Source organism: Urocitellus parryii, chromosome 6 (assembly GCF_045843805.1).
Source record: "Urocitellus parryii isolate mUroPar1 chromosome 6, mUroPar1.hap1, whole genome shotgun sequence".
Classification (NCBI taxonomy): Eukaryota; Metazoa; Chordata; class Mammalia; order Rodentia; family Sciuridae; genus Urocitellus; species Urocitellus parryii.
In genome coordinates, this window is record NC_135536.1 from 173160873 (window position 1) to 173231280 (window position 70408).

The 70408-nt window shown below is 54.2% G+C and overlaps 1 protein-coding gene and 1 pseudogene across 1 annotated transcript; both read left to right on the forward strand.

Annotated features, from left to right (window-relative positions):
- The first annotated feature begins 15814 nt into the window (after positions 1–15814).
- Positions 15815–16530, forward strand: LOC113192139 (methylosome subunit pICln-like; annotated as a pseudogene).
- Positions 16531–22110: 5580 nt separating this feature from the next.
- On the forward strand, positions 22111–54533 carry Rspo4 (R-spondin 4). Its single transcript, XM_077800168.1, has 5 exons — positions 22111–22189; positions 48472–48660; positions 49006–49146; positions 51515–51700; positions 54427–54533. Exons 1-5 carry the CDS (start codon positions 22111–22113, stop codon positions 54531–54533), a joined length of 702 nt encoding a protein of 233 aa, XP_077656294.1.
- The last annotated feature ends 15875 nt before the right edge of the window (positions 54534–70408 follow it).

Genomic DNA, 70408 nt, shown 5'->3' on the forward strand with positions numbered 1-70408 from the left:
ATCAGTGGATTAATCCACATAGCTTCTGATGCAAAGCACTGAGAGAAATACGACATCACTTCTAAGGCATTCCAAGCTATTTCTGCCCTAGATGCACACCTGAAGTTTAAGATTGAGGAAATATCATACAAACCCAAATTGAGGGACATAACTTTCCTTAAAACAACGAATCCATGCTTTTTTTTAAAATCAATAATCATGAAAGTCACAGAAAGACAGGCCAAAGAGTCACAGCAAATACATGCAATATGGGTCCTGAACTGCATCCTACACTGAAGAAAAAAAATCCCAAAGGGACATTGCTGAGCCTGCTGACAAAGCTGGAGCTCAGACCACAGGTTAGAGAGCAAGTGCGGAGTGTCTGCCTGTGGGGGGAAGAGGCCGCCTGCTTCACCGGTCGCAGTTCCAAGGCTGTTTGGCCAATCTTCCTGGTTACAAAGAAAGGCATATTCCCTTTGCCCACTGATTCTGCTTCTTAGAATTTATTCTGCACGTTCTCAAGTATTTGCAAAGCAACGTGGAATCTTCCTGGTAACGACAGGAAACAACCAAAACGTCTATCAAGAGGGAACCCAGCAGCTCAATTAGGCAGATGTTAAGAAGCAGCCGCAGGCTCTCCAAAGGTGTTAAAGACTGATCTCCAGCAAACAGCGGGGAGCCCCATGGAGTGTGTCACCCTTTCATAAAGAAACAAAGCTGGGAGAAGGATGTCCCTGTGCTCATAAAGCCATCAACCATTTTTGAGTAAAAATTCGAGATAGAAATTGCTAACAGTTGCTGCTGCCTGGGACGGGGCTGTGGGAGGCCAGGAGACGGGTGCCAGGGGGAGCTGCCTTCTCCAGGGTACGCTTCTGTGCTGTTGTTTTGTACATATGTATCTCACCTATTTGAAGAAGAAAGAAAACAGAGGAGAAAAGGAGAAAGAAGAAGTAACCAGAAATAAATACACATGCATAAGTGTCTGTGCATGAACAAAACGGGATTTACCTTAAACGCTGACCGTCAGCTCATACGGCTGTCCTGGAATACTGCTGGAAATGCATAGGAAGGATCACAGGTGACAGAGGACAGAGGGATGTTCAAGCCTTTCTCCCCACGACTAGGGGCAGACACGGAGGCCACTTAGGACCGGAAGGACTAGGACGGCACTCAGATCTCCTGACCTCGGGCTGCCCATCCACGCTGCTTCCTCCCTGCGTCCAGCGGGCAGATCTTTCTTTTCACTTTGCATCCCTGTCCCCTGCTGCCCCAGAGCCACCACCATCCCATTCTCTTCATGCCACACCCGGCCCTGCCAGCCCCCCCCGACCCCCCGGGCTGTGGATTTCTGTGCAGATGCACGTTTGGTCAGCGAGGCTTTGTCTTTTCCTTGGATGCACATCTGGCCTCCCCCTGAGCTCTAAAACACAGGGCCAGGGGTTCAGGATCTGAGTCAGACAGAGCCGAGCCTGAACCCTGCTGTCAAAGCATCTCCTCTCTGGGTTGTCTCGTGAGTTTGAACGGAGCCTGCAAACGTGTGTGGTGTGTCTGGAGCCTCAGGGCGGAATGTGACATGTGGAAGGTGTTGTTCAGGAAAATGAGCACCCTTGGCCGAGTCTCACCGCAGCCCCAACCACAGCTCAAAGAAACCCCACAAAACAGATTCGGGAGCTCCAAGCCCCTGCTCTAGGATAAGGGGGTCTGGAAAGAGTAGCCAAGCAGACCTATGCAACCACACAGGTCACCTGCCCCATCTCGTGACCCCCCTCCCCCGCCACTGCCTCACAGTGTCGGTGTTGGTCGATTTTGTGTAATTATCCCGCTCACATAGGATAACACAAATGATATATCTCTCTGAATATTTGAAAGGTACAGAAATATATTAGCAAAAAAAAAAAAAAGAAAGAAAAATCATAGCAGAATGTTGCCCCCAAAGAACGAAGAAACAAAATGACGTTTACCTTATGATCTCATCCATGTGAAACTCCAAAGTTGACAAAACTCACCTGGGGTGACAAAGGGAACAGAAGGGCAGTGATCATTATCCCCCAGAGGACAGCGGAAGGTTGGCAATGGCCTCTTCCTCCACATAGCTGCCAGTTCCAGGGGTGTGTGGGGATTGCACACCCACCTGCACACATTTTAAAAAAATATCACTCCCACATACATTTCTAAAGGAAAAACAGCCTATCTCCTGTTTTATTCCCTCCTTTCTGGAATTGCTACTGTTAACGGTTCTCTGTTTGCTTCCAAGATATTTTTCTATTTGTTTATGATTCTAGGGGATGGGTGGATGGGTGGATGGGTGATGGGAGGATGGATGGGTGATGGGAGGATGGATGGGTGGGTGATGAGAGGATGGATGGGTGGGTGGGTGGGTGGATGGGTGGACAGATGGATGGGTGGGTGGGTGGATGATGGAAGGATGGATGGGTGGATGGATGGGTGGGTGGGTGGATGGATGATGGAAGGATGGATGGGTGGATGGATGGGTGGGTGGGTGGATGGGTGGGTGGGTGGATGGATGATGGAAGGATGGATGGGTGGATGGATGGGTGGGTGGGTGGATGGATGATGGCAGGATGGATGGGTGGATGGATGGATGGATAGGTGGATGATGGAAGGATGGATGAGTGGACAGATGGATGGGTGGGTGGGTGGTGGGTGAACAGATGGATGAGTGGATGATTGGGTGGACAGATGGATGGGTGGATGGATGAGTGGACAGATGGATGGGTGGATGAATGGGTGGACAGATGGATGGGTGGGTGGATGGGTGGACAGATGGATGGGTGGGTGGATGGGTGGACAGATGGATGGGTGGGTGGATGGATGGATGGATGGGTGGATGGATGATGGAAGGATGGATGGGTGGATGGGGTGGGTGAGTACACAGACGGATGATAGTTATCTAGATGGAATTTGTTTTGTTTGTCCCTTAAATGTTACATGCTTGTTCTGTGACTTGCTATTTTCTTTTAATAACATGTCTTAGAGAGCCAACCACATCCGTATAAAACATCTGTTTTCTTTTCCCTCCCTCACCCCTTTGCTGCTGAGGATTGAACCCAGGACCTGGCGCGTGCTAAGCACATGCTCTACCACTTAAGGACACCCCCCACCCAGCCCTGCGCTCCTTTTTAAAACACACATGGTGCTCCACAGTGAGGATATACCATAACTAACTTCATTAGCGTCGTGTGGCTGGGTGTTGAGGTCATTTCCAGCTCTTGCCATTTAAGCAACGCTGCGAGGAGCATTCTTCTGCCTATTCCTTGGAGCCTTGTTATGTTTCCATTGAGCGAATGGCTGAAGGAGGGATTTTCTGAATCAACGTGTGTGCATTTAAATCCTAAAAGCTATTGCCAAATTGCCCACCAAAATGTCACCCTGGCTTACACGCGTCAGTTCATTCATTCTCGCACTTAATCATTTTGTCATTGACCGCCTCCTCCGGGCACCTTGCTTCTAGTTCTGGGAATGCAGCAGTGAACAAGAGGAAGCCCTCACCTCATGGAGCTCAGTCTGGTTGGGGAAATAGCCTCAAACAAGTAAAGACAGAAACACACCCTATCCCATTAAGATGAATGAAGGTGTCTGAGCATGCGCATTCCATGACCCCCGCCCACCCAATCTTTAGACCTTTGCTAATCCGACAGCTGCCCCTCCTGCGGTGAGCTGCGCCTGAGCTCCCCTTTGCCCGCTGTAGGACGGGGTGTTTGTCTCCCTGGCCAACTTGCAGGAGGTCCTGATTTATTGTGGATTTCCATCCTCTGACTATTAACTCGCTGTGACTCTTCGCTCCAGCCGGTCGCTTGCCTTTTATCTTTGCTCAGGGAGTTTCACAAAGTCCTTTTGATGGGGAGCCATGACGACATGTATTTCAATCATTTATTCCAGGAAAAGTTAGGCTTCTTATTTTGTGTGTGAGTGTGTGTTTGTGTGTGTGTGTGTGTCCCCACCCCCATGAATCCATGCAACGTGCTTCCTTGTTCTTGCCATGGCCACAGGGAGTCCCACAGCCAATGTCTCCATCCACCTCTAGCAACTGTCCAGCCGTCCCAGCAGGCGCTCAATAACCTGGCTGCCCCCTGAGCTTCCCTCGGTTCCTTCTCACAATTTCATTCTTCTTTCCTTCTCTTGGTCTCTGGTTTTATTACGTCTGCAATAAACAGATAACTAAAATTTTGTTTAATATTATTATTATTGCAACATGGTGGGACACAAATAAATGATTTTATTTCCTGCTCACAGCAGGCACGATGCTACTCCAGGAGAGGCAGCAATTTGAGACAGGGCTGCCGGGAGTCAGTGATGTACAGACTGACTCTCCATGCCTAGTGGTTCTGTATCTGAAGAGGGGAACCATCCATCGGGTATGGATGGTATTCTCCAAAATTCTTTCATTGTCCAGTGAAAGAAATCCTGTTAAATAAGCAAAGGGAATTGCTTATCCACAAAAGGGGCAAACTCAATGGGCTGCAGGCATGGCTTGATCCAGGCACAGGGGAAAGGGGCTCTCTCTCCCTGCACACTCAGCTTGGCTTCTCTGCCTCTCTTTGCTGGGTGAGATCGTCCTGTCCTGCTTCAGACAGCTTCATTCCATGAGAAGTAAATGCAGCACCAGCAGACCCAAGGCTACACCCCGAGAGTATAAAGAGGGAGCCCCTCCCCTAGGCCCCAACAACAGGAAGGATTCTGATTGGCCCTGCCTGGAAGGCCCTCCCTTGCGTGCAGAGCGTTGGGCATTCAGAATCCTGGACCAGAGGAGAGTCCCCCAGAGACGGGGAAGGGGCTGGGAAGTGACGGGTGGGCGCACGTGGAGTCGGCCTGAGAAGCAGAGGGCTCCCCACGGGGAGGAAAGCGACGCTGGTCCCCAGCGCACAGCCCCCAGGACGGACTCTGGCCTCTCTGTGACGGGGACTGAGCTCTGGGGGGCGTCGTTCCGCTCACCCGCCTGCCCGCTCTGGTCTTGTGCCTGCCCCTTCCTGTCACCTCGCCAGACGCCAGCCTTTCTCACAGCCGTGACTGTGCCCAGCTCGGCCAGAAGAGGGGGGCGCCGCTGCCTGCGGGTGCATTGGATTTGACTGAGAGGCACCTTCCAAGGGGTGGCTCAGGGGGCTCAGAGAGGTCAAAGTTCCCAGTGGAGAAGGCAAGGGACTCACCTATCCTGGTCCCCAGGAAATGGAGGCCGTGACTATTAGTCACCCACAGTGTGCCTGCCTGCGTTTTTAATGTGCCCAATCTGCTTTAGTGTCCCCACCCCTGTCAACCGCTGTCAAGTAAATACTAATTTACAGACAAGGAAACTAAAGTTCAGAGAGGGAAAGTGGCTCCCCCAAGATCACACAGCCAGAGTCTCCCAGAACTGGGATCTGAGTTGTCCAAGGGTCCTGTCCTCTTTCCATCCATCCCCTAATCCACACGCCCCTGTGATTATTAAGTGATGATTCACATGACAGAAATGACTCCCAATTAAATCTGAAAATACAGAAAGCATTTGGAATGTGCTCCGGGAGGCCAGCCTTAGCAGAATTACTTCCATACCCAGAATTTAGTCCTCAGCGATGGAACAGCTGGGTTTTTCTCCTTCCTGTCCCCAGTGAGAGGAGATGACCAGCTCCCGGCCATCACTCCTTCCCTGGGACGCCTCAGGCCCTCTGAGCCACAGGGACATGGAAATCAATCCATCGACCTGTTACGATGCCTATTGATGAATGAAGAAGTCCCTCCTCTGCTATTGGCTAGGCCTGTTGGGCACTCATGGACCCAAGGTGGACACAGAGAAGTCCTCGGCTCATGTCCCAAAGTACAGTGACCAGGTTGCTTTGTTCTGCAGCCAGCAGTCGCAGAACACATCTGCTGTCAAGCTCCTAAAACTGCAGAGACCACCATGGGCCAGAAGAAGCGAGTTTGAATGTCCTGGCTTCGGCGTCTCTCAGCTGTGTGACCACAGGTGTGTCTTCTCTGAGCCTCTGTTTGTCCACTGGCAGAGAGGTGGCGGGAGCTTCTTCCCAGGGGAGTGAGTGAATCCACAGGGCCTTTCCTTCTGAGGGTCACAAACCATTTCTGTTTTGAAGGATTTGATAGGGGACTGTGTTGGTCAGCTTTCTGTCACCATAACAAAATATCTGAGATAATCCACTTATAAAGACAGAAGGTTTGTTTTGGCTCAGGGTTTCAGTTTCCAGCTTGTGACTGGTTGAACACACTGCTTTCAGGCCTTGATGTGAGGGCCAGAGGGCAATGGTGGGGAGCACAAGCAAGCCAGCTGCTCACCTCAAGACCAGGAAGCAAAAGAGGAAGAGGAAGAGACTGGGGTCCCACAGTCCCTTTGCAGAGCATGTCCTCAATGCCTTAAGAACCTCCCACTAGGCCCCACCTCTCAAAAGTCCCATCACCTCCCAAGAGCACCACCCCCGAGGACCAAGATTTCAAGCAGAGACCTTTGAGGGACATTCAGGATCCAAACTGGAACAGGGACTTAAGAGTTGGGTGATTCTGGTGCCAACTCCTGGCTGTGTGACCTCAAGCAAGCTGCATGACCTCTCTGAGCCTTGGCTTACTCTTCTGTACGATGGTAGGGGAATGGTGCTTGGTCACGGTTACCCGTCTCTTCTTCACCTGGCAGGCAGCCTCACTTCCTGCAGACCTCAGCGCCAAATCTTGGCCTCCTAAACTTCCATTTCTGGCCCCAGGTGAGAAAACCAGGAGGCCAGCTGGCCAAGGAGGGTCAGGGAGCACTGTGTTCAGCACTCTGTGGCTGTTCCAGCCCTGGGGAGACCCGTGAGCCAACTCACTCAGAATAAAGTCCAGTTCCCTACAGGACGGGCCTGGTGAGGGCTGCCATGACCCAGCCTGGCCTCCTCCGCCTCTTTCCTTCGCCCTGTTCCATCGACACTGGTGCATCAAGCTCATTCCACCTCAGGGCCTTTGCACGGCTGTTCCCTCTACCCAGAATGCTCCTCTCCCATGTGGTTGTGGGCTCCATCTCTTCCTTTTCTCAGGTACCTGCTCAACAGTCGCCTGGTCAGTCAGGACTTCCCTGGCTACCACTGGCCTTAGCACTGTGATGTCACAGCTCATGTATGACGTGGTTGGTTTGACTATTTCCACAACCAGAATGTGAGCTTTGTGGGGCAGGACTCTGTCCAGCTCAGAGTCCTGTCTCAGTCCCTGGATTAGTGATGTGGTAGGTGCTCAGCAATTGTGGAATAAATGGGGGGCGAGAGGCTGGGTGGTCTTCGATGGGACGCTGGCTGGTCACGGGTGGGAGGCTGGGCCAAGGAGTAGCGAGGAAAGGTCACTGGATTTTGCAGTCGGACACTGGCCCTGGCTCCCGTCCCCTCCCACTCCCTGTGTGACGTCGGCTGAGTTTCTGAGCCCCTGGTCACACATCCCAGGACACACACAGTGGGTTCCTCCCCATGGCCACTGAGATCTGATGGTGAGACGGCTCCTTCCCTTGGATGCCTGCTTCTTCTCTGTCCATCAGGGCGAGAGCTTCCGTGTGATGGTCCTGAATCTCAACCCCTCGCCTTCCTTACCAGCAAGTGAGCTGAATGCTCTTTGCACCATGAGCCTAGCAATTATTATGCACCTAGTATGACGTCCAAAATGGGACAGTACGATGTTCCCTGACCCGCTGGAGCCGAACTGAGGCTGAGGCCAAAGGGGGAGACCGGGGCCTCCCATGGACACATGTCAGCAGAGACCAAGCAGGAATCAAACCAGTCCCCCTGACACCAAGGGCCAGGCATCTGTGGATGTAGAGGGATCCACAAAAGTAGTGATGATAATAACCATTATCATTATTATCACTGTTATTACTATTATTATTCACCGTGTTGATTTATCAGCAATAGGGCTTGGCCAGAAGGTGCCATTTCTAGTACTTTGAGGCGTGTCCAGGGCCTTCCCGTGGCTCTGGGGTCCTTCTGTGCCTCTCCATCATCCAAGAGACTGGGCAGAGGACAGCTGAGGTCAGCTGAGGGGGTCAGACCAAGGAAGCTCAGCAGAAGGCGTGGCCCCTCTGACTGCCTCCAGGTGGGAGGGCAGGAAGCTCAAGCCTGAGACTGGACACGGGAGGGAAGGAGGCCACGGCGGGGCTCTGAGTAAGAAAGAGAACAGGGCTCTGGAGCCAGGACCGGGGTCCAGTCCTAGCTTTGACCTTGACTCGGGCAAGTTGCTTCCCCTGCCTGAGCTGGGGCTTCCTCTGCTGATCACGGTTCTGTTCCTTAGGGAGGTTGTGAGGGCTACATGAGTGGGTGTGAAGGCTGAGCATGGAGGCCCTCTCCGGGGAACCAGCCGCCATGTTGTGAGGAAGCTGGAGTAGCCCAGGGGAGGTCCACAGGGAGAGGACTGAGAGCCCAGCTCTGGGCCAGCACCCACCCCCCTGGCCACATACCTGTCCCCATGGAGGCAGGTCCCCCAGCCCCAGCAAACCTCTGGCGTGTGCAGTCCCAACTGACCCCTAGACTAAACCTCCCGAGGGACCTGCAGCCAGAACCACCCACCAAGGCCTCCCTCCCGAATCCCTGGTCCTCGAGCTGTTGGGAGCCAATCATCAATTACTGATGTTCAAGCCAGTGAACTTCTCCTGTAAGGGTCTATACAGTAAATCTTATCGTCTTCATGGTCATATGTCACCATCACTGTGCCACTTTAGTGCAGAGCAGCCTACCTGACAAACTTATGTCACTGTGGGCCAACGAAACTGCTGTCTAAACCGGCGGAGGGCTGCGGTCCCTCTGACCAACTTTGGTTTCAAGCCACTAGAATAAAGGATCCTGGCGTTTCTCGGTGAGTGACTGGTCTTGCCAATTCCCTCTCCTGTGTCCCTCCATTGGACTGCTCCATCTCAGGGCAGGGTCAGTACTGGGGCAGCCCTTGTCCCCAACTCTCAGGGCCAGGCATGGAGGACTCTCAACCACGTTTACAGGAACAGATCAAGTAAGGCTCTGGGCACCATTTATGCCCAAGCCGCCTCCTGTCTCTCGCGGCTGCAGCAAGACAGGATGAACAAGGTCGGAAGGTTTCCTGGGAAGGGAACATGGCCGGAGTCTTGCAGAGTAGGTACAACTCAAGGCCAGCGAAACGGAGGCTTGTTTGAGGCCACAGGGAAGAGCAGGAGCCAAGTGTGGAAGGTGGACACACGGTAGGGAGGTCAGCAGGTCGGGGCCTTGAAGGTCCAGGACGGGAGGCCACCCTGGAGGCCAGAGTTTCTTGAACAGAGTTGGAGAGGCTCCTGGGTAGACCCTGGGGAGAGCCGCTGTGGCCTTCAAACACCTTGGTGGCCCTGAGGCCACGAAGAGAGTGAGTCGTCAAAGCCACTGATGCCTTGTTAAGCAAGTCACTGACGGGGGCCCTCTGCAGGCAGAGAAGAGCATCCTCCCAGGCGCCCCCAGCCGGGACCGGGCTGCTTACCCACCACCTCCTGGTAGTCGGTGGCCGAGGGCTGCTGGCAGACACCAGCCCCTGCACCTTCAGCCGTAGGCAGGGGGTTTGCAGAAGGCTCCTTGGCGTGGAAAGGTGAAGGCTGAGGGGACAGAGACAGGGCAGTGACAGCATGTGCTACAGGTGGGGTGACGCAGCAGCCTGTGAGGAGTCACAGTGGAGCAGTTGTGTGGGGTCGGGTTGGGGGCAGGCTGCATTCAGGGGGTAGGGAGCAGGTGCCTGAGGGGGAGGCCCAGCCTCCACAGACAGATGCAACCCGGGTCAGAAGCCAGGAGACCGGAGGCTGATTCTGGTTCTAGACATACTGGCCTGGGGACGGCCCCAGGACCTACGGGGAGCGGCCTGGCCAGGTGGATGAAACACAGTGCATGGGCCAGATCCTCGGCCCAGGGACCAGGGCTCAGTAAAGACTTGCTGAATGGAGGAGTCTAACCTCAGGGAGCCTGCAGGTGCCCAGTCCAGCCGGCCTGTCGGGCACTACCTGGGGCATCCAGGACCCCTCCCCCCACAGGCCTGGAAGTCAGAACCTAGCTTTGTTGAAACACAGGCTCTGCTTCTCTGTGTCCCTGCCAGGCCACCAGGACTGTGACAGCAGCGACGGGGTCTTGAGCTCTCACTCTGCCCGCACACAGTGGGTGCTTGGTAATGGATGAAGGAATGAATCCATCCGTGAGTGACGAACGGCAGGAATTGAAATAAGAGGGACGGGGCAGGAGGACATGGGTGCCCAGTGCCCCTCCCTGCACCTCAGGTGAAGTCCTCTCCCTGCAGGCTGCACATGGTAGGTCTGCATGAAATATTTTTGAACAGATACTAAGAGCTCACACCTGTTGGGCACCAGGCAAAGCTCTAAGTGCTTTGGGCATATTGAATCCCTTAATCCTCATACTGGTCAAGCCCCGGTACAGATGAGGAAACTGAGGCTCAGAGTGGTTCAGTCACATGCTCAAGGTCACATACATAGGAAGCGACAGAACCGCTATCTGGCTGGTCTCCATGGTCCATGGAGCCTCAGTGCCTCTCAGCTGAGGCAAATAATTACTATGGCAACAACTATCACTTGCATCGGTTCAAGGTCAGCCCTTGTGCTGGGTGCGTTAAAAACACCTCGCTCCCCTTGACCCATTGAGTGGAGGAAGACGTGAGGCTGGGAGGGACGGTCACCCAGCAAGGGGCAGCTCTGGTGTCAGTTCCTTCCTGAGGCTGGACCGCGGCTTTTCTCCTTCACCTTCTCAGGCCAGGCTCCCCCCTCCGTCTTCTCCACACCCGTCACCACCACGTGCAGACCAAGAGCCAGGCTGACGCCCACGTCCCTGTTCCCCAGCCGCCAGAGACCTGCTGTCCCCTCATGATGAAGAACCCCTTTGTCCCTCCCCCCTCCCCATCCAATTACCCAGGGATCAACTTGATTGTGAACACATTTTGGAAATATTTTCACTGTTGTTTTTAAATTTTTTCCTTTGTTTGAAATACCGTTCCAACTTCGGCCACAGGGGCAAGAAAAACTGCCCCCGGCTGACCAGGGCTGCGCACGGAGACCAGAGACGACCGGGCTAATAACCAGAAGGGAAACCACCCGGACACTGGGGCTCCTCGGAGTTCTGGCGCCTGGAGGACCCGGGTCTTTAGGCTGTGCCCCCGGGGTGGGGCCGGAGGGGTTGTGAATGCAGGAGGTGACACGAGGATCCCGCCTCCTGCCACCGACTGTCCGTCTGGCTCGGTTGCCTGGCTTCCTCCAGAGGGTCCTGACAGTTTTCTCTGGATCTCTTGGAAAGATCCAGGATGGGACCAGAAGTGGAGTTCCAAGTTAGAGGTTCCCATGGGGGGCTAATCTAGGGCCAGAGTAGAGGGCTTAATCTGGCACCAAGATCATAAATCAATCTGGGGTCCGAATTAGGACGCCGTCTATGGAAAGGATCAGGGATCCGCCTGAGGCTGGAGTCAGGGCCTGTTGTGAATTAATATTCAAGGTTCCGACTTAGTCTTGATCAAGACTGCGGCCACATGAGATCAAAAATAGGGTCAGAGCCCCCCCTGGAACCAAGGTTCTGATTTGGTCTAGGATCAGGTTCAAGTTCCAGTGTGTGATGCAGGATCAAGGCTCAAGTCTAAGACCAGGATCAGGGCTCAGTGTAAGACCAGGATGGGGCTCAGTCTAAGACCAGGATCAAGGCTCAGTCTAAGACCAGGATCAGGGCTCAGTGTAAGACCAGGATGGGGCTCAGTCTAAGACCAGGATCAAGGCTCAGTCTAAGACCAGGATAAGGCTCAGTGTATGTCCAGGGTCAGGATTCCTTCTAGGTCCTCAAACAACCAAAACGGAGTCCTGGCTTTCACTCCCACTTTCCGAGAGCATGAGTCCGTTTATCTATGAGACCCCAGTATTGTCTTCTGTAATCATAACCCTTGTCCTGAATCCTTCCACCGTCAAATGTTAGGCCAAATGAGGTGGCAGGTGCCAGCAAGCCTTGCAACTGCAGAGTGCTGGGCAGACATTTCTATGAACACCCCAAAGGATAGAGGTCACTATGGACAAGTCCAAATGTCACTAAGCCTCCTACCGCCTCTTCTATCCTAGTTTTTCTTCTGCCTATCAAACTAATAATAGCGAACAGTCCTGCAGCACGGCTGGCCTCCATGTTCTGAGAACTGCATGGGCATCTGACTCATTTCATCCTCTAACAACCCTAGGAAACAGTTTTGGCTTCATCTTTGCAGTGGGGAAGCTGAAGCTGAGGTAGGTTAAGTAACTTGCTCGATGTCACACTGAATAACTGGGAAATCCCTGCTTCCAATCAGGACAGTTTGGTTCTCAACTGGGTGCAGAGTTGGGAGCTGGGATGGGGGTCGGGGGTGAGTATCGGGGGTTCTTTGTGGAGCAGACAGATGAGACTGAGAGAGATAAGTCATCTCAAAGGCCGAGGGGTGACTTGTGGCCCCCAGTAGCCTGCACTGGCCCAGGAGGCCAAATCTCCCAGCAGACCCCATTTCCACACCGGGACATGAAAAGGTGGGGGGAAGAATTAGCGGGTGGCTTTTTCAGGCATCTCTTTAAACTTGTTTGTTTATGGAAAGAAATTTCCAGCCAGCTTCTGAAAACCTGTATTTTATGGGTAATTTTTCAATTTATTTCACACTGGTATTAAAACAATGACAACCCGACCCCCCGTGGAGGCTGCGATTCCACGGGCGGGGGGTGCAGGAGGGGACCCTGGCAGGAAGCACCTCCTTTGTGTGCCTGAGCGTCCCTCGGGAACAAGGCCATCTGTCTGTCTTCCTTTGGGAAAAGTCAGGGGGAGCGAGGAGTGAAGACGGGGTGCAGAGTCTGATTGCAGAGAGGAGCGAGATGCAGTCCGGGGAGCAGGGACCACCTAGCTCAGCGTCTCTGTTTTACAGATGAGGAGCAGGCCCAGTCGCACCACCAAAGCCGCAGGAGGACCTCCCTCCGGGTTGGGTGCTGCTCTAGGTCTGGCCTGCGCTGCTGAGAGGTTGTCTTGGGGATGAGATGTCTTGGTTTGAGGTTTCAAGAAACAGACCCTGACGCCAAGACCTGAGTCAAGAATTGGGAAATGACCCCAAGAAAGACGGCATGAGACAGGAAGAGCGGGACAGGAAGGGAGGCAGCGGGTTATCCCGACGGCATACCTCGGGCAGCTGGAGGTCGGTCCTCTTGGTCCTGGGAGACAGCACTGGGTGCCTGGGGCTCTCTTGCCCCCTGGATGAGGGAGTCGGGGCGTCTGTCCGTCATCGCTCATGTCCGTTAGCAAGTGGGGCGGGTTTTTCCCAATTATTGCATGTTTCAGTTCAATGATTTCAATTTGATTCTTTCTCATAACTAATTTCTTTGCTGAGATCTTATATGTTTTCATTTGTTTCAAGATAATTCATCATTTCTTGCCAAACCATTTTTTATGATGGAGGCTTTAAAATATTTTTCAGATGATCCCAACATCTTCATCTTTTTTGAATTCGGTCTTTTTTAGTTATACCTGACAGGAGAATGTATTCTGACCCATTATCCACACATGGAGTGTGTATATTTTGCTAGGGATATTTAATATGTACATTTAAAGTAGCGTTTACAATTACTAATAACTTCCCATTCTGTGGTCGTACACGATGTGGAGTGACACTCTTGTGTATTCGCATGTAAACCTAGAGAAGATGCGTCCGATTCATTCTACTCTCTTTCCTATTCCCATCCCTTTATTCTCCTTTGTCTAATCCAATCAATATCTTAATATTGGCATCCAGTCATTGCATTTTCTCACTAAAAATTCTTATCCCAATTCTTGTCCTATTCTATACTGGACACTTTGGCTTTTATGTTAGGACACTTCAGATATTCTCACATCTCTTCTTTGAATGGACAATCTCGCTGTTCAGGTGCAGCATGTAGGTTCCCGACTGCTCTTGTGGCTGTCCTTGCAATGACCGGTCAGTTGTGTATTCTGGTCTGGTTCGTTCTTCCGGTGCTATGGGGGCCAAAAAACAAACAAACAAAAAAGACAGACAAAAAGAACAACAACAAAAGAAATACAGACCAATATCATTGGTGGAAATATTCCCAAAAGTCCCTAGCACAATGTGAACTGACACAATTAAACAAATGACAAAAAGAATCAAACCCAATGGCTACATGAAGTTCATTCCACCATGAGAAGACCGAGTCGGTATTTGAAAAGCAATCAACGTAATGCTCCACATCAATGGGCAAAAGGAGAGACATGAAATGATTCTGTCAACATACAGGGAAAGTCTGGCAGCATGCAACATCCAGGCGTGAAAAAAAAAACTCTCAGGAAAAAATAGGAATAGGAACTTCCTCAACTTGATTAAGAGCATCCACAGAAACCTGCCTGCTCACTGCATGCTGAGGCTGAGGACTGAACACATTGTCACTAAGGCGAGAACAAGGCGAGGGCATCTGCTCTCATCACTCTTATTCGGCCGGTTCTAGTCAGTTCCATAAGGCAGAAAAAAGAATAAAGGCACAAAGATCAGAAAGAAAGAAAACTGTCCCTATTTGTAGGTGACATCATTGTCTATGTAGAAATACCCCAAAAATCTATAAAAATACTCCTAGAACTAATGAGTGGATTCAGCAAGTTGACCGGATACAAGATCAACCCACAAAACTCTACTGTATTTCTCTATACCAGTAGTGAATGTGTGGACAGCAAAATTCAAAGTAGCATTTACAGTTACTAAAAGAAGAAAGAATATACTTAGGCATAAATCTAATAGAACATGTAGAAAACTTCTATGCTGAAAATGTTAAAACACTGATGTTGAAAAGAATAAAGGTCTGAGTAGAGAGCCAGGCATGGTGGTGCATGCCTGTAATCCCCAGTGTCTTGGGAGGCTGAGGCAGGAGGATTATAAATTCAAAGCTAGCCTCAGCAATTTAGTGAGGCCCTAAACAACTTGAGACCCTGTCTCAAAAATAAAAACTAAAAAGGGATGGGGATGTTGTTCAGTGGTTAAGCCCCCTTGGGTTCACTCCCTGGTACCCCCCCCCTCAAAAAAAATTAATAGACTTACCATGTCATGGATTGGAAGGCTGAACATAGTAAAATGTCAGTTTTCTCCAAATTGATATACATGTTTAATGCAGTTCTAACCAAATTCCTAGCAAGATTTTTTTTTTTTCTTTGTAGATATAAACGAGGATATTCTAAAATTTAGATGTGGAGTCAAAGGAACTAGAAAAGATAGTTAGAAAAAGACATTAAGAATTAATTGAGATGGATTGGCCAAATCAATTTCAAGATTTTATGTTACAATAATAAACAAAGTGTGGTATTGGCAGACAGGAAGGTACACAATCCACAGAAAAGAATAGATAAACCCCAAATAAATCCACAAAAATGGGCCCAACTAATTTTTGACAAAGGAGTAAAAGCAACTCAGTGGATGTAGGGATAACCTCTATATGGAATCTCACTGGAGCAAAGGGACATTCACAGGTAAAAATATGGACCTGGACCTAAACCTCACACCTTACATAAAAGTTAACTGAAAATGGAGAGTAGACTTCAATGTAAACTTATGCAGCTTTTTAGAAAGAAATAGGAGAGAACGCCTTTGAGACGGAGGAATGGAAAATGTTCTTGGACTTGACACCAAACCCGGGTTCCATATCAAGAAAAAAAAAAGTGGGCCCCTGCCCCATAGACATGAAACACCTTTGCTCTGTGAAAGACTCTACTAAGAAGATGAAAAGGAAAACTACAGACCAGGAGAAAATATTTGCAAATCATAAGTTTCTGTCTCTAAGATATGCAGGGAACTCTTAAGGCCCAACTATAAACAAAAACACCAGGGGGATTGCTGTGTCTTAGTTTTCTGAGAACCTGTTTCAATGCTCCCGGGGACAATGAGCTTCCCAAAGAGTTTCCCACCCCGCCGGGGCAGGATGAGGGGCTTCGGCAACAGCAGCCAGATACAGAGGCTGTGCTGAACGGAAAGGGCCTCGGTATCGGCACTCTTTACATCACGGAGAGCCGCCTGTCTTGGTTAGATGGTTCTGGATTAGGACTCTCACTGGAATACCCCACCATTAGTTTATATGCGGTGTCCAGGGACCTAAATGCTTATCCTCGAGAGCATTTGTATGTTATGGTGAATGCCAAATTTGGAGAAGAATCAAAAGAATCTCTTGCTGATGAAGAGGAGGAAGACAGTGATGATGATGTTGAACCTATTACTGAATTTAGATTTGTGTCTAGTGATAAATCAGCATTGGAGGTGAGGCTCACTGCAATGTGTGAAGGCTAGGCTTTGCATCCAGATCCTGAGGATGAAGACTCAGATGATTTTGATGGAGAAGAATATGAAGTAGAAACACATGAACAAGGGCAGGAGGATATTCCTACATTTTATACCTATGAAGAAGGATTATCCCATTTAACAGCAGAAGGGCAAGCTACACTGGAGAGATTAGAAGGGATGCTTTCTCAGTCTGTGAGCAGCCACTATAACATGGCTGGGATCCCCACGGAAGATTCAATAAAAGATTATGAAGATGGGTTGGAGGTAGATACCACACCAGCAGTTGCTGGACAGTTTGAGGATGCGGATGTTGATCACTGAAAATGATTTATGCTGCTTAAAAGTTCTGCTTATAACTAGGAGAGAACCTGGTGCCTCTTCCACTTTGGAGTGGGGTTGATGAAAATCTTTCCTTCTCCAAAACTCAACATATAACCAGTTCTTTCTCAAGACAGACTATATTGAGACAGCAAGTTGTCCCCAGCAGAAGGAACTACGAACTTTATTAACAAAGGTGAATTAATTCATCGAAGGGGGTACTTGTAGTTTATCATTTACCCCAAAACTTTGTGTTAGGTACCCTATGAGTAAGCCTATAACTCCTGCCTTTGCTGTATGAATCATCTGTATGGTAGCAGGCCTGTGGTAAACATGCTCAGGAGCTTGGAGTGTGGGAAGAAAAGGCAAATATCTCAGAGCGATCAGCCTTTGTTATTCTCCACGGAGTCAAGAGTCTTTTCCTGATTTGGGGGCCAAATTAATTAATTCAGGCCTCTGTAGTAGCCTCTTGGGAAATATCCTAGCGACAGATCCTGCCACTGACAAGAGTGTTTCCAGCTACCTTCTGCTCCTTCTGCCCTCTTTTACCAGTCTACCCTGTAGAGCCTCTTAGGTTATATCATTTAATTTCCACCCTCTTAGGTTAGTTTTCTGTAACAGAACAGTGAACTGAAATGAAAATCCTCCAAGTACTTCTAATGATAATTGTTTTGTCTTCGTAATAACAAAACAAATAAATCTACATTTTCTATTAAAAAAAACACCAAAAGAAATTCTTAGACACAAATTGGTGTCAAAATACTTTATATACAACCAGAAATATGAAAAATTGTGCTGTATCTATGTAATGAGAATTGTAATACATTCTGCTGTCATTTAAAAAAAATCTTAAAATGTGCAAAAAATATGCATACACACTTCACCGAAGAGAACATACAGAAATTTATACACAGGTATTTAAGGTAGTTTATTCTTTTTTTTTTTTTTAGTAAATGTAGCTGAAGTAAGCACAAGTCCACTTTATTGTTAATAGCCAAATGTTGGAAATTACCCAGCGCCCTTCACTGGAGGAATGGCTACACAGATACAAGGTCTCCATACCCTGGCAGATGACTCAGCACAAAAAAGCAACTAACTACAAATACATGCAAAAAATGGAACGGCTCTCAAGGAAATTATGCTGAGTTAAGAAAGCCAATCTCAAAAGGATACAAACTGCATGATTCCATTATAAAACAAAAACTTGTGTGCAACATAATTACAGAGATGGAGAACAGATGAGTGGTTGCTAGGGAGTTAGGGCTGGAGGAGAGAGAGCAGAACCATAAACGAGCTGTGTGCCTGAGTCTCGTGGTGGTGGTGGTGGAGTTAGGCATCTTGACTTGGTGGTGCTTACAACAAACTCTTCGTGAGAGAACGCTGCATCCCAGGAAACCACTCTTCCCTGGAAAATATGAACAGTAGGTCACCTTGGCAGGACCCTCAGGTGGTTCTGGGGAAGAGCTTGGTCTTCACCAGGTGGAAGATCCAGGTCTTCAGGCTGCTTAGCGAAAAGAACTTGTGGGGGCCACAGAAGACACAGGCAGGAGAAACTGTTATCACTAGGACAAGAAATGAGGGCCCAATGTGACCAGTGAGCCAGATGTTCACCAGACTCATTTGCTTTTCCTCTGGGGTATAGTCCAGCACACATCTAGACTACATTTCCCAGCTGCCCTTGCCGGTTCACGTGGTCATGTGACTGAGTTCTGGCCAATAGGATGTGGGTAGACCAGCTCTATCCCTTCCACAAGCCCTACCCCTTCTCAATGAGCTTTAAACCACATAGAAAATCTGCAGATGTGCTGAACTCTTTTTATAATATTTTTTCCTATATATACACACCCATGGTAAAGTTGAATTTATAAGTTAGGCACAGTAGGAGATTAACAATATCTAGTAAAAAAAAATAGAATGATTATAACAACATACTATAATAAAAGTTATGTGAATATGATCTCTCTGAAAATTTCTCACCATACTTCCACCTTTTCTTTTTAAAGGAAGTACTTTACAGGTTCTCTTTTGGCAACATCACTACACTTGCACTTTGAGGCCATTTACTAAGCACAAATAAGGGTTATACTGAACATAAGCACTGAGAGATGATAATAGTTGATAATCGTCTGATAACCTAGTGATTAACGTTATGTGATTAACGGGCTGGTAGCATATACAGAGTGGACATGCTGGACAAAAGGGTGGTGTGCATCCAGGGCTGGATGGAACAGGCTGTGTGAGATGTCATCACACTGCTCAGAACAGTGCACAGTCTAAAACCGATTGTTTGTTTCTGGAACTTTCCATTTAATATTTTCAAACTGCTGTCAACTGCAGTTAACTGAAACTGTGGAAAGTGACACTGTGGATGAGGTGGGGCTCCTGTACTGAAGAGGGTGGAGCACAAGCTGGAGGGAACCCGAGTCCCAGTTATCCCACAGAAGCCTGACTTATCAGGAACACGTGCCAAGCTGCGAGTGCTTGTCCTCCTCTGCTGCCAGTGTCTAGTGTTTCCTTAACTGACATCCCTAAGATGCACACTTCCTGGGCATGCCATCCGAGTCACAAGCCCCAGTGTCCTCCCTGGGGACTGTCATCGGGGAATATTTGGGGTGAAAAGGGAGGAGGCTGAGTCAGCTTCCCCTCTCCTCAGTTTTGATGTGCTGGGTCCCCTCCCGGAGGGCAGCTGAGAAATCCAAATAGCCCACCGTAGCTCCAGAGAATCCCAGCGCCTCTGCGCATCATACGGGAGGGGCTTGAACCCCAGACCTTAGAACCCTAGAAATCAGATTCTGGAAAGACTGGAAGAGGTGTCACAAAATCCCATCTGTGCCATTGAACTAAAAGGGAAACGGATCGTGACGTCCCCTAATAAATCAGGGATGAGTGTGTTCTCATTCATCCATTCATCTATTCTTTTATTCAATACACGGATATTAATTCCTCATGGATCAGGCACACGGGAATCAAACAGAAGGAGTCTCGTGGAAACCACCCACAAGCCTGTTCCCCACACGAGCAGGCCAGCAGCACTCGGTACAGCGGAGACTAAAGCGAGAGAAGGTGTTAAGGGAAACCGTGCGCTGTTTTTCCTGGCGCCAGGAGAGGAGGTGTCTCTGAAGAAGCAGCACTGACCCAGAACAAGCCTTGAGGGCACCTGGGGAAGGGTTTCCCAGGATGAGAGAACAGAAAACCCCTGTGCACACATAACAGGGGTCTGGGGAATAAGAGGAGGCCAGTAACTGGAGCTGAAGGCCTGGGGTCAGGAGGAGAACTGGGAGAAGGGGAGAGGGCTTCATCCTGCAGAGCTGTGTGGCTTGGAGTAGCCCTGGTCTCTGCGTGACTCATTGTCCCTCTTGGACCTGGCTCCTGTGGATGCTGCCCCCCTGGATCGGAAATGACTTGGGGCTGGGGGGGGGGGACCTCGTCTCTGGCTGGGAAGAGTTGACAGTGTAGAGGGAGGGACAGATGCCACCATAGTTCCCAGCTGGTGTGACCAGAACTGTCAGAAGGCATGGGGGAAGCCCGGAGGAGGTACCAGGCCTGGCCTGAGAACCAGGGAAGGAGAGGCATTAGAGGACTGGGCCTGAGTGAGTCCTGGGAAGTGGGGAAGGGACTTAGGCCACCATTCTGTGGAAGCCCCAAGGTGAGAGGCCTGAAATACTGCAAGGAGGGGGGGCTCTTTGAGATGAAAGGGGAGAAGTATGAGGCGGGAAGGAGACTGGGGTCAGAGATGGCAGACCATGTGGCTTTGCAAACCATTGTAGTCAGCACACGGGGACACCGTGATGCCCGCCCCAGCTCTGACCTGACGGAGGCACCCCCAAGCCTGAAGCCCCTGTGGCTCCATCTGTGAAATGGAACAGCTGGAATGGAATGACCCCTGTTGTCCTCCAGTGTGCGTGGTGCCCCACAGGAAGGATGGCCAGCTGGGGCCGTATCACACACACCCTGTGTTTCCTCCCCCCCGACATTCTCCAGTGTCCCTCACTGCATTGGGAGGACTGGAAGAGACACTCTCCTTTTCTTTTGGATCAAGCTACACAAGAGCTGGGTGTGGTGGTGCACACCTGTAGTCCCAGTGGCTCGGGAGGCTGAGGCAGGAGGATGGCAAGTTCAAAGCCAGCCTATGCAACTGCAAGGCACTAAGCAACTTAGTGAGACCCTGTCTCTAAATAAAGTACAAAATAGGGCTGGGGGTGTGGCTCAGTGGTCAAGTGCCCCTGGGTTCAATCCCTGGTTAAAAAAAAAAAAAATGCCACACAGGTAGATTATGCAGCAAGACAGTGTCAAGGGTGAGTTCTTCTGGCCCTCCAAGGCTCTCACTCTTCCCATGGACTGTGCCTTGAGAGTGCCTAGGAGAGGCAAGAACTGCACCCAAGTTGACAGCTGACCTGCTGTGTGGTCTTAGGCAAGTCACTTGGTCTCTCTGAGTTTCCCTTTCCTCCCCTAAAAAGTAGTTCACCGAGACAGGAAACAATCTGTGTGTAGAATAACCATCTATAAAGTGTGTCGCCTAACACCAAGCACACAGGCCTTGGAAATGATAGTTAGCATGTTGTTCTCTGTTTTGGTGAGAAGAACAATTGGAGGCAGGAGGAAGCTGTTGGGTTGGAGGAGCAATTTGGCACCGACAGGGTTAAAATGGGACCAGCTGCCCCCAGTCCTGGTGATAAGGTTGGAGGAAACACAGTCCAGGTCCTCTGACCTGTCACAAGCGAATTTATGAGGTGCTGGACACTTTGAGTCAAAAAGTGGAGGCTCCCGACAGCTGCAGCAGGAAACACTCAGGGTCAGTGGCCAGAAGGGGCTCAGGACCCTCTTGAAAGAGAGAGAGGCGGGCAGTAGGCGCCGCGCAGACTGCCACCCAACAGGCAGGGAGGTGGAGAGGGATGGGACCCAGGCAGAGGCAGGGGCCCGCCAGGTGAAGGCAGGGAGACTGAGGCGGAAAAGGACGTGCACTCTGGCGAGAGCGAAGTCACGAAGTCGGGGAAAGGGGCCGAGTCAGGGCTCAGGATGGAAAACAGAAGACGCGAAGGGGTGGCCCTAGGGGCAGGAGGCAGATGCAGAAAGAGGAAAGGAAGGAAGGCCACAGGCGAAGAGCGGGTCAGGATGCGGCCGGAGGGACTCTCGGGTCCGTGCGTCTGTACCTGCCGGTGCGTGTGCGCTTGGCACTTGTCCGGGCCTCCTGGCCGGCGGGGCTGTGTCCACGTGCGGAGGGCAGCGGGCGGGGGGGGGGGGGTCATGGGGTGGAGGGAGGGCGGGGACCCGGCGCTGCGATGGGTTGCAGAACAGACCAGGCTCAGGGACCCGCCAGGCGACCCCCCTGCGCCCGGCCCCGCGGGCGATCGCGCCGCCCCCGCGCGCCGGCTCCTCCCCGCGGGGGCAGTGCCCGCTGCGCCCACGCCCTCCCTCGACCTGGCGGCAGCCCCTGGGCGGACAGCGGGTCCCTGGCGGCGGGAGCGACTCCGCGCCCAGCGGATGCGCCCCGCTCTCTCGCGCTCTCCGAGCAGCCCCAGCGCCACCGCCGGGGCCGTCGGGTCGCCAGGGGAGCCCCGCGCCCGCCTGGACCAGGCTGCCCAGATGCGGGCGCCACTCTGCCTGCTGCTGCTCGTCGCCCACGCGGTGGACATGCTCGCCCTGAACCGAAGGAAGAAGCAAGGTACGAGGCGCGACAGGGCAGGCACTGCGGGCGATCGGGGATGTCCCTGGGGGCCTCTGCCTGTTGCCTGGTTTCTGGGCTAGTCACTCCTCCAGGTAAACGTCAGACCCAATGACAGATGGGGAGAGTGAGGCGCCAGGCACCTGGTAAGAGAGCCATTGAGCAAGCTGGACCTGATGGCTCTCCAAGGAGGAGAGAGACCCGCAGGACTTGCTCCCTGTCACCCCTGCCCCTCCCCTAAGGTAGCAACTCTGAGCCAGCCTGGGGGATCAGGGACTAGGAGACAGTGGTTGAGAGGCCATCCTAAGCATTCCCGTGGAGTCTGGAGGTGACATCTAGAGCTCTGGTCTGAGAATCCAGAGAATGAGAATGAGAATCCAGAGAATGAGAATGAGAATGGTCTGAGAATCCAGAGAATGAGAGCCCAGAAGGCAGTGATCCCCGGTGGGCCTGCTCTGGTGAGCTGAGCCAGATGTGAGACCTGAGTTCAAGTTCATATATTCTGGGATTGACCTGGAAGGAATTCAGTGCCTCCAAGAGCCTCAGTCTTTCCATCCTTCCTCCCAGGGCCACTAAGAAGAAGGACCAAGGTTCAGATTCTAAAGGGGGGGGGGGTGCTGTGTGCAGGGTCACCTCAGGGTCCTATCCCAAGTCTCTCACTGCTACAGTCAGATCTGCAGGAGGTGGGCGTGAAGCTGCCCCTGCAGAGTGACAATGGGCAGAGTCAATTAGCAGAGGAGAGCGGAGGAGAGCAGAGCAGCAAATGTCACCCCTGAGCCCTGGAGCCCCAGGGTGCCTGTCTGAGAATGAGCTGGCAAGTGCCAGCCAGTGTGCCGAGGGTGCTCCATGCGCTGTTTCATGGAATCCACCTACATCCTGTGTCATAGGCGTCATCTCGTTTTATAAAGCAGGGGACCCGAGGCTCCGTCGGGTTAGGCGGCTAAGCTCTCCAGCACCTGGTGGGATGCCGTGTTTTCTGTCTCTCCAGCTCAGGTCTGAGCTGGGGAAGAGGGGGAGATGGTTTGCCCTCAGGGGGGTTTCTGCTGTGTGGACTCCATCACTCCTGGAATGCAGCAGGAGGGAGGGGGCTGTGGAGAGCCAGTGGGGTGCACAGCAGGCTCCAGCTCCAGCAGGGGCTACACAGAGATGATGGCAGGGGGTGAAGAGATGGGTGGCCTCAGGCGAGCTGGGGAGACTTGGGAGCTTCTGTGGCATCCCTCTTGAATGGCCTTTGTCAGTGATTCAGAGCCATGGACTCTGAAACCTGGGTTCAAATCCCCGTGTCCCCAGCTGCATACCCATGGGGAGGTCACCTTGCTGCTCTGAACCTCAGTTTACCCACCTGAAGTTCCTGTAGGAAATCTCTAAGAGCCTTCTGAGTTGTTAAAAATATATATATGTTTTTTAAAAAAAAGCTTTCTCCTCCCAGACTCATCTTTAAAATGGGAATAAAAATAATTTTAAGGCCAGGTGCAGTGGCGCACTCCTGTCATCCCAGCATCTCGGGAGGCTGAGGCAGGAGGATGGCGAGTTCAAAGCCAGCCTCAGCAACCGTGAGGCCCTAAGCAACTCCGTGAGACCCTGTCTCTAAATAAAGTGTCAAAGAGCCCTGGGATGTGGCTGAGTGGTTAAGTGCCCCTGGGTTCAATCTCCAGTATTAATAATAATTATAATATAATTTTTTAAAGTATCCGACTCATCAGGAAGACGGTGGGTGAGTCTAAACCAGTGAGTGTACGTAGTCATTCATTCACTCGTTCATTCAGCAAGTGTGACAGGGCAGCCTCTGTGCCAGGCCCTGTGGACGCCAAGGTGAACACACCCGGGCCTGCTCCGAAGGCTGCCAGGATGCAGGGACAGCCCTGCCCTCGCTTCCCCATTCTCCCTGCAGTGCCACAGCCAGTGACCTCACTGAGGTCAGGGGGAAGGGCTGGCAGGACCCGCAGCCTCCCCTTCTGAGCCTTCGCCCTTGGGGCCTGGCTCCCGCAGACCCGAGCCTCCTTGGGTCCCACGTCACTGTTCCTTGATGAAACCCAATTTTTCTGTTTCGAAGACAAAAAAGAATGAAAGAAAAGGCTTGAGAAAGGTTCTTGGATCTCAAGTGTCTCTTACAAAACATTTTGATTAATTAAGTATAAATGAATAAGAACCAGATGGGGACGTTTCTCTTGAAATGTGCCGGGGTGTCCCGGCCATGTGACAGGCAGAGTGAGGGGCTCTGGTTTGTATCCCCTCCCCTCAGATCTGGAGCTCAATTTAGGGGATGAGGAGAAGCCAGACTGTGACTAACTTTCCCCAACATCCCAGGCCTGCAGGCGAGAGGTCCCCGTGTTCACAGGCGATTCTTAGATCCTTCTAGACCTGAAGCAGCCGGGGGCAGAGGGAGGAGCCCTGGAATTCAGGTAGATGGGGATTCACACCCTGAGCCCCTCCCGCCTTCGCCCTGTGATCTTGGGGAGGCCACACACCTCTCCTTCTGTGAAATGGGAGCCGCTGTACCTGCCCCTGGGCGGTTGGGAAGATTTAGCACCGGCCCAGAGGGAAGGTTCTAGAAGGCACCCAACGGGGGCTTCACAAGGATTCGGCCACTTCCCATCTGACAGCTGAGTGGGATGCACATGGCTGGGCGGAGGGGCGTCCCACACCGGTTGAGTCACCTGTGTCTCTGGCTCATTTTGCGATGTCACACAAACCTTCATTCTCTCTGAGCCTGTTTTTCATGTACTGTGAAATCACGGGCCCTGGAGGCCTGAGAGGTGGACAGCAGGTGACACTTCTGTGCACAGTGCAGAGCCTGTGTGCAGAGCCAGGAGGTCCCCACTGTCAGTTGTGCATAAAGCAGGGACCGACTCCTGGGCAAGCAGGTGTCTAAAGGCAGAGTTGGGGACAGTCTTCAGGCCAGGCCATGACTGGGCACAGAACGAGGTGTATCCCCTGGATGCTGACACCCAGACCCAGCCAGGTCCAGGTGCACATCAGCAGAGAGAAGAAGGGAAACGCAGATGGCTACAGAGCCGAGTAGAGGGGGTCACCTGGACAGCAAGGGCAGGGCAGGCCATCCTGTCCCCCGAGGGCAGGGTTTCTTTATGAATAGGTCCAGGTGAGAGCTGGAAAGCAGATGTTCCACACGGGCGTCCAGCTCCCCCTCCCTCTGAAGCCAAGCAAAGGGGGTGCTGCTCCTACCTCCTGCTGCTGAGCCTTGGGGGGCGCACCTCCCTCTCCTGGGGATGGAAGCTGTCCAACTCCTGAGCTCCTTGAGTGTGAATCCTCACTTGGTCACATCCCGGTGTGACACCCACTTCCCAGACGTAAGAGAGGCTCAGAGAGGGGCCCTGGCCTGCCCTGGAGCTCACAGCAGCGGAGCAGGGCCATGGATCCAGGGCTTGGGAGGCTCCATGGCTTGTGCCTGGAAATAGAAATGACTCCTGTCCCCGACTGGCAGTCACAGAGTGGCTGCAAGGGCGGTGTCTCTGACAGTGGTGGCACCATGATTTAGTCAGGTAGAGGTGGCGGTGGCGGGGGGGCCTCCTGCAGGACAAGGGGAGAGTCTAGCCACGTAGGAAGAGCCCAGGGGACACTGTGGCTGGAGGAAGAGGAGGCTCCATGGCAGACGAAGAACTATTGCCTGGGCCTCTCCTCCCCTGAGCAGGGCACTGAAAAGGACGCAGAGATGGCGCTCCAGGGTCACTGAGAACGTCACCGCAGGACCCTGTTTCTCCTCCACGTAGCCCAGAGAAGCAGGCTGGCCACAATCCCAGGCTCAGCTGGGGAATCTGAGGCACCAAGAGGACACACCGCTTGGCTGAAGTGTCACTTGGATCAAGTTTATTCATCCATCTTCCGCCTGGGGAAAAAACCGAAGTTCACATTAATCCGAATAGGTTTGAGCTCATCGGGGGTCAGGGAGACGAACTTAGTCCGTGGCAACCAGCACTTCTGAACCAAGTGGAATGGACCGGAACAGAGAGAACAGAACAGGAGAGGAGAGGAGAGGAGAGGACAGCAGAGGGTAGCTCAGCAAGCTCTTTTTTTTTTTTTTTTTTTTTTTTAAGAGCCAGGGAGTCAACATCTGGGGCTTTGTGGATCCCTTAGGATGTGTCACATACCCCACTGCCTCAGCTCCTGGGCTTGCAAAACCGCCCAGATCTGGCTGATAGGCCTTGGTCCATGAGCTTGCATTTCAGAAAATATCAGGATGCATCGCAACCGTTAACGCCGATTACCATTTTGAGAAATGCACTTTGGCTTCTGTGTCTATGTGACTGTGTGTGTGAGGGGGTGAGGTGGCTGTGTGTGCACACCTCTGTGATGCCAATGAGTGTGTGAATGGTGCTGTGCGTGTGTGTGCACTGTGTCTGCCCCAGGTGCTGTGTGTGAGCTGACACAAAACTCTAGTTCTCACCATTGTCCAAAAGGGCGGACGCCACTCCGTCACCCTTGCTGCTTCTACATCCCCATGGCCAGCCAGGTGACCAGCGCAGGTCCTCATGAATGCAAGATGCAGGGCCTTGGGAAAGCAGGAGGATCCCCATACTCCAGATGAGGAGACTGAGGCCCCCAGGTTACATGGGGATAGGCAGGGAGCTGGGGGTGGAGCCCTTGGTGTCTGTCCCAGGGACACTGGAGGTACTTAGTTTCTCGTCACCCTGAATCTGGTGGCCACATCCTTCCAGCATATTTTAGCCCCTGAAAGGTAGAGGGACCCCTCAGGGCCCTCCGTGTCCTCCTGCATCACACACCGCAGGGCAGCCAGTGTGTATCAGGCATGGCGTGGTCCCTTCACCTGGTCCTCGCCAGGCCCGTCTGGTGGCCGCAGTTGCCCTTCTCCTGCCTGCGGAAGACGAGGGCGACTGTGGACTTCTCCAGAAGCCCACCTGGGCTGCCATGAACCAGCATCACTTCCTAGTTTGAAGACTTCCGTGTGGGGCGGGATCATCGACTAGTGGGGTGTTGAGGCCGAAAAGGTCCATTGAGACCCTAAGACCCATCCCCTGTCCAGCTGGAGACCCCCGCGCAGCACCTGTCCTAGGTCATCGGCAGGAGCTAGTGTGGGTGCAGCAGTGCAGGGTGAGGACTCTGCGTGGACACAGAAGACAGCCCTCCAGAGCCCTCAGGGAAGGTGGCCCTTACAGAACATGTCTCCCCCGTGTGACTCCGGGGTGTTCAGTCTGCCTCACCCGCCCCCCACCTCTGGATGGGGTAAAAGTCAGACCAAAGAAATGAAAGGGCTTTCTGCAGATCAGGGCTCTCTGTGGAGACGGCCAGGTAGCCAGAGGCTGGCCAGGGCCGTGGCCTCTGAAGGGCCTCTCCAGTTACCTGAGCCGTGTGGAGCCACCACGGGGTCTGTGGCGCAGCGGTGTGGTCCCCAGGAGGGATGGTGCAGAGGCCTGTGCCAGACACAGAGCCATGGTGGCCTCGAGGTGGCCCTTCCCTCAGGTCCCTGGACTGTGGACCCCGCCTGGACACAGAAGGGCCCCAGGCTTGGTGGTGGACAGCCAGAGGCCCAGGCCTCACCGGTATCTCTACACGCATAGATGTGTTCTCAAAAGTGTGTTTTTGTTTAGATTTTTTAAAAAGCTGTCCCTTGGTATCCTTGAGGGAATACCCAATTCATCAACCTACAGAAATGGCGACTTCATGTGCTTCAACCCACACTCCTCTCCCGTAATTCTGTTTCGTCCTCTGAAAAATGTGGCTAATAATGGTCTCCTCAAGGTCAAGTCAGGATCGGGGGCCTTCAGATGCCAGATCTGAGGACGCTCAAGTCCCTGGTATAAAATAGTGGAGTGATTGCACAGAACCTGGGTACGTTCCCCATCTACTTTAAATCTTCTCTGGAATAAGTATAAGACCTGATGCAAAGTAACATGTCTATAAATAGTTGTCACACTCTATTGTTTAGGGAATGATATCAAGAAAAATGTCTGTTCATGCTCATTACAGACCCAATTTCCTTTTTTAGTTAATATCTACAACTGGAGGTTGGTCAAAACCTTGGATGCAGAAACTGACTCTACTTAACTTTCTCTGGCATCAAAAGGGTAAAAAAAGGCTGTTTTGATTCGGTTTTTAATGTTGGGCTTTTGCTCTATGCCGGGTCTTGCCAGCATTATTTTATTCCGTTTGGCAATGTCAGATTCTGTTCTAGGTTCATTCTATGTATCAAGTTAATAAAATTCTCTTGATAAACCTGTGAGGTGAGCGCATTGTTATGCCTATTTTACAGATGAGAAAACCAGGGCAAAGAGAGGGTAAGTAACTTTACCTAGTCCAAGTCTGCCTGGTCCCAGAGCCTGAGCCCTGACTACTGAGCTTTACTGCCTGGTGGCCGCCTTGGCCCCTCATGGCCACCCAGTGAGGGACCGTTATTATACACATTTTATAGAAAAGGAAATAGAACGAAGGGAGAGGATGATTCACTGAAGTCTATGAGATTGTCATGTTTGTCAGTTGAAAACGGTCAAATGTTAGCAACTTCATATTTCAAATGCTTGACAGAATGAATTTGGCAAAACCAGAACTTAAATCAATCATTGAAGGCAGAGCTTCTCGGGTCCATAACCACCATGTCTGGGCTTCTCCCAGTTCATCCACATCACATCACATCCCCCGAGGTGGCTTGAGCCTATTATTCTCCCTGTTATTCTTGATCCTATTATTCGACAGATGAGGCTGTCCTTGCTCAGAGAGGGGAATCCACTTGTGGAGGTCACACAGCCTGGCTGGGGAGAGGTTGGGATGGGTGCTGACCCCCCCCCCCCCCGAGGATGGCCCACATCTCCGTGGGCTGGAATCTCCTTGGCCCTGAAGAAATCCACACCCTCCAGGACGCACCCACCCCAGCCTCCCCCTGGGATTCCTCCAGATCCCACAGGAAAAGGTCCGCTTCCTGCCTTGGGATGGGCCAGGCTAGCTCTTCCCAGGCTCTGCTGTCCCAGGCTGGACCACCGCATCTGCCTGGAATGCTTTCTTGTCGTGAGGTTGTGCAACTCCTAGGGCCACTGCTCTGCATTCCCCAGGCTCTGATGGCCTGCTGCCACCGGGGGAATCTGCTTCAAAAGAAAGGCACCCCCGAGCCAGGGGACCCAGACCACACGGGGAACCCGCTTCCTTTCACCAGAGGACTCGATGGCAGGGCCACATCCACCAGGGTGGGGACACGAAGAGAAATGTCCCCGTGGCTCTTCAGAGCCAGCTCTGTTGTAGGGAGTGGGCACAGCTGTCTCAGCACGTCCAGACGGGCCAGGGGGACTCTGCCACTCACTAGCTGAGTGGCTATGGGGAGGTCATCTCTCATCTGGGCCTCTGTTTGCTGATGTGCAACACGGGACATGGACCATGTGTTCCCAGCACATAGGAAGCGGAGCATTCGGCCGTGACGATTGGGAGTGCCTGGTGCCAGGGGGGAGGCTGGGGTTGGGGATCTGTCAGGCCTGGGCTCAGCTCCCAGCTCCGCTACTGCCCGGGCTTGGGTGAAAATATTTCCCTCTTGAATGTCAGTGTCGTCCATCAGGATATGGGGCCAAGAACAGCATCTGCTTCCCATGGTCGTCCTGAGGAGGAAGGCTATGCATGTGACCCGTCTGGAAGACAGTGGGTACTTAATTCGTGGTCGTAATGGTCATGCATCAGAGGAGGTTGATTTTTCTCTTGTGTAGAATGATCAAGCCTGATGTCACACAGGGGCCTGGCTCTGTTTGAAGGTCCTCAACAGACCTGACTCGTCAAAATGTCATTTTAAGGAGCCTAGATTCCAAGTTAAGTGTGGTCCTAAGTGCGGTGCAACTGTGTCATAGTGACCCACCCTCTCTGAGCTTCTGTTCGTTCCTCTATGAAAATTCCTCTTAAAGGATGACAGGGAGGATAGATGGTGCAACGTGTGTGTGTGTGTGTGTGTGTGTGTGTGTGTGTGTGTGTGAGAGAGAGAGAGAGAGAGAGAGAGAGAGAGAGAGAGAGAGAGACATTGACCAGTACAAAATGTATAAATGATATGACGGCTGTTTGAGGCTGGGGCTATGGTGGGGCCTGACTTCTGCCCGCTGCGCACAGCGCGCTGGAAAAGCCGAGTCAGACGGATTTATTGGGGACACGCCTTTCCTTCCTCCTCCCCTTTCAACCACCAATCACCTCCAAGCTTCTGAGTCCATCAGGCTCCGCCCACCCCAGGCATTTGAGCCAATCAGGCTCCTTAATGCATAGCACATTCACAGCGTCGGTCAGCCAAGACCTCGGTCTTGTTTCGGGTTTTCATTTTATTTTTCTGTATTTTTATAATTGTTACCAGTAGCAGGGTTTTCTTATTTTACTCTTAAGGTTTTACTTCGTTTATTGAAAAACTTTTATTTAAACCTGCTAAAGTTAATTTTAAAGTTTTAGTTTTTATTAATTTTAAAGATAACTTATTTAAATGTATTTTACAGAATTCCTTTTTTATTTCACTTTTGCATTTTGTTTTGGTTTTTTTTGTTTGTTTTTTTGCTTGATCTATGTTTGATCATTTAACTTTGCTTTGAAATGCTATTTTATTGTAGCCTTCTTTTAATTATTCTTATTTCATTTTTAATTCCTCTTATTTTAATATGCTTTTGTTGTTGTTGTTTTTCTTTAATTTAACTTTAATTTTGCCCTTTTAGGGACGACTACTGGGGACTGAACCCAGAAGTGCTTTGCCACTGAGCTACAGTCCCAGCTAAGACAGGGAGGCTGGCCTTGAACTTGGAATCCCCCTGCCTCTGTGGCTGTAGAAGGCTTCCCTGGACTGGGCGAGGTGGCCGTCAGGGAGAGGGAGAGACCCGCTTCCGTGTTGTCTGTTGAGTTAGATGAACGGCCTCTAGCCCATGCTTGTACTAAATCAATTAATTAGAACAAGGACATCATCAACTTAAATGTCACTAGATTCAAACACCTACACCATCTGTGCACAACTGATTCGTGGTTTGACGGCTTAACCTGGAAGAAACATTCTGAACCCCAAAGAGCTAATGATTGACGTGGGATTTGATTTCCACATGAAGTTCACCTGGGAATCTGCACTTATTTCCCCCAAGAAAATCCTATCTAGAGTCTAGAGAGTCCACCCTGGGCGGGTCCCTGTCTTCTCTGCGAGGCTGAGGTGGTGGGGGCTCAGCACCCTGCCTTGCTGGGGGGGTGCCTTTGCTTTGATGTCCTTTGAGGAGTCCCCTTGGGCCTTGCTTTCAGCACATCCTGAAATTCGTGTAAGTCAAGACCCTGCGAAGACCTAGTTGAGGTCACCGTCCCCTTGGAGTGACCTCATCTGACCCCTGTCTAGTGACAGTATTACTCACGTGCCCAACTCCCCCTTATTTTGACACTGACAATGTCTTCCTTCAGTCTGACACCATTTGCTAACTATGTGTTCCCTTGGAGAGGAGAAGTCACTACATTGCAGACAATTTGGGGTCCATCCCTGGTGGGCCTCAAGCCTGAGAGAGTTCCCAGCTTTTGAAAGCCTATGGGGCAGGAGTCAGCAGAGAGACTGACAGGCCACCAAGCAGGCCTGGCCTAGTGTTGTGGGCTGAGGCCCTGGCTTGCCCCTCGACAGCTCTTTGCTGTGCCACCAAATGCCGCAGTCTGGCTGGGCACAATTCAGGAGCCACTTGTCAAAAGAAACGAACTTTATTTTTAGAACACACACACCACACCACACAGCTCCTCAGGAAAACCCTCAGAGCCCAACTGCCACCACCAGCTTCCCACAAGCCTCCAATGAGCAGCTTCGTGGTCTGAAAGGGCAGGGAAACAGCCCAATGAGCATCACCGCAGAGGAGCCAATCAGCTGGCAGCTGGAAGTTTGCTGGGGCCCCTTCGGCTGTGGCTCTCAACATCTCCCCCTCTCTGTTTAAACAACAAGCACGTGGCTTAGGGACCGTGCCTGCCTTAGGTTGTCCAATAGTACATATGGTCCTTACCCGTCATCGGATAAGCTGACCTCAAGGCGTCAGCCTCCTGTCTTAGGTTGGTACCACTGCAATTGGATCTTACCCGTCACTGACTATCAGTCCAGTATACAGCCACACCTGTGGAGAGGTCTTTGTACCAGCGGGGGGGTGAGGTTCTTTGCCTCACCTCTTTTGGCCCCCAAATTTTAGCTGAACGACCATCACAAGCAGAAGGGAGGAGGATACACCAAGCCAATTGATGGCTCCTTTTGGAAAAATTGTACCACCGATGACATCATCAGCAAAAATCCCCCAACACTACCACAAGTCGCTGCACCAACAGAGAGTTCACAAGGCATACAAGTGAGTTCACAATTGTAGCATGTTCCTGGCCTGGCATCTAAAACCTGTTGTACTGCAGCTGCCATGACTTGCCCTTGTTCATTAATGTCTCTACATAATTTAATATTGGCTCCACAATGCTGGAGCCACCCCCTTGACCTCTCTGAGCATCCGTTGTTCATTCATGAGAATGGGGTTATCTGAAGCCCCACCCTTGGGGTTAACTGGTCCCTCCACCCTGAGCACATCTCAGAGAGGCACTTCTGGTGGCCCAGGCCTCCTGTCACTTTGTTTGCACTGTCTGCAATGACCCTGTCCCTGCTGGGATGGAAGCTTCCTGAGGGTTAGGGCTGTCGTGTTCACTGGTGTCCCCCTGGTGCCTAGAGCGGAGCCTGGCACACAGTGATCACCCCTGATATCCCCAGGGACTGGCTCCAGCACCCCATGGGTACACAACCCCCAGATGCTCAGTCCCTTTCACAGGTGGCATCGCATCTGTAAAACCCTGCACATCCTCCCCTCCGCCTGAGGCCACCTCCGGATTAGTTCTGATACCTGCTGCGAGGCAAATGACGTGAAAATAGCTGTTCTGTTATTTGGGGGTGACAGTGAGAAAGTCTGTGCATATTCAGTCCCGACTTTTGATTTGTTTTTGTTTTTGTTGTTGTTTGTGGTCCAGGGGTTTGAACCCAGGGGCAGCCCACCACCAAACCACAGCTCTAGGTCTGTTTGTTTGTTTGTTTGTTTTGTTTTGTTTTGTTTTGTTTTGCTACAGGACCTCATTAAGTTACTGAGGCTAGTCTTGAAATTGTGATCCTCCTGCCTCAGCCTCCCTAGTCAGTGGGATTACAAGCGTATCCCACCTCACCCAGCTAGACTTTTTTTCCCCCAAGTATTTTTGACATGATACCCATGGATAGGAGGGATGACTGTTGTGAGCCCCCCATAAGTATTTGTGGAAAGAACAGTCTTCCAGGGTGGGCGATTGTCTCCGTTTCCATGTGAGCAAGCAGAGGTTAGGTGACTGTCCCAGGGTGTCAGGTGTGGGGCTGGGATGGAGAGCAGGTTTATCTGGTCCCAGACCTTGGATTCCCCTTTCTCCCTCTGCCTCACTGCCTTACTCTCTCTGGGGGACAGAGTGGCAGAAGGAGAGACCCCAGCCATCCTCAACCCCAGAGCAAAGAGCAGCCATGGGAAGGGCAGACCTGGTCTCCCCAGTCAGGGGAGAGGCCAAGCTGGGTACAGTCCCAGGCAGGAAGGAATAGCTAGAGAGAGAGAGAGAGAAGCCAAACACAGCCATTCAGAGACCTGAGTCCCTGCCCTCACTGTGTGGCTCTGAACACGTTCCTGCCCCTCTCTGAGCTTCAGGGCACCATCTATAAAGTGCCATTACTCCCCTGTGTGTTCTGGTGAATAGACACTGCCCAAACTCCCTTGTCCAAATGGGAGACCTTTTGGATCCTGCCTATCTTGTGGGCCATAATAATATTTCATTCTTGTTTTCATTTTCAGTTTGGAAAACTAGTGATGTGGAGCAGCTTCTCATGTGGTTACTGGCTGATTTATTTTTCTTCTTTGAAATACTGGTAATATCTTTGTCCATTCCCACCCTCTTTTTCTTATTGATTTATAGGAGCTCTTTGTATATTAAGGACAGTTACCCTTGACTTGCTTTGTGGGTAACAGGCTTAATGATCAGGAAGTTATAAACACTGCATGTGCTTTTTGTCTTCTCCAGTTCTTATTTCTAAAACCCAATCTTTAATCACTTTGGCCAGACCTCAGAGCTTTTTGGTAACTTTGAGGCATCAAGTAGCCCAATCCAGTGCTAAGATTTTAAAATATAGGTCTGATCCGAAGCTCTCCCTTCTTCCCAGCAGTAGCTGGGCTCCTGACTCCACCGCCCTGCCTGTGGGGAGCTGGGCCTCGCCCTCACTCCATCCCCCCCTCCTCCCAGGCTCCTTCCTCCCCGGTGCTGGGCAGCTTTGGCCACTAGAATGAAATGCGAGAGGTAATTAACTGGAAAGAGAAATGTTTTATTTCGCTCAAAATTCTGCAAGTTCCACTCCAACCTGGGTGGGCCCCGTGCTTTGGGTGCTGGGTGGCAATGGTGGGAAGCAAAAGAGGGAGAAAGAGAGGACAGGGTCCCAAGTCCCCCTTTAAGGGAATTCCCCCCGCCCCCTACTGCCCTCCCAGGCCCCTCCTCCCGGGAGGGACAGAGCCTTCAGCACAGGGACCTCTGGGGGACACGTCCGGGCCATGGCACCCTGAGTGTGGGGAACAGAGACGGCTGTCACCTACCTCCCGGGTACTCCTGTGGCCTCCCAACCTGGGCCCCATCACCAGAGAACAACAGAAGGGCCAGGCCCTCTCCGTGCCCCCTGCCCTCGCCCATCTGGGCTGGGAACCTGCAGCTTGGGTCAACCCCAGCTGCCCCCTTCAGGGTCCCTTGACTGGGACAGGAAACGGCCCAGGGGTAGTGCCGCTGCCCCAGGACTGGCCTCACCCCTTCTGCATCTCTGCTAAGGCCCCCTCATCCTGGAAGGCACAGGGCGGGTCCACAGGGGTCATCCCGGCCATCACACCATGAGCCCGCCTGGGGAGGGCCTGCCCTGCTCCCCAGACAGCCCTGAGGTGCTCTAGGCCAGAGCTGCCACGGCTGGGGCGGCCAGGGGGCAGGGACAAGGAGCAGGAGGAGAGGTTGGTCCCCTGCCCCATAGTCCAGGAGGGGGTATTGGCCCCAGCTGGGGATTCATGAGGCGGCTTCCTTTACCGCATAAGTTGGGAGGAAGGGAGGACTCGGGGCTTTGTTTCAAGACACAAGTTCTGCCACAGCAAGGTCAGTACCATTCGTTCATTCACTCAACAAACGCTGGCAGGCCCTGTACCAGGTGCTGGAGGGTCAGAGGCAAGCAAGGCAGAAGTCCTGGGGAGGTTCATCTTTCCAGTCTAGTGTTACCTCATGTCTCTTTCCACCCTGATGTTCCTGGAGTCTAAAACAGAGCCTGACACATAGTAGGTATTCAAGAAATCTTTGCTGGCTGGCTGAGAGATAAGCTTAAAAACACAGACCTTAGCTGGGCACAATGGTACTCGCCTATAATCCCAGCAGCTCGGGAGGCTGAGGCAGGAGGATGCAAGTTTGAGGCCCTAAGCAACTTAGTGAGGCCCTGTCTCAAAATAAATAAATAAATACAAAGGGCTGGGGATGTGGCTCAGTGGTCACGTGGCCCTGGGTTCAATCCCTGGTACCAAAAAGAAAGAAAGAAAAGAAAAAGATAAATGAAACTCGGAGTGTGAGCTTCCATTTGGCAGATGGAGAAACAGAGACCTGGAGACAGGGAGGGAGGGAAGTGGACAGGAATCCTCCTCCGGGTCTCTTCCTCGTGCGAGGGCTTGAGGGGAGGCACCTGTGTGGACAGACCAGACTCACCATGGGAGCCCTGAGATGCTCACCCACTCCCGAGGTGGCAGTAGGGCTGCACTGGATCCCCAGTTCCCTGGCACCTTGGGACCCATGGGTCCCCAGAGGGTGCTGCCTCAGAGGGGCTGGGGCTGTTCTGCTGAGGCCACCCTGGGGCTACCAGCCCGACCTTTAGACCAGGCCCCGCCCTGGTGCTGAAGGTGGACCTGTTTGGTGGTCTGTGTTCTTCCTGAGACGGCCTGGCTGGACATCCAGCTTGCCCCTCAAGGCTGTGTGAACCTGGGTAACTCACCTACCTTCTCTGTGCCTTATCGTCCCTGTCTCTCAGATGAGTTCATAATACCCACTTTCCAGGGTTGCTGGGACAGTGTGGCCCATGTGGGAGCTCACAGCTGCTCACTGCTGTGACCTGCCATCTGCCAGACTGTTCAGGGGTGAGTCACAAACACCCTGAGGCAGTGGACCTTCAGGACGATGTCTGAGGACAGTTTTATCCCCATTTTACAGACAGGAAAACTGAGGCTCGGGGCGGTTAGGTTGGGTTTGCATCCAGCCTCTCTGCCTCTAGTGCTTCCAGCTGCTCCAATCCTGCAGATCTCCTCTCCTGCTGCTGTGGTCGCTGTGGGGCTCTGGCTGGTTCCCAGGCCCTCCAGGGCTACCCTCAGAAGTGGACAGAGGGAGGCCGAGGGACCAGGCACAAGGTCCTCACTCTGACCCCCTCCTTGCCTCAGCCACAGCAGCTCCACACTTCTCCGCTTCATTAGCTGAGCTCCCTTCCCGTATCTGGGCCAAAGGGGCTGAGGAAAAGTCCCCAAGCCCTTCATGGAGACAAGCCTTTGTGTTTCAGGTGGGGAAACCGAGGGCCAGCGTCACGGGGCTCTGCTGAGGGTCACTGGGTGGCGAGGCTCTGCCAGGACAGGAGTCCTAGCGCTGAGCTGTCTCGGACGCGCCTGGGAGGAGGGAAGCGGGTGTCTGTAGAGCAGGCTGCAAAACGGGGGTCTTTCTCGGGCAGGTCTGGGGGCACTTCAGGGGTCCTGGCCCTGCCATCCTCCTGGGGCTCCTGGGGGTCCCTGGGTTTGGACCCTGGAAACGTCCCCATTCCCTACTTGCAACATGGAGCATCCTGATTGGCGGGACATGTCCTGCCAGGCTCCTGAGTACTGCAAACACCTGCTGCCCCCGACAAAGCTCTGACACTTCTCAAAGAGTCGCGGAGACACAAGAGGGGTCTCCACCCTACAGAGCCTGGGAATCGGACCCCATGAGGCGGGGAAGGGGTGAGTGGGGGGTGTTTCTTGTCCCCCAGGGCTGCCCGGCCTGGGTCTCATGGTGTTTTCTGACTACGGAGTTTAGAGGATCGAGAGGCAAGGGACCTACCCAAGGTCACCACCAGGCCACCCTGCTGTGGGACAAAGCCACAGTTAGAAAGAGCCAGAACCTGTGGGGATCTCTGTGGCCCTGGAGAGTCACTCACCAAGTGCTCACTGGGACCCACTGTGACGAGGTGTGGTCATTACAGGAGAAGCTGAGGCACAGGGCACGGTGGCCAGTCACTCGGACATGACAAGGAACTAGCTTCTCCATTATTCCCTGGATGAAGGGCAATGACACCTGCCCAACAATGTCACAACAGACGATTCCTTACGTCATGTCACAAACTCGACAACACGGTGACTCTTTTGCACACAAGACACTTCTGTGACATCTCCAGAGACAGACTGATGCTGTGAGTTTCACACTCAGGACAGCTTGGTGACAGCTCTGTGCTCTGGCTCCCTCCCCTGGGTCCAATCTCCTCTGCCTCCAGCAAAGTGCACTAGTGACAGGAATCCAGGGCAGCCGTCCCCTCCCCTGCCCCCATCCAGTGCCTCTGAAGGACACGGTGGCTGCTCTGGGCCGCTCACCACCAGGAGCACAAATGTTCTTCCCTAAGGAGGACTCAGTAGCGGGCAGAGTCCATCTGGTAGGTCCAGGGCGGGTCCCTACAGCCAGGGGGAAGCGGAGGGTCGGCCTGGGAGGGAGCCGGGTGCCACAGCTGCTCTGCCTGCACTGTCCCCACACGGGTCCCTGGAAGGCCTGACGAGGGCAGCCCAGGGCTGGGGTCAGGCCTTCTCCGGGCTTCGGCCCCGGACACCAGGGTCCTTTAGGGGTGGGTCTCACCACACACCTGCCACTGTCCTGGGGCACACGGGGACCCACCAACCCTGTCCTTCCTTCCAGTGACAGCAAGGACTGTAACCAACTCAAGCTACTTGGGAAAATGACCCTCCCGTGGGTGGTGACAGAAGTCAGGTTGCCCCTCCCAAATATCAGCCCAACCTGCCCCCTCCCCCGCCGCCCATCAAAGGACACAAGGGCCAGGTGCGGTGACCTGGTAGAGTCGGGGTCCGCTCCACGAGGGTCCAGTCTAGCTCCACCACATGCACTTTCGGTCTTTGAGCCTTTGCTTTCCCAGCTGTGAAGTGGGGAGTCATAATAGTGTCCCACAGCGAGGCCTGGGAGCCACGCCACCCTCTTCCCTGGGGCTTGGGAGCAAGGGGGACTGGCAGGCCCCGCCTTTGGTCCTCTGCATCAAACCCACCTTTAAACCCTGGACTCCTGAGCTTACTGTGTGCCCAGGGCAGTGTGGGAAGCCCGAGGACCCCTAGAATAATTTTTCAGGATCTCACAAGTTTATGCCCGTACACCCCCAGGTACACAGGATGCTCTTGCTGCCCTCTTGGGCTTGGGGAGGTGGGATGGTGGACAGTCCAGCGAGAGTCTGTCTTAGACACTGGCTTTCAATGGACCAGTGATGGAGAGGGCATGGTAGAGTCAGGGTTCAAACCTACTTCTGTTGCTCTCCTGGCCAACGGTGACCCTCAGATTAACATTGCGTCAGAATCACCTGAGGTGCCAGGCGCGGTGGCACACGCCTGCAATCCCAGTGGCTCGGGAGGCTGAGGCAGGAGGATCACATTCAGAGCCAGCCTCAGCAACTCAGTGAGACCTTAAGCAACTCAGTGGGACCCTGTCTCTAAATAAAATACAAAATGGGGCTGGGATGTGGCTCGAGTGCCCTGGGTTCCATCCCTCAGGACCTGGCTGGCTTTGCCCCCCAGGCTTCTGCTCCTGGTGGAATGCACCCTTGACCTCGTGGGGGGAGGAAAGAAGGCGGGAGAAAGGTCAGCGACCTGTCCTTCCTGGGCAGCCTTCCTGCCTCCCTTAAAATGTTAAAATCACGTGGAGCCTGCGGGAGGCAGTGGCCTCAGCCCAGCCCGGGGATAGCTGGGCTCGCAAGGCCTGTCGCTCGGCATGGGGATTAAGGGGGCACCCGGGAGGCACTGGCTGGAGGCAGCAAGGTTGGAGGTCACCCCATCACCGTCTGCTGCACATGTGCCCTTCAGGGACCACCAGTCCAGCCCTGGGAAGAGGCCCGTGGGCTAGAGGCCTCGCACTCTGTGTCCTGGAGTCTCCTCGGGGGACGCATCTCCAGGACCCACCCCTGGCTGGGCATGGCGCAATCTGCCCCCATGGCGGGAATGTGCCGGGGGCCCTCTGAGCCAGCCCCCAGCGGTGGCGACTGCCTCCCAGATGTGGCTGTCTCGGCGGGCCTCCAGATGTTGTTTATTTCCCTTGGTCATCAGTGACGGGCGTCCCCACTGCCAGGAGGGAGCTGGGGTGTGCTGCCCGGCGCTGCCTGTGTGGGGCCCTCTTGTGTGGCTCGGAACCCTTCCCAAGGACAGAGCAGGACGGGGCAGGCAGGGCCTTGGTCCTCGGAGGCTCACTCCCTGGGGCAAGGGGCAGTGCTCCTTCTGCCCGCTCACCCTCTCAGCCCCAGGGAGCCCTTCAGGACAGCTGTAGGACATCCTGAGTCCACCAGAACTAATGATGTTCTCACGCAAGACTCGCTTCCCTGGGCACACCCCAATTATGGAGAAACTCTACCCCCAAAAATGTTGGCGTCAAAGAAAAAGCACTGATGGTCCAAGGCATTCCAGAATCTCAGATGCCCGGGGAGGCAGGGCAGGTGGTGAAGGTGGCCGTCGTAACAGTGATGTCATTGAGACCCTCTCACAGGGTCAGACCCCGCCCGGCTCCTCACGACATGCCTTGGAAGCCTGCCAGCAGGGTGACAGGTGGGAAACCTCTGGCCCAGAGAGGTTCACCCAGGAGTACCAGGTCACATGGGCAAGGGCTAAGGGACAGAGCTGGGATTGGAACCCAAACTGTCTGACCTTTAACCCTGCTCCACACACGGGGTTTCCAAAGTGTGGTTCTGGGACCAACAGCATCGCCATCCCCTGGGAACCCATTAACAATGCAGACTCCCAGGCTCGGCCCAGGGAGGCCAGAGCAGCAGGTCTGCAGGGAGGCCCAGCGCGCGGTGCTTTCCACAAGCTCTGGGTGAATCTGGTGCATGCCCAAGGCTGAGGACTCCTACGGCCCGGCACAGGGGCTCACCTGTAGTCCCAGCTACTCGGAGGCCAAGGCAGGAGGACTGCGAGAGCTCAGGAGTTTTAGGCCATGTAGCAAGGCCTGTGTCTTAAGAAAAAAAAAAAAAAAACAAGAGTCCCCGCTGGGCAGAATGAGCTCCTAGGGGTGAAGAGGGCGCAGGAGGCAGCTCAGGCAGGAGAACCATCAGCAGTGACCCTTGCCCTCAGGAGCACAAGAGGGAGTGGGAGGTCTGCGGCCAGCTGGAGCGAGCACCCTCCAGTTACGTAACTGCAGCCAATCCTGCCCTGCAAGGATGCAGGCCCAGCGTTGGCAGATGTTCTGGCTTTTTCCAGAGAAATCCGAATTCCAACTTTCTATTTGAAATCTCTTGATTTTATAAATATTGGCAATCTGTCCAAATTAGTCCTAAAAAGTGGGGCTGGAGGCCTTGGCCTGGGCAGCGAGGATAGGCCCGTCCCAGGCTTGCCGGGCGGCGGCGGGGAGCTGTCTGGGGTAACAGGTCATTCACAGGGTCCCGGGTGCCCTCCCCCCAGCCTTTGCAACCCCTCCAGGGAAGAGCTGCAGGGTGGAAGTGGATGTGGCAGAGGTGACTTTAGATGCACCCAAAAGGAAAAGAACACAGAGGTCACTTGCAAATGTTGAGGCCCCGATTCCTGGAAAACAAGGTGCTGAGGCCCGTTTTCAGGATGTGGCTGACGGGAGGCTGGGGATCTGTCTTAAGAGCAACAATCTTTCCTTGTTCCCAACAGAAAGAATAAACCTAGCTGGGCACAGTGGGGCACGCCTGTGATCCCAATGGCTTCAGAGGCTGAGGGAGGAGGATCCCAGGTTCAAAGCCAGCCTCAGCAACTTAGTGAGGCTGTGAGCAACCTGGTGAGACCCTGTCTCTAAATAAAAAATAAAAAGGGCTGGGGATGTGGCTCAGTGGTTAGGCGCTCCTGGGTCCAGTCCCCAGGACCAAAACCAAACAAAAAGAATAAACCTGTCTCTCACCGAAGACCAACACTGCCCGCAGTGTCTCTGCCAGGGACTCTTCCCCCTTCATGTCCTTGGTCCCTGCTGTTCACCTTCCAGCGTCACCAGTGTCTCTGGCCTCTGTGAAAGGAGGGAGGGGACAGAGGGTGGGTCCCAGTCCCACTGTGTGTCATAACAGTGCAGGAGCAGGAAGGGAGTGTGGGTGTTAGAGGAGCACCTACTATGTGCAGGACACTTTCTGAGTCATTGGCAACTGTTGCTGTCACAGTTTTTCACATGGGGAAACTGAGACCTTCAGAGATAAAGGGACTTGTCCAAGGTCACTTGATGAGTGCTAAAGCCAGAATTTCCACCTGGGCACCTGCACCGTGACACCTGTTTTGGATTTTTGAGACCCTTGCAGGCAGGAAACACATTGCCCTTCAACATAATATCAATACTCCAATGTGCTGGGTGCCTGCCATGTGCTAAGCTCCAAGAGTTTTCCGTGTACTTCTCCTTTAATCATGACAATCCTGCAAGGTAAGCATTATTATCCCCATTTTTAAAAATTTTTATCTTTTAGTTGGACAGAAGACCTTTACCTTTATTTTACTTATTTTTATGTGGTGCTGAGGATCAAACCCAGGACCTCTCACGTGCTAGGTGAGCACTCTGCTGCTGAGCCACAACCCAGCCCTATTATTCCCATTTTACAGCTTGAAAAACAGAGGCACAGTAGAGTAGCAGTGCCCCAAAAGCCAGGGAGCCTCTAACCCTGGACCTGACACACGATAGAGGTCCAGAACTACTTGTTGAATGAATGAATGATCACTCAACCCGGCGGGTAACCCATGCGGTCAGAGGTGCAGAGCTGACGTTGCTGTGGAAACTGTCAAGTCCGCATGATCATCATTCTCTAAAATGGACATCCAAGTCTCAGCTCATCCCCCTGGGTGCTTGGGGAAAGACGAGTGACTCAGATGTCATTCAAGCCTCTCCAGCTGCTGGAGCCATGCAGGGCCATACATAGCAGGCCAACTGGCATCTGGACTTGGAGAAGATGGGCTTGGTTATGGCAGACAGTTGCTAAGTTACATAAGGTGCCGTCTACTCATGAGGCCCCAAGAAAACTCAGAAGGTTGCAATTAGAGCTTAAAGGCTTTTATCTAGAAGCACACATCTGAGTGGGCCAGAGAGCAGTGATGAGATCAGGATTCCCCCGAGGTAGAGAAGGATCCAGTGGTTTTCAAAGTGTGCTCCCTGGAACCCCCGGGTTCCTTGGGACACTAGGTTAGGTGGGTGAGCTCCAGACCCCTCTATCCTGTAGAAGCAGAGCTGCTCCGCGATGATCTGTTTCCTATCTAGTGAGCTCCGTGCATTTGATTGTAAGTTGACAGAACAGAATTAGTTCAAGTGGAAAAGTGACTTTCTGCAAAGCCATGGGGCAGGCCAAGCCTTGGGAGGGACTGGAAGGTGTTCAGAAGCTGTGTCTGTCTTTTGGAGCCCGGGAGGTTTCTGGTTGTTGCTTCTCTTTCTGCATCTGATTTGTTTGTTCTCTGTCTCTCTCTGCTTCTGTATTAGTCAGAAATCATTTGGTTGCAAGTGACAGAAAATCTAAGTCAAAGAGGCTTAGGAAAGACAAGCAGGTCTGGGTTGCCTGCGTTAGATCCGCACGCAGATGGCTCCTTCTGGAATCTGTCTTCATTTCCTGGCTCTGCTGCTGCTGTGTGTGTGGCCTCGTTCTGGGGGGGCTCTTCCTTAGTGTGGTGCCACCTACCACCTCTGATCTACATCCTCTAGATCCACAGGGTGGAAGAGAAACATACACACACACACACATGCATGTGCAAACATATACACCTACTGACTTAAGCAAAAATTCCAAGACCAGCTCTGTTTGGGACACATGCCTGTATCTGAACCTATGCCACTGAGGCCAAGGGGACCTGTGCCAGAGTGGAGATGGCCCCACATGAACCTCAAAGTCAGGGAGCATGGAGGATGAGCCTCTGTTAGCCAAGTAAGTGGTCTGCTCACTTGGTGCTGGGGCCCGCTGGTGTCTTTTGGCCGCCTTACCTTGGGGAAAATGTGTACAGGCTGTCCTTCCCACATGGGACGGTCCTTAGGTCAAAAGGCCAGTCCAGATGATTGCCTTATCATCCTCGAATCAATCTCAAGAGGGATGAACTAATGGACCAGCCTGGATGAGCCATCAGTCAAGGACAAGGTCATAAAATACAAGCATGGTTGCTAGCACCAGTTCTCAAGGCAGGGAGACTGATCAGAGAAGACATCTCTCAGATACCTATTACATTTATTTGGGGCTTGTTAAAATGCACATTCCAAGACCCAAACCAGATACTTTGTGAACCTCCCTAGGATTCTGATGCATGATCAAACTGAAGAACCACTGAGTTTGGATCTTTCTAGAGCAGTACTGTACGAATTCTAGTTGTCATCACTTATCAAAATAATGACAGCTACACCCTGACCCTGGGCGGATATCATTGGGGTTTTCTAATGAGTTACAGAGATGGGATAAAAGGCCCGAGTAAGGCCATCTTTTGGAGCCCGGGAGGTTTCTGGTTGTTGAACTCAGTTGTCAGAGATGCCATTACAACTTGGTGGCACTAGAGGGCACCCTACCAACTGCCAGGCCAAGGATGCAGCAGGAGACAGCCACCTCCCTTCAAAATGTTAAGATCCATCCCGCGCGCGCGCACACACACGCATGCGCAAACTGATACCCTCCGAGGTCAAAGAAAAGTCTTAATTAGTCTCTTGCCTTCAGCACGTTGAGTCACCATTCCATAAATAGTGCTGTGGCCTAACTGGGGCTTCCTTGGGGAAGGCTGCACCCCTTTCAACTGGGTCCCCAGTGAAATTGCAGGGATCAGGCTGAGTGATACTTAACCTCTTAAGCAATGTAACAGTTTTGCCTTGTCCTGATCTGGGGGCCCTTAGCTCAGCCTCTTTGCTATCACTTCTGTGTCCTTCCCATCGGGTTGTGAGTCTGGGGTCAGAGGCCCTGGGTGGCTCACCCTTGCTGCCCCAGGCTCTGCCCGAAATGCTCCAGGAGAGCTCCGTGGGGCAGACTGATCTGGGACCCTGCCCCAATTGATTCTGCATGACCCAGGGTGGCATTTTACCTCCCTGAGCCTGATTTTCTCAGCTGCAAAAATGGCCAACACACCCATGTCATGGCATCTCGGTCCACGAACTCAGTCTGCAGGAAACACCACCTTGTTTTTCTACAACTGAACGTTAATTTGAACTCCTGTTCTGCGGGGTGACAGAGATCACCTCAAGTCAATCACGGGAACCCTTGCCCGTTGTCAGTGCCCTGGAGCATCTTGGCTCCAGGGGGCATACACACTGCTGAGGCACCGAGGAGGGCACCCTGGTCCCCACTGATGTCACTCTGACCTGCCATCAATCATTCTATGTCACAAAGACCCAGTAACCCAAACAGGATGACCACGCTTTCCTCCCAGTCCCATGAAAGAATCTCTGCAGCAGCAGTCCCAGGCTGGTGGAATTGCACCGTGATGTTGTGGCAATCATATGTCTCTGCTGCTCGCTATTCTTGTAGCGACCAAAAATCCGGGAGCTAGGAGTTGGTGGAAGAAATAGGGTCTTATTCAAAGCCCTGGAGAAGATAGATGGGCTTGTTTTCACCCCAAATCTCTAACGTTGGGGACTCAGGGCGCAAAACACTTTTTAAGACAAAAAAGAGGTACCGCGAACAGAAAGGCTATGTCCTGGGCGGGGCCTCGGTCATCCCGAGGTGGGTGTGTCCTCTTGTGGGGACCTTTGACCCCCTCGGCCAGTTAACTGAAACCTGAGGGAGAGCTTCTCTTCAGCACAAAGGAGGGGCGGAAGGCAAAAGGGAGAGGAGGGCGAGGAAGGGACAGTTTCAGACAAAGTTCTGTAAGGCCCTTGTACCCCCAAATCTGCCGCGTCTCTGGCTACCGACCCTGCAAGGGACCGGCAGAAGAAGCCAGGAGCAGAGAGCGCAAAGGTTTCCTGGGGTTGCCGCGACACGCCCACTCGCCTCCCATTGGCCAGAGTTAAGACATGTGACTATGTGTAGCTGCAAAGGAGCCTGGGAAATGGAGTCTTTCTTGAACTGCGTGAACCCCGCTAGAAATCGGGGTTCCGTTCCTTAGACGGACAGGGAGAAGGAACACAGGGGACACCTAGTGCAGTACCCACTCTCCAGAATTGGCCCCCTTCCCTTGCCCCAAATCTCAGCTTGAGGATGGGGCAGAGCTTGGCTTGGGGATCTGGGGAAGAAAGTGGTCGTCCCCAGCTCAAGGGCGCCTGAGGGGCTAAATGCTTTTCCTTTAAGAGGATTTTTATTGTGAACTGTTTCATACATACAGTGAAGAATAAAAAAAATTAATGAAAATTCACTGTTGCGTCTGATTTTAAGAAATGAAATATTACAGATAAAACGAAATCCCTAGTCATCTTTCCCATCCCTTACCCGATGCCTGGCCCCAGAGGTGCCACCATCCTGAATTCAGTGTGTGTTCACCCCTTATGTGGTTTTTACTCTCCACGCACATTTCTGTATCACAAATATTACAAAGTGTGGTTCTGCAGCCGTTTGAATTTGATAGAAATGGTCCTTACTGCGTGATTCATGGTGCAAGTTGCTTTTCCTTTCAGCATGTTTTTGAGTTGGGGCCACAATGATAACTGTAACTCTACCTCAGTCATTTATCGTGACTGGGTTGTGTATGTGGCGTATGGATTGTGGTATGTGACTACACCACCAAGAATTTATTCTTTTGCTGGAGGGTTCATCTTTCACAATTGTTTGCTATTAAACCATTCTGCAGTAAACATCTCTGTACATGTATCTTTGTGCACATATAAAAGAGTTTCTCCAGCCTAGTGATTCTCAAAGTGTGATTGATCCCTGGACCAGCGGATTAGATCACCTGGGATTCTGATAGCAATGCATATTCCCAGGCCCCTCTGAAGACCTGCGGAATCAGTGCTCCAGGGAGGAACTCTGTGCTCTGCAGGTAGGAGCTAGTGATGTGCTAAGGGTTATAGCAGATGTAGAATTGCTGTATTTGAAGAGGCACGTCTTCTAGTTACTAGACACTGCTAGATTTTTCCCCAAAGTTTCCATGCCTATCAGAAGCAGGAGTTCCCCTTGTCCTGAGCCGTCTTTGGTATCACAGAATTTAAAATGTGTTGCCAAGTGAGTGGGAAGAAAAGACTGGGCTCTGTTAAAATCTGTGGATGTGGTTCTCTCGGGTCCTGGGAATCCCTCTTTCAAAAGCGTCACACTTTCTCTTTGTTCTCAGGGCCCTGCAGGCCTACAGTTTGGGAGATTAAAACAAAACAAAACAAAACAAAAAAACCACTTTACCCTCCTGTTAAGAGTTTTTCTTTCTAGAGCAAGAGAATGAAGGTGCATATTAGTTACTGTATGTGTCTGTCTGCCTTAGTCAGGCTTCTCAGTTGCAAGCAACAGAAATGAGGTAATCAGCAGCATCAGTTGGGGGGCTCATGAATTCGGGAGAGCTGAAGATCAGGTTTGGGAAAGGCCATGCTCATCCCAGGGACAGAGAGGGGAGACAGAGGTCCCAGACAGGTATGGGGCTGAGAGCCTGCTCTGCCCCCAGCATGGACCCCGTCCCTGTGTGTCCTGGCCACACCAGGAACCACCCTCTGCTGACTTGAGGAAGGGCCGGGCCTCCTTGGTTCCTGCTCCAGGGACAGGCACCCAGGGGGATGCCTCCACAGGGAAGATGGGGCGCTGGGAGGGACGGGAGAGAGGCTGAGAGTGCAAGAGCTAAGAATGTCCCCTGCTGGGTGGCACCAGGGAGCTGTGGGGTATGATCAGCTCATTAAACAGTGTGGCCTTGGTGGGGGGTGAACATGAAGCTGTTTCATGTTCCCTCAGTTGCTTCCTGTAGGAAACCACCTGTCCTTCACTTTCCCCCCATCTCCTACCCCCAGGGGCTTACACCGCTGCCTCTTTCTGCAGGGCACCTGCCAGCCACTAGCCTGTGTGAGGCAGCAGCAGAAGCCATGCAAGCCTGGCTCCTCTAAGGTGCCCTTGCCACCAAGAGCCCCTTTGTGCCTTCCCTGAAAGTCAGGCGGCCTCTGCTGCTGCTGTCTCTGCTCTCATCTCTGCCCTTTTCTCCTGGCCACTTTTCTGTGCTCAAAAAGGTGTGGAAAGGAGACAGATCTGAAAGGCTTAGGTCCAGTTGGAGCAGAAGAGGCCAGCACCTCCTTGCAGATGCCCCACAGTCATGCTGGTACAGGAGTCCTGCCTTCCTCAGTGGTCCAGGCTCTTTTGATCTTGCTTCTCCATCATCCTCAGGGCAGGGATTTCACCTTATGATCCAAAATGACTGCTGGTGCTCCAACCACCATGTTCACATTCTGCCGGGTTTCTGTTCTCGCGACTAAAAGGCTCAGGGGTCACTCCAGTTAAACTGGGCTAACTGGGCTGCACAGAATAACCACACGAGAGACACAAATACCTTTTTCTTTGGGGTTGCTATGATGGTTCCTCTGACCTTAAGGGTCCGCAGGAAGAGAGACAGAGAGAGAGCACACGCTGACCCCTTTTATTGAGGAGAAGCTATTCAAATGAGGCAAGGGGTCAGGTTTCAGGGGGCTGAGTCTATCTTCATGATGTCCACTGTCAGTAGGTTGATTGACACCTGGGTAGGCCACACCCAAGGACACAGTAAAGGAAGGGGACACACACAAGGCACCTCCATGGAAGATTCTATTCTAAACAGGGCAAGGGGTTATATTACAAAGGAACAGGTGATCGTAGTAGCTTCACCCATGGGGCTGTAGCAGGACACACCCATGCTTGAGACACCGACCCTCGGACCCAAGAAGGGTGGGGAAAGCTCTGCCACATTTCTGTGACTGAGCGCCTCAGCACCCAGCCAAGGAGTGTGACTCAGTCATGGTTAAGGTTGGTCTCCTACAGCATTCCACCCAATAGACAAGATGAGGGGATGTCAAAAGGGCACCCCCTCGTTCTTTAGGGCGGCTTTCTAGATGCACAGTGCTTTACCTTACACTCCATGGCCACATTTGGGAAGCTGGGAAACGTAGCCTTTTCTTAGGGTACCATGCCCCCAGTTAGTACCCCAAGGAGACCGTCTGAGCTGCTCATACATGGCTTGACCATCTCTCTCCCTCTCCTCCTCCTTCCTCCCTGGTCTGGCTGGCAGTGGGCACTGGCCTGGGGGGTAACTGCACCGGCTGTGTCATCTGCTCGGAGGAGAATGGCTGCTCCACTTGCCAGCAGAGGCTCTTCCTGTTCATCCGCCGGGAAGGAATCCGCCAGTATGGCAAGTGCGTGCACGACTGTCCCCTGGGCTTCTTCGGCATCCGCGGCCAGGAAGTCAACAGGTGCAAAAGTACGTGGATCCTCTCTCGTCCTGGGCTGGAGGTGGGCTTCTGGGCAGTGCTGTCCCACCCTGTCCCCCAGCACATCCAGAGGGGAGCTGGAATCTGCCTGAGGCCAAACTTGGATCCCTGCTTGGTTCCAGACAGTCTCTGAGGCCCTACACCAGCCAATCCCCTGTGACTCCTGCTCTAGTTTGCTGTGTGGCCTTAGGCAATTACTCACCTTCTCTGGGATTAGCTCAAATTGAGAAAGGAGTCCTGAGCCAGTGTCACCTAACCCGGGGCTGCTCAGGCAGACTCACGAGGTCCCCCGCCCACAGCGGTCCTCACAGGGATTGTCCCTGACTCTGTTACAGAATGTGGGGCCACCTGTGAGAGCTGCTTCAGCCAGGACTTCTGCATCCGGTGCAAGCGGCGGTTCTACCTGTACAAGGGGAAGTGCCTGCCCAGCTGCCCACCAGGCACCTTGACCCACCAGAACACGCGGGAGTGCCAGGGTGAGTGGGGCCCCTGGAGCAGGGTGTGGGGAGAGGAGTCCAGAGACCAGGAAGCTAACATGGCAGAAGGCCACGTGGCCATGGGAGCCCAGCACCACTGAGGCGGGTGATCTGGGGAGAGCTACAGTTTGGGAATCAAACAGATCTCCATCAAACGCCCGCTTTAAAACCTGCCCATTAGTGAGCTCAAGCAAGTCACTATGCTCCCTGTCCCTTGATTTCTCCAAAGGTTAAAAAAGAAAATCACGGTAGAATCCAGAACCTACCCCACGGAGAGGGCTGAAGAATTAAATGAGTTAAATGTTACGAACATTAAATGTATTGCTGCGACTTGGGGCTTAACAAGCCCGGTGCATGCTAGTGTCATTATTATGGCTGCTCCGTTTACTCACTGACAGCAGCTTCTCAAACCCCGCAGTGGTCCGCCCTTACCCCGGGCTGTGCCTTGGCATTCTGACCGGAACCAGGCATCTCTGCCCGCACGTCCCCGGGCACAAGGTCATGGTCCTTCCAGCCGCAGAGGGCTCCCGACTCCCTGTCCCCCTGAGCAGCATCCCCACAGCCCACCTGCCTCTAGGGGCTCCTTTCCCTTCCCCACCTCTCAGGAGGCTCCTCCCCATTGCCCGCCCCTCTGGAGGCTCCTCCCCATTACCCGCCCCCTGGAGACTCTTCCCTTGCCCGCCCCTCTGGAGGCTCCTCCCCATTACCCGCCCCCTGGAGACTCTTCCCTTGCCCGCCCCTCTGGAGGCTCCTCCCCACTCCCTGTCCCCAGCTTGCGCTTCCCCTGGGTTCCTTCTATCAGTAAGCAGCTCCAAGAGTCCTGGGTGATCACGCCCCTGACCCAGGCGTCACCCTCCCCTCAACCTAGGAATCACTAGTGCACCTGCCCTGGCCAGGCTTTCCTAAGTGATAGGACCTGAGTCAGCAAAGCAGCCTCTGCTCTCATGGGCGGGTCTCTCAGCGGGGAGACAGGAGAACAAGTGCATGATATGTTGGTGGCAGAAGTTCAGAGGAAAATCTGAAGCAGCAGAAAGCCCCCAAACCCGCCCACCTGTCACCCTTGACCCCCACTCCACCTCCACCTCCCACATCTCCACCCTCTGCCATCTCCCTCCCTTGGCTCCCTGTCCTGCCAGGGTGACTGTTTCAAGGCGATAGTCTGTTCAGGTTTCTCTCCTGCTCAAGGCCCTTCTGTGGCTCCCATTGACCTTGGGCAGAACATCCACGCCCTAGCCTGGGCAGTCTGGCCCCTTCTGGAGCCTCTCCCCTTCCCTCACTCGACTCCTCTCTGTTCGGGCTCCAGCTTGCCCGTTCTAGGAGAGTCTCCCGGGTGGAATCACCCTGGGGACCTCGCTGGGATTATCCCTCTACCTGGAGCATCTCCTGCCCTCCCCACAACGTGCCACTTAATGACTCAGTTCAGGAGCCCCTCCAGGAAGCCTTCCTGGTCCCCCAGGCTGCGACCCGCGTCCCCTCTGCTGGCTGTGCCTCCCTGGTGCACTGAGCATGTGGCCCTCCTGGCCTGATGTCTTTGGTGACAGTTTCCAGGAGGCAGACTGGGTGTGCCCTCTGCCCACAACGGCACTGGAGTGGCACATGGGCACTCTGGACTAGTCACAGAATGTATCTAGTGTCGGGACCAACATCCTAGGTTCTGGAAACCTGCTTTCTGGGCCCCGCTGCATCTCAAACCTGCTGTGCGAGAGCCCCAACCAAAGCCCTTTACTACTCCAGGCCTCAGTGTCCCCGTCTGCAAAATGGGGGTACTCACAACTACCTCCTGTGTTCTGTGTCTCCTCCAAGTCAAATGTGAAAAAAAGAACTGTGAGCATGTGTATGCACATGCGCATGTGCATGTGTGAATAAATCACCTCTATTAAGAAGTGCATGTCCATCACCTGACTTTCCCTCACAGCAGCTTTGGGTAGCTTCTACGTTATGGTTGATGGAAGGCAGGTGATCAGGTGCAAAGCCCGTGTCTTTTTTGGAAGGCTTCCCAGCCAGCCTCCAGCCCCATCTCTGCCCGCCCCTCTGGACCTTCACCCCCACTCTAGCCACCCGGCTTCCAGCACGGGGGGCCAGGGCTTTGCAGCGTGTCACCTCCCCTGGGGTGCCTCTTTCAAAACCACAAGGTTCTCTCTCTGGCTTTGGGCCCAGAGCAGGCTCCGCAAGCCTCCACATGCTTCATCCCAGGCTCTTTAGAATATTAAAATATTTTTGAATGTGTCCCTCCATTCCTAGCGACAGACTGAGCCAATGCAGATGGAGATGGTGTCCTCAGAACCCTAGACCCTACCTTGGGACTGGAGGGCGCTCGCTTTCAGAGGCCTCATCTGTCTGTCTGTCTGTCTCTCCCTTCGCCCCGCAGAGGAGTGTGAACTAGGCCCCTGGGGCAGCTGGAGCCCCTGCACGCACAATGGGAAGACCTGTGGCTCCGCCTGGGGCCTGGAGACCCGAGTGCGAGAGGCTGGCCGGGCTGGGCAGGAGGAGACGGCCACCTGCCAGCTGCTGTCTGAGTCAAGGAAATGTCCCCTCCAGAGGCCCTGCCCAGGAGGTGAGTGCAGGGCTGCCTGTGGGTGAGTGCAGGATGATGTCTAGTGGCCTTGAGACATTGTCCCCACAGATGGTACCTGCAAAGCCAGGTGAAGTCCTCCAGCAGCCACGCCTTCCTTAAGATGACTCAGCCCTTCCCCACTGACCACTCCCCTTTCAATCATCACTCGGACTTTGGAACCTGGTGTTTACTGATCTGAAATGAAATTCATGGATAATGTGACCCACTGACACAGGTCACTTTTGGAATATCCGCGTAGTTCCCTAACTGGAGTATAAAAGGGAAAGAAAAGAAATTCCATGATGGAAGCACTTTGGCCCCGCATAGGAGAGGACACTCGGGGAGTAGAATCAGAGTGCGGGTACGGCTGTGGCCAGTGTCTCTGGAGAGTGCACTTGGCCATTAGAGTTGTGGCTTCCCAAATGGGGACCAGTGATGAGGAAAATCACACTGTCTGATGCCACACAGACAGTCCTAGAATATTCCACGAGAAAAAAGTGTCACCGATGCTCGGCATTCACATGAAGCAGCTCAGTTCTGAGCAACATGAGGGTGGAGCGGAAATAGGGGACCACTGCCCATGCAGCACCCCCATCCTTGTCCACTGAATGCCGTGGGACCCCCTTCATTGAGGCAGCCAACACCCTGCACAGATTTCCAAATCCTGGGGGCAGGCATTAGGAACCACGGATTTAAACAGAAGAGGGGGTGCAGGGGTGGAGGGCATATGTGACAGTGGACACCAATAATAGGGAATTGGCAATGTTAACTGTGCTTATACTACGTACCAGGCCACTGCACTAATTTTTTCTACAGTTGTTGACTCATTTAACCTACATAATGATGCTATGAGGTAGGTATTCTAAATATGCCCCTTTGACAGATGAGGAGATGGAGACCTAGCTAGAGAGGTTGAGTCACTTGGGCCTCCCTGTCAGGTGAAGGTAGACCTGGAATTCCAACACAGATCAGTGCGTGCAAAGAGGAATTTAACATCATGGTTAAGGGTGAGAGACCCGATGCAGGCCACTCAGGGCACACTGCCGGGACAGGGTGGAACCAGGATCCGAACCCCAGGACACCCCTGGTTTCTGAAAGACTTGTGGTGACTGTGAGATGGAGACAGGACCAAAGAAAGGAGGATACCCTAGATCCAGGGAAGCAGCCTTACAGACAGACAGACGACAGTTCTGTACAGCCCTTATGACTGTGGCTAAACCTCACAAGGATCTGAGAGCTGACAGCTGATGGATTGTTGGGGCTGCAAGCAGAGAGCTCTTCCCTGGATGACCACAGCAGCAGCAGCAGCAGCAGCGGGGACAGGCATACCGCACTGGCCACATGCTGGGGGCTGCACCTGGTAAATCCGGCTCCCTGGATTCTCATGACCCGTGGTGGCTCCCTGAACCATCCGGGTCTTTGCTTGGATGCCTCCTCTGCAGAGAACTCTTCTAGGTCCCCCACCCAGGTGTCATTTCCCGTCCCTCACACCAGAGCCTAAACACCTTTCTGAAGCAGCCTTGCTGGTTCCGTGGCAGCCCGTGTCCTCACCAGACCACGGTTTCCAAGGACAGCAAGTCTTTGCCCACCTCGTGCACAGACATCTCTCTCGTGCCTCAGATGGGGCCTGTAGGTGTCCAGTTAACTTTTGTCTGCTGGCTGGGTGGGGAGGGTGGGGGATGGGCAGGTGGGTGCATGAACCAATGGGCTAGGGGCAGCTGTCAGGATGAGGACCCAAACCAACCACCCAGCTCCCCCACCTCCAAACCAGCAAGGGGGCCCACCACGCCTGTCCCCAGATGCTGTGCTCACCCCAGCCCTAACAGCCTGCAGCGGAGAGTGGGAGCCTGGCTCCAGTGGCCCTGAGCACTCACAGTGGGTGTGGGAGCCCCAGAGAGGGGCCCGCCCAGTCTAAGCACGTGACCCTGACACTGCCCTGCGGAGAGGTGAGTTGGAGCTGGAGCTTTGGCCCTGACTTGGGAGAAGATGGGCACTCAGATGACACCAAAGGAATACCCTGCCCTCCCCTCATCCTGTCTGTTGTTTGCCCTTGGAAGGGGGCTCCCTTCCAAGGTCAAGGTCATCAAGTTCATCAGCCGGCACTGGGCTGGCCAGGAGGAGAGGAAGCAGAGACGCCCAAACCCTTATGCTCTTAAAGAGCGCATGCTCGGACTATGTCCGTGTCTCCCACATCTGGTGGATGGTCACTCAGTTTGTCCCCTCTGCCCTAGTGTGCCACCTAGAAGGAAAAGCACAGGACTGGACTCCAGAAACTCCGGTTCAGGGTGTGCCACTGGCCTCCTAGCTGTGCCTCGGCCAGCCCCCCGCCCCCCATACAGTAGGATGTTCACATTAGACATCCAGGGGGTGGGACTCGGGGGTCAACCAGGAAGCTGCCCCTTGTTGGGGGTGACTGGGGACATGGTTACGGGTGCTGTCTCCAGCACACAGCCCGTCCACAGTAGGTGGACACCCGTGCAAGGGTCAAGGGGGCACCCAGAGACCACCGAGATGCCACCCTGAGGCCTAACTGGGGACGTCCTTGACGCTAGCGCAGGGACTCCCCGCAGATCAGCCCTCCCCCCACCCCCCGCCCCCAGCCGCTGCGCTGCGGGGACAGCGCCCCCTGCAGGCCGGAGCCCGAGTGTCCCACCCTGGGGCCTGGGCAGGGCGCCCCGTCCATCAGGTCTATCAGACGGACAGACAGGCCCGCGCTTCTCTTGCAGAACGAAGCCCCCGCCAGAAGAAGGGCCGGAAGGACGGGCGGCCGCGCAAGGACCGGAAGCTGGAGCGCAGGCCCGACGGGAGGCCACGCCAGCCCGGGGCGCAGTGACCAGTGACCGGCGCCCGCGCTCCGCAGGCCCTCCCCTCCCTGCCCCTGCTCGCTCGGCCACCGCCTCCTTTCCCTGGGGCGACCTCGCTTTTCCCCTTGTTTTCTTCCATCCTGTTCTCCTCTTCCCTCCCTCCTCCTCCCCTCCCGCTTCCTCCTCTCCCTCTTTCTTTCCCTTTTCTCCTTTTTCCCTGTTCTCCACCATCAACGTCTCCTTCCCCCCCCCCCACAGGTTTTTAGAGAGAGCTCCATGCTCTGCCCTCCCCTGGGCGCTCTCTGCATCTCATAGAAGTTTTAAGAAGGTCTTCAAGGTTTCTCTAGATCTTTCCCTGACCCCGTCCTGACCCCACCTTGGCAGAAAGGCAATTTACAAGGGAACAGCAGGCAGGCCACCTGAAAGGAGTCCTCAGACGTGAGCTTCTACACCAGGGACCCCCAGAACCCAGGGTGTGACCCCTCTGTCCCCTGGCCAATCCCGAGAGGCCATTTCCACACCCCTCAACCACCAGCTCCCACAGGAGGAGGTGCAGGGCCTCCTGAGGCCCAGCCTGGACACCTTCCCCAGCTGGCCTTGGGGGAGCCCCTGGGGCCCCTGCTGCAGCTCACCAGCTCAGCCCAGGGCCTTGCTCAGGGGCCCATCCCTGCCAGCTGACGCACTCCCAGGGCCTCCAGGGACCCGGCACTGGATCCGCTGGGGCGTCACTGCTGGGGGAATGAGCAGTTCTTACCAGAAGAGCCATGGAAGCAGAGTGGGACTCGTCCCCACCCCCACCTCCTGCCGGCTCTACTATGGAGGCCCGGGGAAGTCCCAAGGGGACCACATGTTCTGCTGGCTCTTGGCGGTGGCCCTGCTGGGCACATCTAGAGCTGAGAGGAAACTTGGAGGATCTCTCAGGGAAGAAAGGAGGGAAATTGATGGGTCAGAAGCCAAGGAGACCCCACCTACCCACCACAATCGTAGGATACCCCCCGGATACCCCCGAGGCTTTGTGTCTCACAGCAACACCCCACAGCTCCAGGTTAGACCAAGCTCTCACTGCCTGTCAGTCTGTCTCAGCAGGCCCTGCTCCCCAGAACCCCCAGACAGGCCTCCTGGTTAGCACTGGCCACAGGGTCCAGCAGCTGGGAGCAGAGGGGGGCAGAGAAAGAGTCTGAGCCCCGAGGGCCCAGGGTGGGGAAGGAAGAGGCTGCAGGTTGGGGTGAAGCCTCGACTGGTGAAACCTCACCTCCTCCACCGAAGACAGAGACACCTGCCTTCCACCTGGCAGACGGGGTCCCCAGCAAGCACTGCTGCTACCTGGCCCTCACTCCCCTCATCTCGCCTCCCTGAGGACAGCTAGAGCCCTTCCTCACCTGCTTCCCGTCTGCAGAAGTGTGTGCCTCTGAAATGCTTTATCATTTTTTGTTTTAAGACCCCAACTTTTTTTTAAATAAAAGAAAAAATTTGCGTTTGCAAATTTGGGCATCAAGCAGGAGTTACAAAAACCATAATGCTGATGAGTTTGGAGTAGCAGAATCTAAACCATGTGGGGTGGTTTCCACTGGAATGCTCTGGTGAGAGGGGTCAGGGTGCCTGGGGACAGGGGAGGGTTTCAGCTGGAGGAGGGGGGCTGAAAAAGAGGAGGGGCCTGCAGCCCCTCCCAGCCCTTGTCAAAAAGTGGGCTCATCCAGAGGCTGGAGAGGGCAACACCATGTCCCCAGCACCTCTGTGCCCCTTGAATCACAGAAGTGGCTCCAGGAATCCATGTGTGCTCCTTAGGGCTGGTCTGAGGGTCAGGCGGGGGCGGGGGATCTAGGAAGTGGACAGTCCCACAAAGCACCAGACGCCGTGGCCACCTGTGACGTGGAAGCCCAGGTGTGAGTCCCAGCCTGCCACCAGCTAGTTGTGAGGTCTAGACAAGTCATTTCGTCTTGGTGTCCCCATTGGATGAGTGAAGAGGAGAAAAGACTGGATTAAATTTGCTGTCCACATCTGGGAGCCCTCACAGCCTCTCCTGGAGATTTTTTAGAAATTCAGATTCCAGGGTGGCTCCCCAGACCACCTGGAACTGGGGAGCAAGTTCCGGAGAGGCCCTGGGAGCCAGTGCTCTCCAGGAGGTCCGGGGACAGGGCACCTCCCAGAGCCTCCCCAGCTGAGCCCTGGGGCCCGGATTGAGGGCTGCGGCTCCAACATCAGAGTCCCCCCGATGTATATTCTATCTTCTGCTGATACTCAGACCCTGGGGTGGGGGAAGGTCCAAACTCCACAATTTTAAAAAGGCCAGGGTAGGGCAGAAGGTTCCAGTCCTTCCTTTTTCTAGTCGTGTGTCCCCGCACCCCCAGGGGAAAGGCCTGGTCCTCTGTCCCGGCTGGAGGCTGTGGACAGTGCAGTGGAACGTTCTCACATAAAAGGGTGAAGTTCCTTCAAGGCCCAAGGCCTCCTGTAACCTTGTCACCTTTGGATCCCAGAGGGTCCCTCCTGCCAGCTCCTGACCCTTTCAAATCCCAGCCGCTCCCACTTCTGAGGATCCAGGCACCTTCCTGGGAAGGAGACCCTCCACTGCCAGGTGAACCTGACGACATTCACAGAGAAGCCCGGGAAGTGGCGGAGGTCACCCTGCCAAATGGAGTCAGCCAGGGTGAAGCCCCGAGGGAGGCTCCGAGGCTCCGGTGGCGACCGGGGGCCCTTCTGGATGCTATTCCCCTGGGAGAGAATAGCTTGGCCTGAGCTGAGGAATCTCTGCTGCCTCCTTCCAGCCCCCCATCCCAGCTGAGCCACACCAGGGCCTTTGCCTGTCCCATCCCAGGCTGACCCTTCACCGAGGCGCTGCCTGTAGTTCCCACATCCACATCTTGCCACTAGAGGGCGCTGCTCAATCAAGAACAGGGCAGCCGCGTGGGACAAGTTGCTGTCCTGGAGGGCTGGGGAGCTTGCCCTGCTCAGGCTGAACAGCAGCTGTTGCCATGGTGACTTCTGGTGAATGGTGTTCACAACAGCACACAATGTCAGACTCCAAGGTGCAGGACCCAGACCCTCATGGCACAGAACAGAGACCTGAGGAGGACCAGGAGTGCCCAGCAGCCCAGGAAAGTCACCATGATGCGAACTTCTGCCAAGACATTAGCCCTGGGTGATGTGAGGCATCACACCTCTCCATTTTTACCTACAGAAAATTTCCTTCATCCTGTGTGATCCTTCTGATTTGGGAATGTGCATTCTGATAATAATAACAGTGATGAGGATGCTGATGATGATGTCTTCTATTTGGTGAGCACCTACTATGTGCTGGACACTGCAAACAGCCTTGTGCACCTGTCTCATTTCCCGTGCTTCTTTCTCCTCCATACAGATCACAGTAACCCCCATTCTGACTTCTGCCTGTGTACCCCACATCTCCACGTCCTTTGTCTCCACCTGCACAGCCACTCTGCAGGCCAACCCACAGAAGAGGAAACTGAGGCTCGCATTAGAGTCATTCAAATCCGTCCGTCTCAGCTATTCGCCCCTTCATTAGATATGCATAAAGTGCCCACTGTGTGCCAGGGACTGTGCAGGGTGCTGGTGACAAGGATCCCAGCCTTGTCCCCAGTGTCCCACGTGTAGATGTGCAAGGCCGTTCTCAGAGGACAGGACCTAGGAGGAGGGACAGAAACCCACCCACAGCCCAGGGGTCAGGGAGCTCCTCCCGCAGGGCCAGAGAGCCCCGAGGACTGAAGGATGAGGGCACAGATGGGATGGGCGGGAGGGTCCATGTGGAGGAGCCGCACATGTGCAGCCCTGGAGGAGGAGCGTCAGACCTCAGAGGCTGCCGGTCATGGACCATGGATGTGGCCCTGGGGGCTGCTCCCCACACAGCCCCCACGCCTCCCAGCCTCACCCACAGCCTCCATGCCTCCCAGCCTCACCCACAGCCTCCACGCCTCCCAGCCTCACCCACAGCCCTGTCTTCCCAGGCAAACTGCCATCCACGAGGTGGGACAGACCCAGCCAGAGCCATCTGGGTGGTGGGTCCCTGGTCCGGCAGCTCCAGCCCCCCCCCCCCCCCCGTTACAGAATCTTCACGGCCCAGCAGAATCAGGCCGCCCCTCCTTGCCCAGTCGGAGCACCCAGTGGTCCTCAGAGCCTGTGAGCATCGTGCAGCCGAGACTGCTCTGTGTAAGGCCGGGAGGGTGGTCTCACAGCTGGCTCTGGGGTCCATCCTGGCCCCTGTCTCCTAGGGTGAGGGGACGAAAGTGAGATGTGAGGGAGCAGACAGCAGGACCGCGGGTGCCGTGTTCATCCTGACCAGCTATGAACCTATGCACAAGGTCCTACAGGGCTCCCTGAGCCTCAGCCTCCTAATCTGTAGAAGGGAGGGATAAGAGTACCATCCTTGGTGTTGCCGTGGGGTTTACATAGGTTAATGCATGAGGAAGGTTTTAGATAATACATGCTCAATAAAAGTTTTTTAAATTACACATCGTTCATTTATTCATTCAACAAACTTTTCCTAAGCACACAGTCTGAGCAGGGAACTGTGCCAGACACTCAGCATGAAACGCTCAACTCCTTCCTCCCCAGAGCCCTCTGAAGTGAGTTCTATTATTATTTGCTTTTTTTTTTTTTTTAAATAAACAGGGACTCCAAGGCTTGGAGAGTGAGTAGTGAACTAGGAACCAAAACCCTGTACTGGAGCCACTTCACACACAGGTGCCCAGAGGGGCGAGTCCCTCTGGGCTCAGGGAGAGGGACTCCTGTGGCAGGACTGCTGTCCCTCCTGCTGAGCAGCTCGGTACCTCTGCGTCCAGAAGAGGAATCCAGACACCTAGGGGCCTCAGGAGAGAGGCTCCGTCCTACCAGAGTTACGTGACAAGAGGACCACACAGAGCCGCCACCTGCCACCTATCTGATTAGGGCTGTGGGCCAGCCCCTCTCCTGCCTTCCTGGGGAAGTGACGGGCCCAGCCCTGCAGAAGGCAAGAGGGCAACTGCTGCCCAAACAGTTGTGAGGATCGCGAGTTCAAGGCCAGCCTCGGCAACTCAGAGAGACCCGTCTCTAAATAAAACATAAAAAGGGCTGGGGACGCAGCTCCGTGGTGAAGTACCCTGGGTTCAATCCCTGGTACCAAAAAAAAAAAAAATCGCCAAGAGCGTGACCTTGACCAGAGCCAGCAGCCACCTCTACGGATTCGTCCTCCAGTCACCCCGTCCCCGTGCAGTCCCGGGCTCCTGGGTGGCCGCTGCGCCCGTGGGATCACGAAGACCCTCCCGTCTGGAGCAGCTGCCTCCTTGCCCTCCAGGGGGCGCCCTGCGGCTGTGAAGCACCTGGGGAGAGGCGCCCAAGAGGAGGCCCCAGGAGAAGGAGGCCCCCAAGAGGAGGCGCCAGGGCTCAGGAAGCTGCCGCGGAGGGCGGGGAAGAGAGGAGGAAAGAATCTGCACGGGTCTGTGGGACTGGACTCTGTGCCAAACCTGCAGGTGAGAGGACACCCTGGAACCAGTGACCTGGCGGCTCTGGGGTCAGGGTGCAGGGAGGGCTGGGGGGCAGGGGGTGGAAAGGAGACTGGCTTGTCTCCTCGTGCCTTTTGCATTTTAAGCCAAGGAAATATATGACTAAATCAAAAAGAAAAAGAAAAGGAAGGCAGGCTTTGGGGACCTTCTGGCAGGCTTTGGGGGCCTTCTGGAAGGCTTTGGGGACCTTCTGGCAGGCTTTGGGGACCTTCTGGAATCCGGTCTTTAAAGACCCTTGAGGATTCAGAGGACTTTGGCATAAATTCCAGAACGGAGCAATTTTCAGCATCTTGGAGACATGTCCTTGAGCTTGGGGAGGGAACCACCAGCCTGAACCCTCTGCGTGGTGCCTAGCTGCCTGCCAGAGGGCAGAGGTCCAGCCCTGGAGGCCAGTCCCCACACCCAGCCATCCCAGCTTCCTCCGGTCCACGCTGGTCCATCTCCAGCCCCTGGGCTGTGAAACTCTGCTGAGACACCACCAGCACCCAGGCGCAGGGACGATCTTAACCTGTCTAAAGCCCAGGTCCCCTGGGTTCCTTGATGCCCCCAACAGTGGGGTGACAGAATGTACCAGCTGTGCCAATCTGGGTGTCCCCCTAGCTGGTTTCCCAGCTGGCTGCTTGACCCTGGGCAAGTCACTTTACCCCAGGGGGCCTCCCTTTCTGCAGCTGCAAGTGAGGCCAAGAGCAATCGTTCTGAATCCCCCCTGCTCCTGGACAGCAGAATCAATATTGCTCAAATAGCCCACCCACCCAAAGCTCTACACAGATTTAACGCAACCCCTATTAAAATCCCAATGACTTCTTCACAGAGATAGAAAGGGCCATCATGAAATCCATTTGGAAAAACAAGAGATCCAGAATAGCCAAAGCAATCCTTAGCAGGAAAAGTAAAGCAGGAGGCATCTCAATCCCAGATCCTAACTATGCTTCAGAGCTATAGTAACAAAAATGTCATGGTATTGGCACAAAAACAGACACGTAGACCAAAGGTACAGAATAGAAGGCACAGAGACAAACCCACATAAATACGGTGATCTCATACTAGACAAAGGTGCCCAAAACATACATCAGAGAAAAAGATAGTCTCTTCAATAAATGGTGCTGGGAAAACTGGAAATCCATATACGGCAAAATAAAATTAGAATTCTATCTCTCACCCTGCACAAAACTCAACTCAAAGTGGATCAAGAATTTAGACACTAGAACAGAGGCCCTGTGCCTAGCAGAAGAAAAAGTCGGCCTCAGTCTCCACCATGTTCAGAACTGACTTCCTTAACAAGACCCCGAAGGCACAAGAAGTCAATCAAGAATCAAAAAAATAGGATGGATTCAAACTAAAAATCTCCTTCACAGCAAAGGAAACAATCAAGAATGTGAAGAGAGAGCCTACAGAATGGGAGAGAATCTTTACCACAGGCACCTCAGATAGAGCATTAGTCTTCAGGATGTATAAAGAACTCCAAAAACTTAACACCCAAAAGCCAAATAATCCAATCAGTAAATGGGCTAAGGAACTGAACAGATACTTCACAGAAGAAGAAATACAATTGATCAACAAATATATTTTTAAAATGTTCAACATCTCTAGCAATTAGAGAAATACAAATCAAAACTACACTGAGCCGGGCACGGTGGCCACACCTGTAACCCCAGCGGCTCAGGAGGCTGAGACAGGAAGATGAAAGCCAGCCTCAGCAACAGCCAGGTGCTAAGCAACTCAGTGAGACCCTGCCTCTAAATAAAATACAGAATAGGGCTGGGGACGTGGCTCAGTGGTCAAGTGCCCTGAGTTCAAGCCCCAGAACAACAACAACAAAAAAAAACCTCACTGTGATTTCATCTGACTCCTGTCAGAATGACAATTATCAAGAATATAAGCAATAATAAATGCTGGCAAAGGTGTGGGGGAAAAGGTACACTCCTACATTGCTGGTGGGACTGCAAATAGGTGCAACTAGTATGGACAGCACTATGGAGATGCCTCCGAAAACTTGGAATGGAACCACCCTTTGACCCAGCTATCCCACTCCTCAGTTTATACCCAAAGGACTTAAAATCAGCTTACTACAGTGACACAGCCACATCAATGTTTATAGAAGTTCAATTCACAATAGCTAAACTCTGGAACCAACCTAGCTGCCCTTCAACAGATGAATGGATAAAGAAAATGTGGTACATGTACACAATGGAATACTATTCAACCTTAAAGAAGAATGAAATTAAATGGATGAAGCTGGAGAATCTCATGCTAAGCAAAATAAGCCAATTCCAAAAAACCAAAGGCGGAATGTTTTCTCTGATGTGCGGATGCCAACTCCCAATGAGGGGGTGGGGGCTAGGGAAGAATAGAGGTACTGTGGATTATAGGGGGGCAGGAATGAAGGGAGGGGAGGCCAGGGGTGGATTTCCATTCCTCCTGAGCCCTATGACTGTCTCGGCCACCAGGGGGCAGCACTGCCCAGGCCGCCTGAGTTGCCAGCTGGAACTCTCCTGGGAGGCTGCAGGGAGCCCCGCCCTCAGCTCCATCTGCGCAGCCCCATTGTGTGCCAGGCCCCTGCCGAGGGCTCGGCTGGCTTCAGCTCACCGGCGCCTCTCTGCTGCCCCTCGAGGAAGGCACCGGTATGGCCGCCTTCCTCCACCTCTTCACCTCGGTTAACTCTGGTGCCAAGAATGGCAGTAACCCTCCTCAATTCTCTGGAACCCCTCTGTTGCTTAATTCAATTAATTTGATTTCCTTCTTGATGCTCCCCTGCCGGTCCCCTCCCGCCAGGCATCCACTCTCCTGAGTCTGTTCTGTGTCCTTGAAGATGCACAAATCCCTGTAGCCCAGGTGGGGACCTGGTGCAGGGGCGTATGGTTTCCGTGCACAGAGGTGGCCTTGCGCTGTGCTCTCCTGGCTCTGACTCTCCCCACCCACTGGGGTTTCTGAAACACACCGTGGCTCTCACCTCCTGGCCTACCTGCTGCCGCAGTGACCCTGCCCCCCCCCCCAACCTCCCTGCTGCCCGCGCGAGCCGCACTCCCCTCTTTGGTTCTTGAAGCACATAAGCTTCTCCTGGCTTCAGCCCCTCTGCCGGGAATGCTCTCCCCCTGGATCCCCACATGGCTGGCTCTTTCTCTTCCTCAAATGCCACCTCTTCAGAGAGGCCCTCCCTGATAAGTCATCTAAATGATCTTGATTCTGTCCAAGTCATTTTCTGTTGAGCACATTTTAATTTCTTTTCTTTCCAGCCCTTTCTGTGATTGACAATGACCTTGTTGACCTAGTGGCTTATGCCCTGCTTGTCCTCCCCTGGGACCACGCAGGGGTGAATCTGCCTCATGGACACAGCCCCAGGACCCCGATGAGCACCCGCCCGTGGCAGACCCTCGATCGACAGCCACAGGGTGAAGGAAGGAAGGAAGGAAGGATTGAGGGGGCACCAGGTTCCTTCTGAGCACCCCTAGGTGACCACCACAGTTCACCCCTCAAACAGCCCAACAGAGAAGGACGCGTGGCACAGAATGGGGAACAGAGTGGGCACAGGGACTCGGTCCTCCACTGGGCCCTGCACTCGGGCTGGGCCGGGTGGATGAGTAGTGCTCCACCGTCTGTCTGTCCCCGTGAGCAGAGAATGGCTTTCAGTGGGGCCGATGAGAGGGCAGACAGCTGTACAGACGTCTGTGCAGGTTTTTATGGCACGTGGGCTTCACTTCTCCTGGAGATGTCCGACCTTACAGTGGACAGTGGTCCCCACGGTGAGTATGTGATGGATTTTTTTAAAAATTCCCAAACTGGGAGCTGGGGTGGTGGCTCAGTGGTAGAGCGCTTGCCTGGCATGTGTGAGGCCCTGGGTTCGATTCTCAGCACCACATGTAAATAAATAAAATAAAGGTCCATCAAAACTAAAAACATATTTTTTTAAAAAAAATCCCAAACTGTTGCCCAAAGTTTTGATTGCTAAGTAGCCTCCTTATCAGTTATTTTTAATGTTTTCCATTCTAATAAGGAGTTGTGGCATCCCCTGTGGCCTTGATTTGCATTTCTATGATAACTCATAACGTGGAGGGTCTCTTCCTGTGCTTATTCACCCTCAGATACTTCTCTATTTTGGGGTACAATATCTTTTTTGTTGTTGTTTTTGTTGTTGTTACTGGGGGTTTAACCTAGGGGACAATTTTCCACTGAGTCACACCCCTACCCCTTTTTAATTTTTTTTATTTTGAGACAGGTTCTCACTCAGGTGCTCAGGACCATGCGAAGTGGCTGAGGCTGGCCTTAGACTTGCAATCCTCCTACCCCAGCCTCCTGAACAGCCGGGATTACGGGTGTGCACCACCACACCTGGCTTGGAGCAGTAGCTTTTGAACGTCTTGCCCATTTTTGCTGGCTGGCTTCTTTTTTGGTGACTGAGCCGTGGAGGTTCTGTGCCTGTATTCTGGGTGCAGGACTTTTATCAGACATGGATTTTGCAAAGATCCCAGATTTTCCAGTCTGGGGCTTATCTGTTCATCACCAGGGTCATTAGAAGAGCAGGACCATTAAATCTCAGGTCAAATTCATTATTTTTTAATGACTCAGAGTTTTTATGTCTTTTAAAAAAACCAGCCTCATTCAAGGCTACAGAGATTCTCCTCCTGTTTTTGTGTGGGCATGTGCTGGTCCAATGGATCTGGGTCCGTTTCCAGTCAGTCCCTGTGCGGCGTGAGGTAGGGGTGGGTTGGTTTTTTAACCTATGGATGCAGTTTCACTTCTAGAGAATTCCCTCCACATCTTGCCCCACAAAGGTATGAAATGGACGCTCATCACCACCTGGACAGAAAGAGACGACACTGGAAACCAACTGGGGCCTTCCCTTGAGGGCCCCTCTCGGTCCCTCCGAGAGACAAACCTGCGAGCACAGAGCTGGCGTCCGGCCCCCGGCCCCTGCCTGCCACAGGCTGCGCCCTGCCCGAAGCTGCTCAGCTGACCGGTGTCCAGGCTGGACAGCGGGGACGTTCTGAAGCCTCTGGCTCAGGCAGCAGGAGAACACAGCGTGTTCATGGAGCCACATGGGAGCTCTCGGGAGGATGCCACCAGGTCGGGAAGCCCAGGGCCGAGGGCACGGGCCACGGTCGTCGGGTGCAGCTCCCGGGTGAGGCCCCTTTGCTGGCTGTGGGAAGACTCCGGGACCTGAGTGACGGGGCTGCATGGGGGAAGAGGAGACGGGGGTCTAGAGGGCAGGGATGGGGGAGAGACGGCTTTGCACTGTGTCCCCTGTGTCCCTTTGAGCCCTTTTGCCAAGGACACGTGTCGCCCATTCTGAAGTCAAGCCTGCTCTGGGCACCTGCGGGTGGGCAGCCCTGCAGCTGGACAGACCCCACCCGCTTCCCAGCGGCCAGTGCCTGGAGCAGGCTTCTCTCTCCCACAGGGAAACCCAGGCCCTGGGCAGGGACGACGTTCCCCAGGGACAGCGTCGGGCATCTACAGGGCCAGAGGGACTGAGAGCCAGGGAGGGCGCTGGGGACCCAGCCGGAGTCCCTCGGGGTGCTGCACAGGGCAGAGCCATCTGGAGGCCATCGCCACCCCACCCAGGCTGCAGAGGAGGTGGGTGGGCCGGCCGCGCAGCTGGGCCTCATCAGGCCGGAGCCGTGGACGCGGGGCCAGCCCTGGAATCCCAGTCCCCGCCGCGCGGGGCCACCCTGGGCCGCCTCTCCCCACCGCGCTCCAGCTCCCCACGGGGCACGGGGAGAGGTGGCCCAGAGAGCAGCCGGCTGGCCCCTCACCTCACAGGCTCCCCGCACTGACGCCAGGCCTGCTGGACGTCAGCGCTCACTGGTGAGAGCGGTTATTGTCTCTAGATGGCCCTCCTGGCCTGGGACCACCTGCAGGTGACCCAATAATAGTACCAACAGCCCACGTGCCCAGGGCGGCCAGTCAAGGAGCGCGGACGAGTCCATCCACACTGCAGCAGTCGTCTGAGCTACAGGTTCCTCCCACTTGGTTTTTCTGATGACTCTGCTGAGGCTCAGAGACACTGAGTAACTCGTCCAACGTCACACAGCCCACAGACGGCAGAGGGCACCTGGCTCCGGAGCGCCCACTCCAAGGCCCTCCCTGTGCTGCCTCGGTGTGCCCACACCTCTTTCCCCCTGGTGCTCGATGCCTGGGGGGACCTGTGACAGTGTCCCCTGAATGGAGATGAACACGGGTCTCCACCAGTGTGGCTGGCTGAAGCCATGGGACAGGGGGACTGTGGCCATTTGGAGGGACTGGAGCAGCCCAAGACGGAGGACTGGGGGTCACGGGCGCCTCCCCCTGGGGACACAGTTGTCTGGGTCAGCCTGGGGGGAGGCGGGACTGGACAGACCCCACCTGGGGGCCTTCCATGGGGACCAGGAGACACACACCAGGACTTTCCTGCAGCCCTGTCAGAACAGGAGGATCCTGGCCACAGCCCAGGTGTCTCTCAGCAGCAGATGGCGCACAGAGGGTGGCCCAGCCACACTGCAGAAAACTATGCCTGAAAACTATGTAGAAAACTAGGCCTGATACACGCCCCTGTGCCGACAGGGCTCCTCCAAGCCCATTGTTCTGAGGACAGAGGACGCTGGTGGGCAGCGGTGCAGTGCGCAACCAGGGCAACTGTGTGCGCAGGCAGCTGGGAGCGGGCGGAACACGGGGCCAGGAGGGGAGGGGTGGACACACTTTTAACCCTTCTAGAACTTTTTCCCACAGAACTAACAATTGTTAGATTGAGGTTCAGAGAGTGGGCAGCCGCCGGCCTGGCACCATGGAACAGCCCGAATCCCAGGGAGGCGTCTGGAGCCCCTGGTGGCCAGGGCTGGGGCTCAGGTGTGGAGGCCCGGTCCCTGGAGGTGGCCCCATGTGCCTCGTTAGGAGCAGTTTTGGTGGAGGAGCTGGGGCCAGGACCGGGGGACGGTGGGACAGTGGAGTGGGGGGGGCTGACGTCCACCGGTGGGGCTGCCAAGCACTTGCTCATCAGGCTCGTCCTACGGGTGGAACTGTCCTTGTCATTCCACTCTACAGACCAGGACACTGAAGCCCCGAGGGCTTACCCCCTTCACAGCGAGCAACAGAACCGTGGGCCGCAGGGCGAGGCTGCCTGACACCAACCACGGCCCAGCCCTGCCTCCGGGGGGACCCCGGGCTGCCCACCCCACCGTCCACCCCAGACTTCCCACCTGGCCTGGACCTGGGGCAGGGAGTCTGCAGCCTGGCTTGTGGTCCACTCTGGCCCCTGCTCCCTCGTCCCTTCCAGAGTTGGAGAAGGGCAGCCAGGAGCCGCCGGCCAGTCAGCCAAGAAGGCTGGGAGTGACCACGGCCGGCAGAGCCAGGCGTCCTGGAGGGACAGGCCTCTGCATCTTAATGGACAGGCAGAGAGCCCAGCTCAAGTTGCTGCTCTGCTGGAGGCTGGGGGACGGGAGAAGGAGGGAGAGGCTGGGCCCCGGGGCTGGGAGCTGGAGGAGCAGGGAGGCCGGCTCCTGGAGGCAGCGGGCAGGCGAGGCCTCCTCCTCCTGCCCGGGCCTCCTTCCCTCCCTCCAGGCTCCGAAACCCACTGCTCCCTCCACCTCCATCGGCCCTCGTGGCCTGTTGGGCCTTGGGGACAATTCCCGGCCGTCCCCTCCCTTCCTGGTGGAAACTTTTCCAGGAGTAAACCTTGAGTCGCTGCACAAGTGTCCCTGAGAGCTGGCAGGCAGGACAGGAGAGGTAGATGGACACTGTCCCCAGTACTGACCACGGAACCTGGCCAGTGTGAGAGCCAGAAGGGACCCAGCCAGGATCTGCATTGATGGCAGGACGGTGACACTAGCAAAGGCCACAGGGCAGCAAGAGCACGAGAGCGACAGGAGTTTCTGTGCTCGCCATACTTTAACCCCAGGAATCGGATGAGGCTCAGAGAGGTTGATAACTTGCCCAAGAACACACAGCTGGAAAATGATGGTGAGAGATCAGCTCCCTCCTCATATAGAGAAGAAAAGGGAAGCCCAGAGAGGGGCAGAGACCAACTCCAAGTCACACAGTGAGTCAGAGGCAAGGCAGGGGCCCTGACTCGCAAGACAGTGCCCTCCCTCTGCTGCATGCCAGGCCCCCTGATATTCCAAAAGCCTGGACCCCAGCCTGAGCCTCATTCTCCCAGGGAATCCAGCCTCTACTTACAGAGGCTTGGGGTACAGAAAAAGAGGGAGAAAGCCTCTTCTGACCTGTTCCTCTTGGGACATTCCCTCCCCACACACCCCACACCCACCCCGGAGCTGGTACACAGATGAGTCCTTACAGGGGACTCCTGCGTGCCTCCCCCACTGGTCACCAAAGCCTGCCCTCTGTGCTGTCCCCGCTCCCCCTGCCACCCACCACCCACTGCTCCTCCACTCCAGCCACTGTCCTTTCTGTCCCCTCCCCCTGCAGCCTGACAGGCCCATTCCAGACTCAGGGCCTTTGCACGTGCCGCTCCCTCTGCCAGGAACCCTCTCCCCAGCCTCCCACGGCTCCCTCCTGGGCTCCAGTGCGCTCCGTGGCGGCGTCCTCAGGCCTCGTCCTCCTCTGAGTCCTCTTGTCTGTGCAGGAGCCTGAGTGCTTGTTGCCCTGCGCTGGAGGCTCGGCTCGGCCAAGTGCAGGTGCCACCTGTCCTTCCCACATTGTGCTCAACCCGGACACGGCCTCGAGGGGCTGAAGGACAGGCCCCAGGCCATGCAGGGAGGCGGCCAGCGGGGCCCTGCCGAGCGGCTCGCGCTCTGGAAATGGCAGCAACGGCCGTCACTACCGTCCTGGTCACTACCGTCCTGGTCACTACCGTCCTGGGCGTGGTTGATGTCCGAGGCCCGTCGGGGGCTGTGGTCAGGGGGCCCAGTGGGGGCCCGAAGCCAGTCTGGGCTAGCCTCTCCCCCACTCCCTCTGCCCCCACCCAGTGCTCATCCTGCAAACCTCTCGAGGGTGTCCCCTGCGGTGGCTGCAAGGTGACATTAGTCCACAAAGACACAATGCACCCGGCGCCAGAGTCTCGCTTCTCGTTCACCAGGGTCCAGGCCCGGCTCCCAGAGCAGCAGCCTCGGGCAGCGATCTGGACCCAGGCTCCCTTCACCCCTTCACCCCACACCTCCCCCAGGCTCCTGGGTCTCGGGTGCTTCAAGCCCATGGAAGGAGAAGGAGGCTGGACCGTGGGACTCAGTCACAAGGCCACAGCAAGGGAGGCTGGGGACGGCCGGGCCACGGGCCGGGGGTTTGCTCTGGGTCCGGCCTCAGGTGCCAGCAGATGCTCTTTTCTTTTTTGGGATTGAACCCAGGGGCGCTTAACCACGGAGCCACGTCCCCAGCCCTATTCTGTATTTCCTTTAGGGACAGGGTCTCACTGAGTTGCTTAGGGCCTCCCTAAGTTGCTGAGGCTGGCTCTGAACTCGCGATCCTCTGGCCGCAGCCTCCCTTGTGGCTGGGATGACACGCATGCGCCACCACGTGGTGGTGCAGCAATTTAGGGGGCCCTGGGACTGCCGGGAAGGATCTGCAGAGAAAGTGCCGTCGGTGTGGCTGCTGGCCACAGGGCCCCAGGCTGGTGCGTGGTCCCCCCTTTCTCCTGCCAGCCTCCTGGGCTACAAAAGTGAGTCTCTTGTCCCTCTGTGGAGCCACAGGTGCCATAAGGTGCCAGGTCACCCCCCTGCCGGCGGGACGGGGGCAGGTGGGGACGTGGGTGTGCTGGCTGAGACTCCTCCAGGCAGGGCAGAGGCTGGGGGTGAGGGGGCCTCATCTTCTCGGGGTCACAGGACAGAGGAGGGTCAGGATGGGCCAGTGTCCTGGCGAGGCCACCGCCGGGCCTGAGCGCGGGGCAGACATGGCCCAGAGGAGCCTGATGCACTTTTCATGGCTTGTCCTCTGTCCGCAGGACGGTCCCCTGGCTGGACGGCTCCTCTGAGTCACCCTTCCCCGTGAGGAGCCGAGGGTAAAGGACCACAGGGGTCCCTGAAGCCACACCCCCGGGCCCTGGCTCCACCCCAGCACCCCCAACACCAGAGAAAGGAGCTGGCGCATGTCCCCAGTCGGGACAGGAGGTGCCAAGGGCGTGGGAGGCTGGCCTGAGGGGGAGTGGCCATCAGCTGATGCAGCACTTGGGACTTGGGACGGAATGGCACATCCCTCTATGGAGCGTTTGGCTATTAAGGAACAGGGACTTGGTGCCAGTGGCTTAACAGCAGGGCTCCTTCCCCCCAGGAGGGTCGAGAGGAGGAGCCGGAGCTGCCGGGTCTTGATCTCTGCTTTCCCATCCCTCGTCCCTCGCGGCTGCCGGTCAGAGCGGACTCCAGGCATCACGCCCGGGAAGCACCCACGGCTGCCCTGGGATCGCAAAGCACAACCGCCACTTCCTCCAGCTTAGGGCTCACTGGTCCACACTTGTCACATGGCAGCTCAGCTGTCTGAGAGACAGAAAGGGGGACATT

Coding starts and splice junctions, on each gene's coding strand:
- Rspo4 (XM_077800168.1), top strand. CDS start 22,111: ATGCGGGCGCCACTCTGCCTGCTGCTGCTCGTCGCCCACGCGGTGGAC. Junction 22,190..48,471: donor GAACCGAAGGAAGAAGCAAG/GTACGAGGCGCG, acceptor TCTGGCTGGCAG/TGGGCACTGGCCTGGGGGGT. Junction 51,701..54,426: donor CCAGAGGCCCTGCCCAGGAG/GTGAGTGCAGGG, acceptor CTTCTCTTGCAG/AACGAAGCCCCCGCCAGAAG.